Source organism: Arctopsyche grandis, chromosome 7, assembly GCF_051622035.1.
Source record: "Arctopsyche grandis isolate Sample6627 chromosome 7, ASM5162203v2, whole genome shotgun sequence".
Lineage (NCBI taxonomy): Eukaryota > Metazoa > Arthropoda > Insecta > Trichoptera > Hydropsychidae > Arctopsyche > Arctopsyche grandis.
Window position 1 is genome coordinate 4,781,678 of NC_135361.1, and position 72,089 is coordinate 4,853,766.

General features: G+C 31.8%; 1 protein-coding gene and 1 non-coding gene across 2 annotated transcripts; one reads left to right on the top strand and one right to left on the bottom strand.

Annotated features, from left to right (window-relative positions):
- Window positions 1-1,976: 1,976 nt before the first annotated feature.
- On the bottom strand, window positions 1,977-25,342 carry LOC143914545 (neurotrimin-like). The gene is made up of 6 exons (XM_077434807.1): window positions 25,238-25,342; window positions 25,010-25,150; window positions 22,638-22,731; window positions 11,474-11,667; window positions 9,822-9,927; window positions 1,977-2,813 (listed from the first exon to the last, which is right to left on the bottom strand). Exons 1-6 carry the CDS (start codon window positions 25,340-25,342, stop codon window positions 2,641-2,643), a joined length of 813 nt encoding a protein of 270 aa, XP_077290933.1. The 3' UTR covers window positions 1,977-2,640.
- Window positions 25,343-44,779: 19,437 nt separating this feature from the next.
- On the top strand, window positions 44,780-44,863 carry TRNAL-CAG (transfer RNA leucine (anticodon CAG)). Its single transcript has one exon. It is a non-coding gene; the product is annotated as a tRNA-Leu (tRNA).
- The last annotated feature ends 27,226 nt before the right edge of the window (window positions 44,864-72,089 follow it).

The following is a 72,089-nucleotide window of genomic DNA, read 5'->3' on the forward strand; positions in this document are numbered from 1 at the left end:
GTGAAGCATAGGTTAATAATGATAATATGAGCGCGCAATATAATTTTGTTTTATTTTGAGTTAATAAAGAGCTATGGCGATTAAATATTGGGTATATTGAGGATATATCCCGCATCGCCTTGCATTTAGCTCTCTCCAATATGTAGTATGAATTGTGAAGTTTGCTTGAAGAGTTGTGAAATATTGATTAGGAAATTTTTCATCGACCTCTTTATAAAAACGTCCGGAAAAATCATCTGGCTATCGTTTTGTGTGATTTATTTTATTGTCAATCAATTTTAAGTATTTCATTTTGTGTTTTTGTCAAAAAAAGAGGAGGAATATCAGTATTTTCGGTACCAAAGAACAAAATTTTCAACAAGTTGTATGTAGTACGGGTTTTCGTCGTTTGTATGACACATATTGAGCTGAAGTGATTCTGAACTAATGAAGTAGTTGGTTGAAATTTGATCCATTTTTAAATACATAGTCTTGTTTTCAGAACATTTTGACCCTTAAAATGCCAATTACTTCCACTACTTATTGCAATGTAATAAGTATATAAATAATTCCCAGCAGTTAAATTAAGATTATTGTTTTTTATTTTAAGGATTATTTTACATTTAGGTAAAGCTAAAACTTTCAAATATAATCTGGCTAAACATTTTACATTATGCAACGACTGCGGTATCCGTTGCGATGAAAGCTTGCTATGATTTAGCTTATCTTTTAGATTGATCTTTTCATGCTTTGTGGATTTGTATGGCTAAAGTCTTAGTTTGATTACCACTTTTTACTATAGGTACTAAATCAGGGATATTTTCTAAAGAAACTGAATTTAAAACTCTTCACAACGAACGTCATCTTTGATCGTTTTCTCGATATTCGTTAAATCGTTGATCTATCCATAAAAAAATTGTGGTTTCTATAACCATCAAGTTCATTTAAAACATTGCAAAAAATCAATAGTGGAACGTTGGAAATACCTAGGAATTTTTTCCAAAACCTTCCCATTTTCTTACCTTTATAATCTTCTATAGATTTCAAGTGTAATGCAAAATAAACAATCGATTTTACTTACCTTACCTTATATACAAATTCATGTTTGAGTATTTTACCTTTATTAAATAAAAAAAAAACGATAGGGTTCATTTAATGAGGTTTATTTTAAAATTCACCAAAGATAATAATATATTTATCCTACTTCAATCCATACACAAGATGTTAAATATGATTAAAGCATTTTTATAAAATATTATTTACATTTATTATATTATATAGTTATATATATTTATTTTTTGCATACTGTATTCATTCATTTTACATAGAAAATCTTACCTAACGGCTGGATCGCAATGATATTTTATAAGTTACGTTAAATTAATCTGAAATGAAATAAAAATTGAAATTAACTTTGCAATAATACACTTATCTAGAAGCTCATTTTTGTATGAATACGAAAATCCCCGATTGAGTTTGCAAATAAGCTGTTATATTCAATCCATCGATTCTCAACATTTTTGCTATCGGAATTCATTCAAAAAATGCTCGGCTTTCTGTGCATAGAAAATGAAACGTTTCGCAATCCCTTTTAATGCAAAAGAAATATATAAAATTTGAATCAATCGAAATGAAATTATTTAATAGCACCATCTTCTACGGCCACTCCCCGGTATATATATATATATATATATATATATATATATATATATATATATATATATATATATATATATATATATATATATATATACATATATATTCAAACAATTAAAATAAGTATTTTTAAACTCATTTAAAAACACTTTCGTAAAATTTCGTGTATGAGCAAAATTTATTTACAATTTTTAACACACAAATTCAGAACATGCAATATCGGTTAAGGATTATGCGTGCCGATGATGAAAATTGATGTTTTTTAAATCAGCAATTTTCAATAGCAGCACATTTTAAAAATACATAAAATTGATCGGATATTTACAATTCAAGTATTTTTTGGATAATTTATTTATTTTATTGCTAATTAAAAATATGTACACAAAGAAATTTCATTTTAATATACTTTTTTGGTTTTAATGAAATAAAAACCTTACATGATAAATTATAATATAAATACATAGTACAAGGATTGCCTCTTGTGATATAAATAATATTTTTTTCAGTTTATTCACAATTTATATATGTTTGTATGTACATTGATTATTAACTTACATACATATATTGACGTTATTTACACGTGTAAGTTCATTGATGGTTTACACAACAAGCAGAACTATTATATTATACTTCGATATTGCAAATCTTTAATTCGACTTTTACGATTGAAATTTTGAAAGAAACACGTTATGAAATATATGTATGTATGTATGTATGCATGTAGATTATAATTAAATCGACATAAGTGTATAATATATTTCCAGTTAGGATTTTCACTTGCTAATTGGATAATAGGAAAAAACCGTATAAATGAAACACGATACTAATACATAATCGGTTTTGATAGCTTAGTTGTGTTGAATTCTCACTTAAACCCTTTTTTTATATTACACATATGATTATGTAAAGTTGAATGCAGTTCGGCTTAGTAGGATCTGTCTGCCTTGTTTAGTATGTTTTTACGTGGGTACTTTGGAGCACTGCTGCGATTACGCAGATCTGATTTTACGAATTGGGCAGAGCCTGGGCTAAGATGGCTAGGGTTAGAACTGCTGCTACGACAGCCCTTGGAGGGACACAAGCAGCCAGGCCCAATCCTGCTGATAGATGACCCCACCAACGACCAGGTATGGGGGATGCTGAGTTCTTGCCTCTCTGCATGGCTGCTGGATGCTCACCTGGATAAGACAAATTGAAAATTAGTACGATGAAAACGAACTTTTCATACATAGATACACAAAATATGACGAAGATATATGTGATTTTTTTTAAATTTTATTTTTACATAGATATATACCATCAGGGCTTGACAGGAAGACCCCAATGCGCCTTCCTGGAAAATTAATTATAAATAATGCAGCATTTTATTATTACATAAATCACTGTATTTCCAGAAGCTGAAGAACACGTAATAACAATTAATTAATTAATTAATTACATAAACTGAGACATCTATGGATTTAAATTTTGTACATAATTTTCACAAATTATACACACAATAAATACAGAAGATTTGTGACAACAGGAAAGATGATTTTTTGCCAATTTTAAGGAACCGTTTCAACAATAATCAGATAAAATTGGCAAACTCTGATAAGAAACGATCGATTTGGAGACATAAATACCTCCAAATCTAACCAGTAGTATGGCGGATCGAACCCACTGATCACTTGGTGCTAAACATATACATTACCATTAAGCCATGCTGCTGGCTAAATAACTATTGCAAATATAATAATATATTGCAAATAACATGCGTCAAATATCAGCTTGTATTCTCAGAACGTCTGAAAGACTCTTTGCATACTTTTATGATCTTTACAATGATCCTCACGTACTAATCTATTGAAAAATGTTCTATTTTAAAATTTTACCAGAAATAAATCTATTATCACCTATCATTATCAATTAAACCATTGTATTCTAAATACATCATCTTCTATTAAGGATCTTGGTGTAATACTTAATAATAAACTCGATTTCTTTGAACATATTTCCTTCATAACCAACAAAGCATTTAAATCTCTTGGATTCCTACTCCGCTCAACAAAACCCTTTAATGATCCTTATGTACTTAAATTACTTTGAAAGGTCTCACCTTGAATTTTCCTGAATTATCTGGTCACCTTTTTATATATCCCATATTAATTGTATTGAAAGAGTCCAACTAAAATTTATCAAATCCTTACGCTACCGTTTTCCTATATATGCCCATACTACTGTTTTCGATATTTTAAAACTCCTATCCTTTAACAATCTTTGTCAGGCGACGTCTCACTGATGCTGCATTCCTTTTTAAGCTCCTAAATGGTTTCCTTGATTGTCCCGATTTACTGAGTAAGATTGGTTTCAGGATTCCAGTTAGGTATTCTAGACACATTGCACTCTTTTCACTTAATCTTATCAAAAATAATTCCCTAAAATATTCCTATCTACAGCGTTTTTATTACATGTTTGGAGCTGAATGACGTAGATCTATTCGGTATTACCTTTTATCAATTCAGGACTGCCATCAGGACAGTCGCGATTGATTGGTCCATTTCTATTTCCATTATATAATATTCATCCAATAGTATATCACTTTATGTTTAGTTATGCACTGTCCTATTTAGTCATATTTTAGTTTTAATTATTTTCTTTTTCATTTGTTTGTCTCTATATACCATTTTATGTAATTTTTAAAAATTTATAATTGGACTCGGATGCTATTTTGTTACGTGTATTCATTATTTTTATGCATTTCTACATCTGCTGTCTGTTGATTTTTCAATAAATATATACTTTCAATTTGGAACTGTTGACCTAAGATTCAAAACTTGTCTATAGGAATAACAGAAAGAAAGGGTGATTTCAACGGACATTTCGGTTTATTATATCGAACACGAATCTATGAAGAACATCCCGTTGGATTTATTTCTAGGATCTATATAAACGAGCTTTACAAATGATTAGTTTTAAATCAGGATATTCGATCATTAAAACGATGTTATTCGCATGGGGATGCCACGTTGTATTGCGATATACGTTTGTGATAACATCACGTAGCCGTGCGCGTAAGGGGGTGGAAATTCATACAAATGTTTCTTTTGTGAAGGACGCATGGTTCTAGACGGCTAAGAATTCGGGGTGGTATATAGGGGGGTAAATGGGTGGGATGTGGGAGTCCCGCTAATGCAGACTCCGTGTTCTAGAGCTCCAAACTAATACCAAAACTAAGGTCTTCTGTAATTGAATACCTTACGTGCCCTGAGGGCACAACAAGTTCTCGGTTTGGATATACGTTACGAAGAATATATACCCCTTTGGGTTTGTGTGTGTGTGTGTGTGTGTGTACGTTACCCGAATCGGAAAATTTTGATCGATGTCCCGCGCTGATGGTCCCAGATGTGGTTGTTTGTATGTATTTGGGTACGACCCGAGACTTTGGAATGGAATGTTTGATTTTTGAAAGTCGTAGGACTGAATTGTGTAATATTTCATGCTACAAATATGTACATACATATGTATGGTCTATAACGATTGAAATACAATTTATATTTTAATGTTGTAGGTACGACTTACATATACATATGTATGCATGTACTAGTTTTGTGCCAGGTGAAATATCATCGCATGGGTTATGGCATATTATTAAATTTGCTATTAATTAAAAAAATGAATAGAGTTATTAATTAAAAAAAAATTAAAAGAAATGTGTCGGTCCCGTGTTCGATCCACACGTGGTCGTATTTTTTTTCAAATATCTTTTAAATATATTTAATTTAATATATATATTTAATTGTTTAATATGAAAAAAATGGTAAAAACTACCTACCTACATGTAAACAATATATAACACCAATAGATTAATAAATTAATTAATTAATTACATTTTCAATAGATGACGCCAAATGATCAGAGACTTATTTCCCTAAAGGAAACATTGATAGAAAACAGTATATGTAGAAGTATTTTGTTGATTTGTTATTATGTTCGTATTATATTCGTACGTTTTGTTGGCAATGTTTTAACATACATATGTATGTCGAATCAAAACGACTTTTAAGTACGGCAAGCGTTATCGCACACAGAAGCGCTAGTACATATATGTATATATGATGTCTGTATGTATGTACATATAACAACTTCATGATAACGTGTTAGATGAGATTTAACTCTGCATATTTGTAAATTGCTTTAAAGTTGACTAACTATGTATATGATTATTAAAATATTTGAGTAATAGATTCTTATCCAGCTTATATACGAATTTTAATGTGCTTAATTAAAGACTATTTCTAATATTCAACCATTTTAATTCATCTAACATACTTGTAACATTCTTACGTTTCCACAAATTGCACGCATTACTCTATTCTGCACTTTCTGCAGTTTATCAATACACAATCCACTAAATACATAGATTGAGCACTGTAGCGCAATATACATACATATATTATGAGGCCGTACAATACAATTATATATTAATATTTTACTTTTTATGCTTAATAAATTTCTCAACCTACAAAGTACACCAACTTTTTTTGCCATTTTTTTTAATAATATATGTATAATCTGTGTGCACCTTAAAGGTCTGTTCATACCTATCCAGCACGACCCGTATCCTGCAGGTGTCCTGAAAGTGCGGATAGTAATTTTTGGTACATTATATGGACGTATTCATACTCCATTCGCGCATGTGCATTTACGCATTCATGCGCGTCCATATAGAATGTACTAAAGAATACTGTCCGTACTTGCAGGATTCGGGTCGTGCTGGATAGGTATGAACAGACCTTAATACTTCATTTATAATCCAAATAAATGCTTAAATACTTAATATTATCTACTACTTCTACTACTCTCCCATCCATAATCACATCACTCACAACGCTTTTATTACTATCCACATCATCCTAAGTCTTACTTAAGTTCACTTTCAGTTTATTCTCTCATAACTTATCACTTACATACTGTAATTCCCTACATAAAATATCAATTATATTATGTATATAGGTATAATTAATAATTCTAAATCAGTATAGCAGATTCGTCGCATTGGATCAATCTGATAAGACGAGTGTGCATGATTGATTGCATTAAAAATAAAATAATATTAGAAGGAATTATGTAATGCCTCCAATGTTTCTTAACCGTATTAAAAGTGATAAAACCAACGACTATGTATGTACATATGTACATAAGATTTTCAACAACAAACACCACGCAATAAGGCAACGTATCGAATCACGCGGAAAACTAATCTAAAATGAGAGAACACAGATACATAGTAGGCTATTGGATTAGAAATTGTAACAAAGCTCAGTAGTGGGGTAGCGCGGAAAGACAAAAGAGATCAAACAGCGAACGATGCAAACGTAATAATTGGAGTGAACGTATTGTGTACGCACGTGCCCGAACGTATTATAGTACACGTGTCACGGGCACTCGAACCTCTGATATCGCACACACAAGTCCTATTACGGTCGGCATCCGCTCTGCTGAAACTTACCATCGTTTCAGTCGGCAAATGAAATTACAGCTCGGCATATGGGTATATATGTGTATATGTATATCGTTGTATCTATGTAATATGAGCGTGTTGATACTATACACCGGGAGTGGATAGACTGAGGCTTGCGAGCTATTCGTGGGCCATCTTTGAAGTGTAACGTTGCGCTTTGTATCCTCAGTTGTATACTTGTCAAAGGAGTTGATTATGTACATATATAGTACATGGAAATTTCAGTATTTTTTTTGTCGATTGTCATGTAGGAGGAAGGGTTTTTTTGGCTTCAATGTGATTAGCAGTGTGATTTTACATTCTTCTTTTTACTTGCCTCTTATTAGTTCACATGGTTTTCGTGTTAGTGGTCATTTTTTATATGTCTTATCTCTTATCCGATCGTTTTCATACTTTGCCATATTGCTCATTTTGGTCATCAATATACGTTAATGTATCAGAATCTTGGGTACGGTGACGTCTATGACGGTACGGCAAGCTACCAAAATCTATCTTCAACCTTTCCGCCTTGATATGGCGATATCAGATTTTAATTGTTTAAACGCCTATAATTCACTCTATATTTTATAAAATTTGCTCTATAGTTTCTCGTCATCTCTAATATTTTAATATTTATAGTTTTAACTCTCATGTGTATATATAAATTTCAAATTTGGCGTCTAGCTTCATGTAATGTAATACACGATATATATTGATTTATGGCCAAATATGTCAGATCTGACATTTCACGGCTAAAAGTATATCTCTTCACGGAGTTTTATCTGCGAGATAAGTATTCAATAAGAAGTTATGTTGTATCTAATTGTTAATATGATTTACAATAAGCTTACATACATTTAGTATGTTACAATAAGCTTACATACATACATCACATACAATTAGTTCAACAACTACCCATAACCTCAAATTTCATTGTTTATTTCTCCAAAATAAACTTTCTAACCAATGCAAGCTTCATATATGTACACAGATCAAACAGTGATAGTTTTATTTTTAGTTATCAGCTGATTTATTAACAATGCCCCGTCTGCATCCAGACGTTGGCTACCACCTCGTCGATTATTTGACGATATCCGCATCGGTCTTCAGTGGCTTGCAATAGCTCTTCGGCGCTTATATCGGTCCACATGCATGCGCATGTTTCGAAGCCAAGACAACTTTTTCCTGCCAATCCATTTTTTACCTTCTATTTTCCCCGTGGAGAAATTCGTATTTTGGACCTCGTATCGTGTGTCCGAGGTACTCCATCTTTCTCCGCTTGATGACATAAACAAGTTCCCTGCCTCTCCCTATCATGCCGAGGACAGCTTCATTTGATATTTTTTTGGTCCACGGGATCTTCAGCATACGTCAGTCTGTAGACCTACATCTCAAAAGCTTCGATGCGGCTGATCATCCTGGTCTTCAGAGTCCACGTTTCATATCCATGTAGTAACACTGTCCATACGTAGCTCTTTGCGAATCTCAAACGCGTACGAAGATTGAGATGCTTGTTTGTTAGCGCCGCCTTCATTTTTATAAATGCTGTTCTAGCCATCTCGATGCGGATTCTTAGATCTTCATCTGGGTCCATCTCTTCATTCAGCCAGGTACCCAGGTATTTTAATCTTTTCACTCTTTCTAACACCTCTCCATCCAACGTTAGATCACCGGTGTCTGTTTGCATTACATTTGTTTGATTTTACATCACAATTGTTTATAATGATACTTACTTAGGGTTTGTGTTTTTATAGTGATGATTTGTTGTATAATATTTCTTGTATATATGTCACAGTGAAATTATATTTCAAACGCGAAAGCGTGGGACTGCATGCCTAGACCGTAGGACTGCGTATCTGGTACGTGACTATAACAACGTTTGCTATAACGTGACTATAACAACGTTTCGACAAGTTTGCTTACTTATTGTTATAATCACATACCAGATGTGTGGTCTCACGGTCTCGCACAGTCAGTTCTGAGAATTCTAGCGGAAAGTGGCTGGGTGTCGATACCGATCGCTAAGTGCATTCGGGGGTATCCATCGTTAGCCGACAGCACTTAAGCCTGGAGATAATCCTTGAAAACCAATTATAACGGCGGCTCCCTTTGGCATATGCTACACTGTCTCCCTCTTAGGTCAAATCGTCCCGATTGACCGACAAATTCTAACTGGTAAATCTACAGAGTATGTTACATTTACCTCAGATATCAGTCATAGTTTCAAAATAAAAGAAAAATAGTACATAAAAATGTTCATAAGGAAAAAATTTATATTGTATATTAGATCGTTTGTGTTTGTGAAAGGAAATTGTTGAAATTCGGTGGAAAATTCAAAAAATCTTGCACACCCCTGCTTTATAGTCTTTGTCCGTTTCTCTCCACCACGTCATCGCAGATAATCATAACATGGGAGCCTGTCTGGACCGGGGAGCCGGCTAGCCTAATCACCGCAATGAAAATTGGATTAGGATGTTTAAACTGCACCAAACGGTAAATCTTCGCCGTGCTGAAAGCGGTCGTCCAAATTAACTTTGCATGTTCCGGCTGCCTCGGTTTCCACATTTTCCCATCGTGTTCATCTCTCTCTCTATCTTTCTCTCTCTCTCTCACTGTTTCCTTCTGCCGATGCCGTATATATTGCGGTATATATATACATACATATGTACATATTATATAACAATGCTGAGTAAACGAATCTTACCGTTTAGGACGTGTAGCATAACGCTCGCCGAGTCTAGATTGGAGGGACTGCAAGAGTAATTGCCGGAGTCTTCCCTTCTCGAATTGTATATGAGCAGCGTTCCGATCTGTGGATGTAGAATATAAATTAATTTTTATCTAGAAATATGCTGATAGAAAAATAGCGAGATGGAAAAATTCGTTAAAAAAGAGGAGAATCAAAATGATTTTGTATTTTGCAATTCATTTTGAAATATGCTTGTCTTAGATGAAACACCCATATGAAAGGTGTTAAGAAGAAAAATTCAAATAAATTTTGCTGGAAATTTAAGATCACAAATAGAGGACACATCTAAGGTAGATATACATACATATGTACATATGTAACTTGAGACAATACTTAAAGAATAATCAAGTGCCGGAATAAGATATGTTAACAATATGACAATAATCTCATGTCAACGAGTTGAAAACAAAACAAAAATATCGACCGATTCGTACAGTGAGATGTCATTCACAAATGTCACAAGGGGTATATCCTCAATATACCCAATATTTAATCGCCATAGTTCTTTATCAACTCAAAATAAATTAAAATTATATCGCGCGCTCATATTACCACTATGCTTTACCTGTTTGGAATAACGCCTCGAATACTTACCTTTCCAAACTCCAAATAATACAAAATAAATCCCTAAAAATACTTTATAAAACATCCATACATACTAACTTGAAAAAACTGCATGCCATAAATAATATTCCGTAAGTTTTAGACATTACTAACAAATTGACCAGTAGATTCTATGACAGAATCACTAATAACCATACTAAAACACTTGTGAAGAGTCTCGGTGATTACAACAAAATGTCTATACCCTTCAGGTATAAACACAGATTATCTAAATACAGTCTGATTAAGATCGTCGACTTTAGAGAGTCTTTAATCAATATTATGTATTATGAACATTTTTAGGAATTGTAAATAGGTTTTTGAGCTTTTTTTCCTATTATGCTGTACATTAACATTAGAATAATATAATACTATAATTACTAACAAAATTAAATTAAAATTGTAAAATAGAAAATGATCAGTACATCAGTAGTTTTTAAAATAGATATAATTAAGTAATAATAAAAACATTTAAAAATCAAAACAAATGTCACAATGACAGTTGAGCCTGGGGTATTTTTCCATAACAAGCATTTTGAATCACTATTATAATATAACTATTTTAAGATTCAATATTTAACCTATGAATGAATTAAAAATTTATATATGAGAGATAATGAGAACATATAATGCAAATTTTATGAAAAAAGTTATAGGCGTTTAACTAATTAAAATCTGACAAGATGAGTGCGTAGTTGAAAGTCAAGCATATTAAGCTTACTAGCTATTAAACGTCACCGTCTTCAAAAATTTCGCAAATTTAGTATTGTTTATTACGATTATTTTTCACTATCGAAATATAAAAATCGATTGAAATTTCCATCGTTGACCAAACTGCGAAAAATGGCAATGATCAAAACGATAGGAAGACTATGGGAAATTTAGCTTAATCTTGTAAAAAGAGCAGCTGCCGATGAAGCCACAGTTGCACATCATTATAACCAAGTACCATGTTCAAGTAATTGAATATGAGTTTGTGAAATTAAGAAGTAAAAATTACTTACTGTAGTGTCGGGTCCCACTCGTTCCATTCTTATATCTATCAGGCTTTTATCATAGTTGAGGACTCTCTCACTGTCCCTGTACCAGAATATGTAAGCTGGTTCTTCGAGAGATCTCGTGATGACACATCTGAGACTGACCGTGCTGCCAGCTTTCACGTATAGGTCGCTCTCGCCAACTATTTCAATTTTGGGTACTGCGAATATTAAAAAAAAAAATTTCATTGAATTTCAAAAGTAGAAAAAAAGTTTGCTTATATAAAACAGTTTCATCAATCAACACAGTGGTTAAAATTCGGCGCAAAGTTTGGAAGCACATTTTGTATTTTGAATATTTCACCAGAAACTTGGAAGTGTTTTCAATTCTTTGACTAAGTTTTAATTCACTATGTAGGAAGTTTTAATGAAATGAAAATATTGTATTGAATTACGGATCATGAATAATTTTGCAAGGCGTTGAATAAGCAAAGGGAATGGAAATTTTTCCGGAATATTATTATATTCTACGTACATTTTGAATACATTTCTATGGAAGCGAATCTTTCAATGTGCCCGATGTACAATACAATACTTTTGTAAGAATGTGAGTGTTTTTCGGAATACTATGGCGGAACTTAATTTGTTGGGAAATCGAGCGTCAGCGTGGAAAATTCATTTTCCTCAGTCTCGTACACGGTCGGATACAAATATACACGTGTACCTACATATAGTCACAATGCACGCTCGAAATGAGTTTTCCCGACTGGTAATTTTTCCCGAAGATGTTGAGTTACATCTCGAGTATGATGGAATCCTCGATGTCTGTAACATCACACACGAGCTGATGGATTTCAGTGTGATTCAATTGCATCAAAAGATCCTTCAAGGATACACTCACTTCACTCCAAACGTCAAAACAATTGTATACATCGTTTTGTACGATATCATATGTACATATGTATCTAAAATACAAATATACGGATACCTCGCTTAGATAAAAATAAGAACTATCTTTGTAATGCCAAATTAATCAACATATTTCAATTTTAAAATCTACTACATATTTCATGATGATCTAACATTTTTAATGAGGTTTAAAGCCCCAGATCATATGTTATATGTAGCTTTGAGTTTAGAACCAACAATTTTGCTATATTATATATGTACGTATATACATATATACATACATACATATTTGTAAGCTCTAAGAAAAATTTGATTCCCCACAGAATATTGAGATAGTTTTGATATGAAAATGCTAAAATTAAATCTTTTAAATCTGGTTTAAAGGTCGATCTTGCCAGTTTTATAATTTGGTCAGACCATCTCTTGGGAGATCGTCCTCTTGCTCGTCTTCTCTCAAGCGTTCCGGTAATATCAGCCTCTCTAGGCTCTCCACATTATTCCTGGCCATATGCCAAAGTATGAAACAATTCCTTCTCTCTGAGACTTCCAATTATTTGAGGATAGAGAAAGATAATGCATCTTGGGGTCGATGATATGCGCAGCATCCGTCTCCAACACAAAATTTCGAATGCTTATTGGATTCACATTTCTCTCTTTTTCAGGGTCCATGTCTCGACTCCATACAATCCAATTGGGAACATCAGAGATAAAACGGTTCTTCCATATGTTTTCGCCATTCCTACCACTGGCATTCTCCTTCCCTTGAGATCAAGGCACCTGGGTAGATGAAGTCGTCGACTTCCTCATAGTCTTTTAGAGCATTGGATTTTATGAGAGTCTCAAATAGGATGGGATTTTTGTTTATCTTTAGACCCAGTTGTCTAATCTCTATCTCTATTCTACGAAGTACCTCAACCATTTCATCCTCATTGCTGGCCATTAACGTTCTGTCGTCTGAGAATCTTATGCTAGAAATCTTTCTGCGCCTATTGTTATTCCACCTTCCCATCCGTCGAGTTCTCTTCTCATTATGTATTCCCAATATATGTATATTAAAAAGATCAGGAGATAGAATGCATCCCTTTCGGAAGCCTCTTTGGACTTGAAATTTTTCCTAAAGAAATTCATATATTCTTACTGCTGCCGTATTATGTAAATATATATATAATTTATGAATGAGTGTTATTTGTTATTTTGGGACACACATCTCTTCTAAGACCTTCCATAGAAAGTTACAATTGACACAGTCGAAAGCTTTTGTTTAATCTATGAAAGAAAGTATTACGGTAACCTTACATTCTCGACTTTTCTCGATTATTTGTCGTATATTTTAAATTTGTTCTCTGATTTTTTTTAAATTTGCTCTCGGAATTTTTCAGTCAAGGTTGTGTTTCAGTCTGGCCTTTAGAATATATAGCAATACTTTACTCGGATGAGAAATGATTGAGACTGTTCTGAAATTATTTTCACATTTTTTCGTAGATCCCTTCTTATTAATTGTGTTAATAAATGGGTCTGCTCCAGAGTATGGTCCATTGTTTGTTAGCAGGTTTAAAAACATGAGATCGATTGTTATACAGTATTTTTTATGTAGTTATTGGTCCGGTCAAGTAATCATGTCTAGCCTGTAAGTCAGTTCGATCACAAGTAAATTACTTGTGTTTGTACTGCTTAATTCTGAACTACATACATAATTACTTTCTAGCAATCGATCTCATGTTTTTAAACATGCTAGTAAACCATCGACTATAATCTAGATCGGACCGCTTTGTCATCCATTATCTTACTATATAACTAGCTACACATGTACATTTTACAAATTGCGAATACTGTAACTTTGAAAAAAAAAATAAAAAAAAATTGCAAAACGATATATCTGTAAAAGTTACAACGGTGAAAAACTTGCCCGTATTTACGCCGCATATCGTATGGGCGGTTTGCACACGTGTAAGTGTGCGGCGAATCTCAAACATTTTTTGCGCTGGGGAGTGTTGGCTAATTTATGGCCTTGCTTGTGCAAGAAAAGGTGAATTTTTAGAAATGGCTACGACTACTTTCTTTACTATTCAGTGTGTATAAGGCGTTCTTAATGTGGCCGCACGACGCCGCCGTGTATAATACGACTTGGGCGGAAACGGCGCTAGAAAAGGGCCCGCCCTATTGCCTTGAAGAGGGCCTGGAGGTGTTTTTTTTTTTTACTTCAGCCCTCTTTCCCTCTCATGGGCGGCAAACTCGAAGGGCGAATTTTACAACCGTCGTAAATGAAAGTGTAGCGTCGGCGGCGAAGCACCATCGGGAGTAAATCGCGACTCTTATTTCCTATTTTACTAAACGCCGCCTGCTTTTTATAGTTTTTTCCCTGCCACCCTCCCACGAGCCGCCCTCCCACCCTCTCATCCCGTGAGAGAAATCCCCCAGGGTCGGATGGAAAGTTCGGTTGCGGCGAAACCGATATTTTATTCCGACCGCGGCTCGCAGCTGGATATAAAAACGATATTTTTTGCACGGGGCGGTCGGTCGGGTTGCGAAAATTAATAATTTCGACGCGTCTCGGTCGCCGCTTACGACAAATTTCAACGGTTTCCTCTCCGACTGTTTCGTACCCTTTTGCGATATTGAAAATGCACGGCTCTATTCCGATGTGTGATTCACGGATTGCGTGTAGATTGTATTGTGCTATTGTAGCAGTAATTTATAGGAAAGATTGTTAACACTTGCCAAAATGGGATGGATAGCGAATAACCAGGATTTAGATTTTATTTTATTTCTTCAAATGTACTGAATGCATGGTCTTCATATTTCATGTATGCCTCACCAAAACCTCTATGATTCGAATAATACCATTAAGAAATAAAAACATTGAACTACATATATCAAAATAAATAATTATTTTCACGGAAAGCCCCTTATACACGTGCCATTAATTTTTCTTGTAATTTCTTGCACTTATTTTATATTATTCAGCGTTTAATACACGGTAGAATAATTTATATATGTAGGTAATTACTGTAATAAACCTCGCATTATTTGCAGTATTTATACTTGAAATATATACATTTTTTGCTGGATGTTTGGAGTCCAGCACAGTGGATTTTTTAGCACAGTAAGGCAAGTGTATAATTATTCATGTTAAGGATATTTGCAAGAAAATTCAAACGAAATGAAATCATTGTGGCTATTAAATCGTGGCCTGCATTTAATTCTTGAATAACTTTAAACAATTTAAGTCAGTTATCATAACAAATTGTAAGGATATTTTGCTTTAGAAGATATATTAATTTTCATTTATGTTGATACATATAGAAAGACATATGTATATATGTACATATATCGATTGGAACTATACATGTATGATTAAAAGATAAGTACATACATATATTTTCACACATGTTTCGTATTTTTACACAAGACATTTTTGTAACACAATGATAAGATGTTTCGAAATTGATGATTGATTATAGAATGAAATACAATAAAATTTTGATGCGCATTGACTTCAAAAATAATAGATTAAATGATAAAAATTTGTAAAGAAAAAAATGAACATTTAATTGACTACATTTAATTAAGTTATTAACTAATTTTATTAATAACTGAGTGTTTTGTTGCCATTATAATTTAATGTTAATTTTTATGGGCCACCTATTATTAAATACGGAATTAAATTATATTATAGTCACAATAAAGTTTAATTAACTTAAAATGTCAAGCATAGTTTTTATATCCTTTGTGTCCGTAAAGATATTTTTTAATATACAGTACCGGTAATTCAAATCGCATCACCCCTAAATATCTTGAATTCTCGCAATTTCTCGGTACAAGGTGCCCTACTTTCTAAAACACTATTTTTTTTTTATCAGTATTTCGAATATTTTGAGGTACATTATTAAGTTCTCGTGCGGATTTCGAGTGTGTAACTACGATTTTCATCAACATGGTGAATTTTGCGAGACTTGACGTGGCGAAAAAAAGTGACAAATAATTTCACTATCTTCAAGAGGATTGTCCACACGAAAAATTACGTTGCAGTTGAGATGTCGATAGACAAGTTTAGCACGTTTCCTCAAAAATAATTGAGAAACGGGATCGGTAAATCGCAAGCCAAGTAGTCGTAGCTTAAAAAAAATGATAAGTGTAACTTTTTGCAAAAGTATGTTCCTTAAATCACTCACGAAAATTATACTATCCATAAAATATTTGTCATATTATTAGCATAAAGCTTAAAATCCGCGTATTATTTTAATGAGATAAATTATATCCGAGGATTAGAAAAAGAAAATCTAAAGCTGGAATACAATGTGTTAAATGTGTAAAAGTTATTATTGTGATAAAATCTTGATTAACTTCTACTACGTTGTCATTTTATAATTTAACTATATTTTCAACACATGTATCAATTTATATGATTTTCATTATAATAATATGAACACTTTTTACAATGAATTAATTTGGCTTCATTCAATTGTCTTAAAACTCTTGAAATAAATTTCTCAGAGCTTCGATGAATCGTTCAAAGCTTCAGTTTATATGTAGTAACTGAAGTTTTAGTACAATAATTAAATTAGAGGGTAAGATACATACTTTCCTCCAGCCAACGCCAGAGAGGTGTTCAATGCAACGTGTACACAGAAGATACATCTTTAAACCGAAGTTTAATAAGCTCTAAGAGGTGTAGTATGCACTTAGCGGATAGTTTTAGTGGCGATGAACAAGTTGCGAAACCCAAACGTGCTCGGAAAATTGCATATAATCAAGCGAGCCGTGTTTGCTCGTCCAATTCTAATTTGATTATCATTTGATTTATATTAAAGTACATGCACATTCGTGTATATGAAACATATATGTACCAGTGGCGTGCCGTCCATGGATGCTGTGGATCCCTTAAAATTTACGTCAAAAATATTTTAGAATTTCTTAGTTTTATTTCTCTTTCATTTATTTTTGATTACCTGATTTTGATATATATACGATCTTTTGTCTGATGCAAAATCGACATAAACGAGCATCCCCGTTTAAAGGCCGTAGCCTTCTGCACAACCGGTGCTTGTTTCCCATCAATCTTGTATCGCCTTGGATGCTGAAGTTCTCTACAAATATTTTGCGCATGCGCACAAGTGAGCTGTCACTCTTGCGTATGCGCATGAGTGAAACGACTCTACAGTCGTCTCGCTCGCGTGACACTTGCTCTGGAAGCAAAATCTCCTTTTGCGTATGTATGGATTTGATTCGCTTTTTACAAACCTCCTTTACGTTTCACACGGTCTTCGTTTAAGACGTCATTTTTTTATATCTCTCATATACATATTATCCCATCGTTTTCATACTTTGCCATATTGCTCATTTTGGTCATCAATATACGTTAATGAATCGTCTGCCATTACGTTGGAGATAAATTATCGTATACAATGCGTTTCAAGTTTCTGATTTTTCGGGTTACTTGTTATGTATGGACTTTCGCTTGATTCGTTGATTGATATTTCGTACGTTGCGTCCTAAGTTACACATTTACTTTTATTATTTTATTGTAATTTAATACGTCCTAAATTATTATTTATTATGGCCCTTAATATAAATAGCCAAGGTAACAATGCAGGTGGATTTATCGCCGTTGTTAATAATAATCGCAATTGTTTAATGAAAAATGTACTAAAAAAGTTTTTTTTACCAGGGTTTTTATTTTAAAATTTTTAGTTTACTAGTTATATAACCGGAGTAGAACTTTTAAATCAGCTGATAACTAATAACTAAAAATAAAACTATCACTGTTTGATCTGTGTACATATATTAAGCCTGTATTGGTTAGAAAGTTTGTTTTGATTTGAGGTTATGGGTTAAACGTCATTCTGTCAGATTCACTGAACAGTGTTGCCACCCTGCATAAAGGCCGGTGTGGCAAAACCCAAGACCGTTGGCTCAGCAAGCCTCCACAAAACTATAAATATTTATATATTAGAGATAGCGAGAACCTATAAAGAAATTTTTTAAAAAATATAGAGTGAAAATAGAAAAAGTTATAGGCGTTTAAATAATTAAAATTTGACAGCGAGATGGCAGGGCGAAAAGTATTGAAACTACCGATGTGAATGATGAATGTGACAGATAAACGTCACCGTGTAATACGATGCAGTATTTTCAAACGTGTCTAATACGATATTTTTTCACCATCGTAATTGCGGATGATACCTTAACTTATATTGATGACCAAAATGAGCAATATGGCAAAGTATGAAAACGATCGGATAAGAGATAAGGGATATAAAAAATGAGCGCTTACACGAAAACCATGTGAAACGTATAAGAGGTTAGTAAAAAGGACAATTGCTTCTCTACCATATAATGAAAAATAAATCCAAAACCCATACCAATATGAAATATTCATTCAAAAACGAAAACATATCAAAGACACTTTAATAAATATAAATATGACAATGTTTGGAAGAATGAAATAAAATTAAAAATAATAAACTGATCGTGTTTTGGACAGCATCCTCTGGTCACCGCACGCCACTGATATGTAGATATATTTAAGTCACCGCACGCCACTGATATGTAGATATATGTATATATTTAATATACAATGTAGTTTGACATGCACTCTTGTTGAGATTTGGTCTTCGTATATTATAGTTTCTATACAGGGCGGTTGCAATTGACTTGGACGAGGCTCTCTTTTCGATACGACGTATAGAGGGTCGGTCATAAATACGACACTATATTGTATTTATTTCCCCAATATCATTTATTTATTCACTACTGGTGCGTGAAACGACATCCAACTATTTGTGTTCGCGTTCATAGGCCTCGTCCTTTTTGCGTCTCTTTCACATACACGCAATTTCCGAATGTGTTATCTCTCTCTCTCTCTGTTTGGATAAGGACGTTTAGTACATATATTCAGAATGCCACTTTGCTGTACTTTACGATGGACATAATTTAACGTGAATTTTTGTATACATACATATGTATATGCGTATATAAGATTATGTACATATATTAGTGCTTTCAGTTTTGTTGGCTATTTTTTTTTGTTGTTGTATGGAAAATGACAAACTTATACAATGTACTATATATGTATATAGTGCGATAATAAAAAAAAATCTGACGTATTGCTTTCATACTTTGTTAATGAAATATACTATCGTTTATATACATATATATAAACTTCTGAAATAGTGCAATGAAAGAATGATCTATTTACTTCTGGTACTTCATATAATATTAAAGTTGCACCGGAAAATATGCTCAGCTTAGCTCGAGTGCAAATATGAATATAATTCATGTAAATAGTGTAAATTTCCAAGCTCTTTAAAATGGTTGACATTTTTTTTATACTTACAATAAGCACATATGTATGTATATACGCAAAAGTTGAAATTTTAGAACGCTTTTATATATAAAAATAATTTTAGCATTAAAATTTTAATGTTTCATTTTAGCTATTATGTATGTGTGTTGTCTACAGTTGGAATTTTTTACGATGACTGTTTAGTATTAAAAAACTCTTTGATGCCCTTTATAAATTTTTAGTTTTGTGAATACAGTATTTATTTATTATTTTTATAATAATAATAACATAATATGACCAATGTAACCTGATAGGTTGCCCCATAGTGTCACACCAGTCTTACAAAAAGCAAAGAAAAGGACAACAAAAATTACCAATCATTCATCTCATTTAAATAGACTTGTATTATATTAAATAGTATTGTATATATAATGGTTTTTTTCTCAAATGAACATCGTTATGAATTCTTTTTCATTGGTTTACACATGATTTCATTATTCTGCTGTTCTACATCCATTAAATGATTCGTATTTTAGAAAATTAAAGAAAATAAAAATTTTGAAGGAAATTTGGTATCTTTATATGAATTTTAAATACACAGTTTCTTTAAAAATGCAGTAAAAACTAAATTTTGTAAGAAAAATAAAATAAAATGTGCTGTCGCACATTCAACCATTTAAATATAGGGCAAATATTAGAGTAGGGTTTGAGAACTTTTTTAACAATAAACCAATCTAAATAATTACCCTTTTGCAAAGTAATGGTTAAAGTAATAGGTTTTGTAAATTATACATAGCTTTTAAACTTTTCTTTAAATCAAATTATTAATTGAAATACAGCTTCTTTACAGCCACGCAAGAAAAAATCAGCCAATTTTAATATCTGGGCTGTAATATTAAACTGGTAGACACATATTTTGTAACAACAATTTTCTCTGATTCTTATGTAAGTTATGATTTGATTCTCGATGATTTGATCACGGCTCGCACTTACACTAAGCAAAATCTACCCGAAGTCCCGACATACCTACCCTGTATACGTTCTGTGATTCTGATACTTTAGTTCCGAATTTTGCCTTATTAAACTCGCCAGAAAGGACCAACTCAATTTTAATAATTACCATTTTAATAATCGAAAGGTTACTCGTCATCTGATGTGCAATCTATCATTCGTGGAGTCGACAATTGCGTTTAAAGCAGCCATCCAGTTAATCTGTGGTTCAGTCTGTCTTGCGCTTGTCGATCGTTTGCACCAAACCCAATTATAATAATTGTATGTGATGTATGTATGTAAGCTTATTGTAAAAAACTAAATGTATGTAAGCTTATTGTAAATCATATTAACAATAAGATACAACATAACTTCTTATTGAATACTTATCTCGCAGATAAAACCGACTGAGGAGATATACAGTGAAATTTCAGATTTGACATATTTGGCCAAAAATCAATATATATCGTGTATTACATTACATGAAGCTAGACGCCAAATTTGAAATTTATATATGCATATGAGAGTTAAAACTATAAATATTTAAATATTAGAGATAACGAGAACCTATAGAGCAAATTTTATAAAATATAGAGTGAATTATAGGCGTTTAAACAATTAAAATCTGATATCGCCATATTAAGGCGAAAAGGTTGAAGATAGCTTGTCGTACCGTCATAGATGTCACCGTACTCGAGATTCTGGATATTTAATACGCATTGTATACGATATTTTATGTCCAACGTAATGGCAGACGATACATTAACGTATATTGATGACCAAAATGAGCAATATGGCAAAGTATGAAAACGATCGGATAAGAGATAAGAGATATAAAAAATGACCACTAACACGAAAACCATGTGAACTTAATAAGAGGTAAGTAAAAAGGAATTATCGGAATATTTGGTAGAATTGGGATTAATGTGATGAATTATGGAGGGATGATTGGACATTGGAATAGGATCTTATTTAATTAATAAGGACTATCAATTGTATGATTCAAACTAAACTAAACTAAAATTTAATCATAAATTTCATAGAAATCTGAAATTACAGTAGGAATTGAATTTTTTATTTATGCCTTTTATATAACTAACCAATACGCGATAGAAAGAATTCCAAATAATACTAGCAAATTCCAGATGATGATATTATTAAAACAATTTGAATGACATTTTATTAAAACCACAACACATGTCTTTATGGAACAAAATGAGTTAATATTTTTTAAATGAACTCCATTGGTTGCATCCTAAAACCATTATTTCTTTAAAAACAATTACGCATGATATATTTCTAAAGTATCGGTTTTTATATAGACAAACAAAATCAATTCACTAATTAAAAAGTTACAGACTTTTCAAACCTTACCATACTTTTTATATACAGAATCGTTGGAAATTAAAAATGAAAATATGTAACGGAAATGTGAATCAGCGTGGAAAAATACCTACACGTACTGACACGCAATTTCATATATAATACATACGTATGTACATACATATGTATACGTATGACACAGTGAAGTGCGAAAATCGGAAATAAAATTCAAACTATCTCCATTTGACGTCATGTCTGAAACGATTTATGATTAAAAAAAAAGGGAATGTCGATCAATTAAATTATTTAAATTACGGAATGTCGCACGGTTTTCCGATGGGGGGGGGGAGGGGGGTTAACGTCGAATGGAAAATATTTTATGTGGCGTAATGGTATGGCACGTGAAACGGTTTAATTTCACTCTGCACGTAACATGAAATATGGCACCAACTTTTTACATTATGCTACCGTTTCATCCATTTAATACACGGTTAATGGAAAAACAATATTTCATCGTGTGCAAGCGTATACTTTGTTCATCTTTCCAACGTTTATTATTATACACGTGAAAATGTATGGAAATTTTCTCCGCATGCATATCATTTTGCACACATTATATCATTATATGATAAAGTAAATATTTAACGTGTCGAAAGATTTATGTGTAACATTTTATTTACGTACCGACGACGTTCAGCGTTATGAAGTGACTCATCTTTGGTTCCGTGCTCACTTGACATTCGTATTGACCTGCGTCTCTGGCCTGCACGTATTTGACCTGTGGAATATTCAATGAAATTAATTAAATTGTATATATAGTTTTGTGGCTATTTATAAAGCGTAATTTATTTTATTTTTTAATACCAGGAAGGCCTTACAGGTAACGCCAATGCGCCTTCCTGGCCAGAAACATTGTACATTTTATACAATTATTGGTGCTACTTTAGTATGCGGTCTACCTTCACATATCTACTTTAGTATGCGATCTACCCTCACCTTTTTACTTTAATATGCGGTCTCGTTGTTTCAGTTCTCACGTGTGTCACTGACACTGAATAGTACCGACCCTAACAACCTAATCTTAAATTAATAGGGCCAACCTCAACTTAACCTAACCTATCCTGACCCTTAAATAAATAGGTGTTGGCTGCTAAGATGAGTTTTATTTCATCAATATTTTCACAAAATAAAGAATATCTTAGCAGCCAACACTTATTTATTTAAGGGTCAGGATAGGTTAGGTTAAGTTAAGGTTGGCCTTATTCATTTAAGTTAAATGTATCTGGTGACGATATTTTGAGAGAAATGCTTCGACAACATTATGGGGCGCAAGAAAAAATAAAAATTGTAATAAACATTTCGTTGTTACGATACAAATAAAAACGAGTTCAAATTTTCGCATGATCACAAAACTTCATCTATTGTTACTACGTACATAGATAAAGTAAAAAATGGTCGAATGTGATTCAATGGTAGATCGCATGCTAAGGCAGACCGCATACTAAAGTAGCATCCAATTATTATTATACAAAGTAAATACATATAAATTAAAATCCACAGAGACATCTATGGTCGAATTTGTAAATTTGCAACATTTTTTTTGAGGAGTTCAGCTAAATTCAGTAAATACATATCAATAACATCCACAGAGACATTTATGGTCAAATTTGTAAATTTTCAATAAATGTCTCGATTGAATAATTTGTATCAGATAACAAATTAATTTTAAAGTTTGCATAATATGAACATTACATACAGAAAAATTTCAGTTCGTTCATTTTTTTTCAAATATTTTGAAGGAAAGCACTGAATTACACCATTTTCAAAGTTCCTACCTAAAATATGTGATTTTATGATTCAAAAATGGTTCATGAATTGTTTGTACACAAACTTATGGTGAATAATTTGCAAACAAAATTCGTAGAGTTACTATCGTATATATTACATTCTTGTGAAGACAATTTGCTTACTAAAAAGTATATAAAGTATAAAGTATTTGTATTATATTATATATTAGCTAGAAATTTATAATATTTAATTCCTCAAAACATCGCCACACAAAATTTTGTGCTATTTTTTTACAAACTTCCTTTACGTTTCACTAACGATTATTTAGAACTATTCCTAACTAACTTAGAGAAAAAATACGAGCAAAATTTTGAAACTTCATACATATAATCATTAAAATAATGCCAAAAAGGTATTTTTAATTTATACCAAGAATGCCTAACAGTTAGCCCCAATGTGTTTTCCTGGCCAGAAACATTGTACATTTGATACAAGTATTATTAGTATTATAAAAAGTAAATACATATTAATTAACATCCAACAGACATCTACGGTCAAATTTGTAAATTTGCAGCATTTTAGACAATTCAGCGAAATTCTAGATTGCTAAAAACTCGAGATTTGTGAAAAATGGGTAAGGTTGCCAATTTGTTGGAACCATTTTAATGAAAATCAGATAAACTGGCTAACTCTGACAGGAAACGACTGATATGGAGTCACAAATTCAAAGTCTGGCCAGCAGAAACCAGTGGGATTTGAACAGATGACCACTTTGTTCAAAGCATTATATGCTAACCACTAGTTAATTCTGCTGGTTTAAATGTGATTTTCAATTCTTGAAAATTAAATAAATGTTTTTATTCAACAAGCAGTACGACTTGATTACGCTTAATGAATGTTAAAATTGTTTTATTTAATGCGAAATTGAGAGCGTAATTGGGCAATTTTGAATCACGACTCTTGTGTAAGCTATAAATTTAATGCGGCTTTGAATAAAGTACGTTTGAAAAAGAATTTTATGCATTCTATAAACGAGAAAAACATCCCATTGATACGATGCGACGTATAAATAAAAAATAAAATTGTATCTAATATATAAAACAGACTCGATTTCTGTATGTATCAACGGGCATTGCATTACCAGGCGTTGCTATGGCAATCTTATGGAAACCTCATTATATAAGTCACATTCTATACAGACGTAATAGAAAATATTATGTCGAATTATTTATAAGTAGAAAGATATTAATATATTAATGTTTTCGTACCTGTAATGTCCAAGTATCACTGGCTTCGACAAGAAAAGCTTGAAATCGTTCGTCGGCTATGAAAGTATACCGATCAACTGTCAGGATGTGAGCGTCTCGTTTTCGTATCCATGATACCGATTTGTTTCCGAGCTGCTTGACCTACAACAAAATGGTAAAGTTTGCTGAAAAAAAATCTACAAAGCGATCCAGCGATGCGATTTGATCCGAGTCAAATGGATTTATCACCTTGCATGGCAGGTAAGCGTGGGTGCCCAGTTGTGTTGTGATATTTGTGGCCGTCGAAGGATCAAAATAGGGTCCTGTGTAAAGACCAGAAAATCGTTTGACCATGTGTCTATTTTCGTGCCCTCCAGGTGACCCTCCGGCTGCCCCCAAAAGACCTGAAAAGAATGGAAAAAAGTGACCTCAAGATAGATTGGAAAACTTTCTGAAAAACGGTGATAAATTTCGGCAAAAGAACACAATCTGAATTTCGTTCAACAAATAAATGGAATTACGACTGTTCAATGACCCAATATGACCTTATTTAACGCATACGTACGCGCTTCAAATATATTTTGAATGGTTATTTGTATTTCATATAAGTTTATTGAGCTTCTAAAGTGGGACTCAAAAAGGGCAATTACATATGAAATAGTTTAAGTTTATTTTTGAAGTAATTTAGAACGTACTAGAATGCTATTTTAGGAATATGCTTCAATGGGATGAAATTAGCATGATATTTTAAGTTAGTTTTGATTTCATCATATTATTATGAAAAAAATGATGGAGACTTTCAGTGCTTAGGAATTAATTTTAAAATAAGCTATTAAACTATCAATATTGCCTATATTTTATGTATTTCGTTGCAAAAAATTTGAGAGCAAATAAAAAGTACTCATATATGTTTTTCAATAGATTATGTAACTATATTATATTATGTTTGTTTAAGTAATTTTCAAAATTGTATTCTTTCTTTTTTTATACTATATTTAATATTTAAAGTCAATATTTCCACAGCTTGATAAATAACTCATACCTGTTATATTTTATTTTCGGAAATACCTACATATGTATATGTTCTATTTATTTTTTAAAATATTTTTTTGCCATCGAGTATTTTTTATTTACTCGATTATTTAAAAAAAATGAGAGTAAATAAAAAATACTCGTTTATGTTTTTTCAATAGATTTTTATTTAAATATATTATATTATGTTTGTTTCACTTATATTCAAAGTTGTATTCGTTCTTTTTTTATTCTATATTTAATATTTAAAGTCAATATTTCTACAGCTTGATATCATATCTGTCATATTTTATTTTCGGAAATACCTATATGTTTTATTAATTTTTTAATATTTTTTTGCGATTCCTCGATTACTTTAACATAGGCCTGGGCAAACTGCGGCCCGCCAAGTATTTTGGTGCGGCCCGCGAGCAAAATTCAAAAAAGTTTACTATTTTCTGATCTAAAATTTTTTTTGTTGATTTGTTAAATGTTTTATCGTTTCTGACATAAGATACAATTCGAATTTGGGCCAAACTAGACTACAAACTTTAATGAGCAATTATCATCAATATTAGAATCGATCACAAGGTACTCGATAGCTCTCGACGAAAGTAATGATCGAAAACAGTAATTATTTTCATACGCGGATGTAACTCTAAATTTGAAATTATTGAAGAGCTTTTGTCATTGGAATCACTTAAATATCAAATTTTATCCAGGATAAAATTTGCGAAAATTATCCTGATTACAATTTAATTATAATTCATTGTATTATATGTACATCAACAAGTATTGTACATAGATGTGTTAAAAGTTGAACATGTGATATCCTGTATTATCAAACTTGTAAATTTAATACGATCGAGTGGCTTGAAACACAGACAATTCATTGCTTTTCTTCGAGTTATTGAATGTGAGTTCACAGATATTATTTTCATAATCATATTCGATGGCAGAGCCTAGGAAAAATACTTCGGCGAGTATGAGATACAAAAGAAGAAATCGTTCTATCGACTAAATACTATCGACTTTCCCGAATTAACTGATAATGACTGGCTGTGTGATTTTGCATTTACTTTGGACATCGTGAAACATTTAAATACTTTCAACGCAGTGTTCCAAGGGGAAAATTTATATGTCCATGATATGGTGAAAAGTAAAACTACGACTGTTTCTTCACCATTTATTTATTAAACGGGTAGACAATTAAGTAACAGTCAAACCTTACATAAAATTAAGACAGATTTGAAAATAGCCGGGCTACTTTGATCCCAAGCAAAAATATCATGAAAATGTTCCAATTTGTAACTTTTTATTGAGCATGATTTCGAACAAACTTGGACAATTTCGTTTTTAAAAATAAAAATTGATATGCTGGATTCGTTTTTATGTACGTTTGTCTTATCCTTCCATATCGCAAAGTACATATTTAAAAACAGGATCGTTTGTTTAAAATCTCAATTTGTACTCGATGTATTTTTTGTCGTTGGGAGATTTTCTTTCAAGGCGGTGTCTTCGAATGGAGCAAATTCTCGTCTGGAAAATCTGGAGAACGAAAGGCCAGAGAACCTTCCCAGAATAACCACATCGACGAACATTATTTTTTATCGACATTATTTACTGTTGTTGTAAAGGTTAGAAGCGGTGCGTATTTATACGCGGTCCGTATCGGATGTGCGCGCTGAATTATTCATACGGCCTTTCGGCGTAATAAAAATTATTGGATTTCGATATCAACTTGTACCTCTATCGACACCGAGAGGGAAAAAGAGTGCCCTCTGGATCGACTTGAACTGCATTTGAAAGCTGAAGCGAAACGGAAAAGGTTGCCGTTTGCCGAACTTGGACCAAATGATAAACAAGCGGGCAAACGATCGGACAAAATAAAAACATCATTAATATTGATGACGAGCTGTCGGACGGAAAAGTTTGCGGGTAAACAAAATCGTAAGAGTTATTATTTTGAATATATACAGAGTAGTAAATGTAAAGTGTCCATTATGAGTGGCGTTCGATTTGACCCTGGAATCTTTCAAGGATCGTACTTCAATATAATACTGTTCGAAAACAGATCAAAATTCAATCTATTGTGTTATCAAAACTGAACGAGACTATTACATTTTTGAGGATTTAAAATTCCCTATATATTTGAAGGCTTTCAATTTATGCTCTCTATCATTTTTACATACCTCTTCTTACTTCGCCTTACGATTATTTAGTTATATAAAACCATACTTGGAACATTCTACACCACTTTGTAAAAGTTGTTATATAAGTACATATGTATAAGAATAATATGTATGCTAAACTTAAAAATTGAGATTAAATCGATATAGCAGATAATTGCAATACAAAATTTATTTATTTATAAGAAACATACATTAAAGCAATTTTGAAATAAAAATAGTAGCTAAAAAATCAACAAAATGGAAAAGGAAGATGAAAATACATTCAGAAATTTAAATTTACACAGTAACGATCTATGTAAATGAGATAAAATCGTAAGAAAATGAATAAATGTGGGCAGAAATGATATCAAATGAAGAACAGGAAATTAATATATGTATGTATATAAAAAAACGGATGTATGTATGTTTTATGGGTATGTGACGAACGCGTTGACCAGTATGGGAGATTTCAAAAAAACAAATTTTATAATGCCAGGAGTATATGTTGTGCCTAGATATATTTAATAAAATAAATACACGCGAACGAGGCGCACAACCAACCAGCGTGAAGTGGTCCACGTGGACCAAAACGTTTGACCAATTAGAGCAATGACGATACATTCTAACCAATGGGTGCATTTTAAGCATCCGCTTTAGTTAAATGGCGTGACGGCCAACGTTGTCGAGGGACGTGAGGAAGCGGGGTAGCGGGGAGGTGGGAGGAAAGCGTCCTTGGAACGGGTGATATCAGCGTCAGATGCACAGCGCAGGAGCGTTCACACAAAAAACAAACACACATTCATTCACCATTTCAAACGGGTGAAAGGGTTAGATCGGCGAGTCTGTAGTGCGCGCACAAAACATTTTACTATTAATACGTGTAAGTGTGCCTTTAAATTACCTTACATTATATTTATATATAACATATAACTTTATTTTATTTCTTGTATCAAATCCTTTCAGAAACCACGCGTTGAAATCAACAGGCACAACAATAGTTATCAATCGTTTTTGTTTCTCTGTAACCACAATCAAGTATAAGAAAATAATTTAATAAATCCATAGAAGTTTGAATCAATTTGATTGAACATTTGTAGCATATTTATCTTAATAAAATGTGTTTATTTTGAATTACACAAAGTATTCATGAAATCAATGGTAATTTGATTATATTTACTTAGATACATTACATGGGTGTGTATTTTAATCCGTTGAAAATTAATTTTGTATGAAATATGTTCGAATCATCAATTTCACAGGGTGTGACATGTTGATTGTTTATTTTATTTATAATACAGTGCAATTCGACCCGTGACGCTGTTTAGCATACGAGAGGAAAAGAGAGTCTATAAGTGAAGCAATATCGTCCGGAAGTTTATGCATGTATATATGCGAATTTTCATTGTGTGCGAACGTGTACGGGTCGACTTACGAGATTGACTCGCGCAAAGCCCTCAAACGGGGGTCCGTACGTACGGCGCGCGGCGTAAACATTGATTTTCCCCGCTTTTCCGCCCTCTACCCAGCTCAATTTTAAATAATCGTATCCGTTTTATAAAACGAATGTGCAAGCGGGCGGGCAAAGGATCGAATAAAAACAAACAGCCCCAATAAAAGCGGTCCACGGGCCGCATCCCACGACCGGAGAGCGACGCCTCACTCGCTTCGTTCCGGAATATTTTGAATAATTCAAGAGGACATTGTCGCTTACGATTTATTTGAATTTGTCGCATCTAAAAGTTGTTACGTATCCTTGAGTGTGACTTAGTTCTCTAATTTTAGACGTATTGCAGAATTTTTCTGATTAATTTTCAATCCGTTCAAAATTTGTTGGAGCAATATAGACATATTTGCACTTGTGACCAGTAGAAGTAGTAAAACAATATTTATATTTAGGTCAAATAAATGATATGTCCGGTAGTAAAGATGAAGAGATAAAAATCAGCTGATAACTAAAAATAAGTGTATGTGATGTATATATTTAAGCTTATTGTAAAAAACTAAATGTATGTAAGCTTATTGTAAATCATATTAACAATTAGATACAACATAACTTCTTATTGAATACTTATCTCGCAGATAAAACCCACTGAGGAGATATACAGTGAAATGTCAGATTTGACATATTTGGCCAAAAATCAATATACATCGTGTATTACATTACATGAAGCTAAACGCCAAATTTGAAATTTATATATACATATGAGAGTTAAAACTATAAATATTTAAATATTAGAGATAACGAGAACCTATAGAGCAAATATTATAAAATATAGAGTGAGTTATAGGCGTTTAAACAATTAAAATCTTATATGGCCATATCAAGGCGAACAGGTTGGAAGACACGAAACGAACGCTTATTAAACGTCAGGAAGGTTTACGGGCCCCGTTTTTAAAACGCGTTGTATACGATATTTTATCTCCAACGTAATGACAGACGATACATTAGCGTGTATTAATGACCAAAATGAGCAATATGGCAAAGTATGAAAACGATCGGATAAGAGATAAAAATGACCACTAACACGAAAGCCATGTGAAACGTAAAGGAGGTATGTAATAAAAAGAAGTATGAAATTAGGATGGAGTAGGACAAAGTAGATAGAGTAAAGAGATTGAAATGGTAATGGGCGGGCCACGTGGCTAAAAGAATGGATGAAAGATGGACAAAAGAAGTGCTTAAATGGTACCCGAGAGAATACAATAGGGTAAAAGAAAGATGGGTGGAAGAAATAAGGAAAATGTGTGGGGTGAGATGGATGAGTGTGGCGCAAAACAGAGATGAGTAGAAGCGTGTTGGAGAGGCCTTCATCCAGCAGTGGATAGTGAATGGCTGTAGATGATGATGATGATAAACTGTAGTAAAATATGATCTAAGACATATTTTCTATTGTCTATTTGTTTTTATTTTATAGCGTGAACAATTTATCTATGTTTTATAGTTGAACAATTGAGCTTGATTTGTATCATATTCCGGTCTGTATTTTCTGAGAAAAAGTAATATAGGATAAGTCAACAGAATTCATTCACACGAATTAATTATTCCGAGATTTAAAATGTATCATAATATAATATTTTTTGGAGTATTTTTGTTAATAGCAAGATAAAGATGGCTAGTTTAAGTAAAAAACAAAACTTATAAGAATACATGCAGGATATTAACAGTATGATATGGTTAAATCAAAACAATAACAATGCATATAGGGAATGATATATTTTATATATGTAATCATTATATTAGATAAAATTTGTTATTTCAAACTCGTATCTATTATTTTACTTAATATAACTAACTTCAAACTTATTTTCGTTCAAAGTGAAAGCTATATGTATATGTATAATATAGAATTACTCACTTCGTACGGCTCTGTGTATACTATTAAGTAATTTTAATTGAATTTTCTCTTGTCCTTGAGTTCTTGTGGTCCTGTCACCTTTTATTCTCACACCGATTGTTTTTCTTAGTAGTTTTTGTCTGACTAGCAAGCTAGATAGAATACCGGGACAACTGACCCGTGCACCAGGACTTGGGGACACAGATCTACATATAAACCGGGACGTATGGCAACCCTATACTACAAGCTAACACTGTGGGCAAATGTTGAAAGGGATTTTTATACTAAAAAGTCGTTTTCCCAAATGATATTTACCCAAAAAATATATAGAAAATTTGATAAAACAGTCGTTAATATTAAAAACTAAAAAAAACATTACATGTCGACGATATATAAAAATATGGAACATTACAAGTTAACGATATATAGAAGCAAGAGTATAATGCGGTATAGAATTCGCACTAAGCAAATTTCTCTTTTATGATTGAGAAAGTGCAAAAACCATTTCTTCGTTTCCTATATAAGAAAGAGATTGGGTACCCATATCTCTACCCTACTCCTTTTCTTTTTGGCATGCTTGGGTATAATTCCTTTGAACTTCTGAAAAACTTCTCATTAGTTCGTTTTGCTCTCCAGCTTCTATGTGGTAATAAGTCATGTCCGTCGTTGCTGGAACAGTTGGGACTTTATGTCCCTAATCATTATGCATGTACGTGTTAGACATCACTATTTGATAGTTGTACCTCCTGCTCGCACGGTTCTTTATCAAATGGCTCCTTTTCCAAAAGCTATCTGACTTCTCAATTAAACCGTTGATGCTGAGTCTGAATATGATATTTCCCATCTCAGTGAGCGTAGCCTATCGGAGATTATTTTAACTTATTTGTTTGGTATTGGCGCTCATCATTATTTTAATAATTGAACGTGATGTATGAGTGGAATTTTTATATTCTCTCTTCCATTTGGGCCTCGCAGGGATGTTTCGTATTTGCGGCTGGTTCTTATATATCGGTGCTTATATACTTTGTATTTTATTTTTTGATATTTGATCTAAGAATCCGCATCGAGATGGCTAGAACAGCATTTATCAAAATGAAGGCGGCGCTTACAAACAAGCATCTCAATCTTCGTACGCTTTTGAAATTTGCGAAGAGCGTCGTCTGAAAATACATATAACTACATATAACTTTTCAATGTCTTCAGTTTTCAGTCAACTGTGAAGTAACACATCCATGTAGTAACAGTGTTACTATATGGATGTGAAACGTGGACTCTGAAGACCAGGTTGATCAGCCGCATCGAAGCTTTTGAGATTTGGGTCTACAGGCGTATGCTGAAGATCCCGTGAACCAAAAAATATCAAATGAAGCTGTTCTCAGCATGATCAAGCGGAGAAAGATAAAGTACCTCGGACACATGATACGGGGTCCAAAATACGAATTTCTCCGTTTGATAATCACGGGGAAAATAGAAGGTAAAAAATGGATTGCCAGGAAAAAGTTGTCTTGGCTTCAAAACATGCGCATGTCGACCGATATGAGCGCCGAAGACTTTTTCCGAACCGCTGAAGACCGATGCGGATATCTTCAAATAATCGACGAGGTGGTCGCCAACGTCCGAATTTGGACAGGACATTGAGAGGAAGAAGATTATTCTTTATGATTATTTATAAATGTATTTTTTGTCTATGTACTGCTATGTACCTCGCTTATCAATGACAGGAGTGCCGGACTTTGCCCAACCCAGTGTTATGTATGTACATATGTACATATGTACCTCGCTTATCAATGTAGTTGATTAACCAGTAGGGCTAAGACACACCTAATTTAACAAGTAACACCATTGATGTGTGGCACACCTAATTTAATAAGACATACCATTGATTTGTGGCACACCTAATTTACTGACTAACCGAAATTGTACGACACGTGTCTTCAACACTTCATTGTTTTAAAGAAGAGTATATAATCTCATTACTGTTAGAATTAGTTAGTCATCACCATCGACTCCGAATAGACAGTCATCATCATCGACTCCGCAGATGACAGTCGTTAGTCATTTCGAAAGCCCGGATAACCAGGATGCCGCTCATTGTTCAAATATTGTAAATGCATTTTTAAAGGTTTGCCGAACCTTTTTTAAAAAGCATTTACAACAATTGAACAATGGGCAGTGCGTTTTGAGTACGTACTCTAGTCATTACCATCGACTCCGTATAGTCAGTCATATAATATCGACCCCGCAGGTGATGGTCAACACATCAACAGCAGAACATAGTAAAATAGTGAAGCAAAGTTAAAGTGAAATAGTTCTACGCACCTCATTTAAATTCATAATCATTCTATAATTAAATCATTCGTTTTTCGAATATATCTAAACATAAGATAAATGTAACGTAATAATAATAATAAATAAATCTTAGTTAGTTAACTAAGTAGTTTTAAAATATTATCAATCTTTCATTGAAATGCTGCAGTGGTAATTTTGGTGGCAGCGGTGGGATGAGTAAACTAAAAAATAAATAAATCTTTCATTGGAACGTGACAGTACATTGTACATATGTATATGTCCATATATGTATATTTTTTTATCATTTCTCTGTATTTTATCGACCATTGCGGCTCTAGGGACACCTGTAATCCCACAACGGTCCAAACTTAATTTTAAATAAATAAATAAATATGAAACGATAGGTGCACGTTAATTGTTTGTAATATTTTTGAGACATTAACTATTTCAATATGGTTATAAAAAATAAAAAAAAGATTCAAAAACCACGGTGGCCGCTCGTGAATAACATTACAATATATGTAATATATCGCACGTTTCTCAAATTAACTTTCTCGCTCGCTTTTAGCGCTCCCGAGAGAGCTGCGGCAGAAAGAAACGGCTTGGTCGGTTGCTGTTGCACTTTTACGACAGGGACGTAAAATAAAGAGTATAATAATAAAAAATAAAGTAAAAAATAAAAAAAATGCCAGTGTGCAAATAGAAGAAACGCGGCTTCCGCAAGCTCGAGCGAGAACTTCTAAATAACAATGAAGTACTCGTACGTATTATATACATACATTTTGCATATACGAATATTATATCAACCGTGGCCTCGACAATTGCTCAACTTTTCTCGTGCTTTATTGCTCGCCTAACTTAAAATATGATTATTTTCTTTTCGGTTTGGTAACTGCCCCGCGCACGACACCGTAATACTCTCTGCCCTCTCAATTTATTACATTCAAGTGACAAAAATACCAAAAGATCTCTTTTTAGACAACGAAAAGTCCTTAATAAGAGATATTCAGCATGCAAGCTGATGAAATTTTGTTGTTTATTATTTTTAATTTATTTCGTTCTGAGAATAATATAATGGATGACGCACAAGTTACCAATTTTGCTATGTTTTTTTTTGTCTTTTATTATTGCTATTTCGATTCAATCTTATTACCGCTCCTATTGAATTGAAAGGTTGGAAAAATAAATAGACGTTCATTGTATTTTTTTATACGAACGAGTGTTTCTTTTATTTTTTTATTAATTTTTATTTTAAACGCACAATAACAGGCAGAAAGCATTCGGATTTAAACAAAAAAGTTTGAGCCCCATTTAAAGTATATCTACTTAACTTGAAACGATTTGTAATTTTGTATTTATATGTATGTATGTATAATTGAGTACATATTAGAATGGTTCTTAGTTTTTTGACAAATTTATCTGATTTTTAAATTTATTTGAGTTAAATTGATTATATTTCCTGTACAATATCGATGGTATTTTAATTAATTGATATACAGAATTCACAAAAATATACATATCATTACTATGAAAATTGAGTGATCATATGTACATACATATATGAGCTGTTATATTTGAAAAGTCTAATTTTCAGTTCCAAAAACATTATTTTTGTTTGACTTAATTCTTAAATTGTTATAATTCCATATCTCCAGAAACTTGAAAAAGCAGAATAAACGTATTACAGGCCATCCGTATATTTTAAGTTTTGCGAAATATTTCTCAAAATGAAGAAAAGTGTACTATGCCACATCCTATAACGGTTCAATATATATGTATGTAGGTTTTTTATACAATATTCGATGAGGCTTGTTTGATTTTTGATTTTTAAATGCTTTCTATTATTACGAAATTATGTTCACAATATATCTTATATCTATTTTAATAGCTATTGATCTACTGATCATTTTCTATTTTACAATTTAATTTAATTTGGTTAGTAATCATAGTATTATATTATTCTAATGTTAATCTATAGCATAATAGGAAAAATAGCTCAAAAACCTATTTACAATGAGGCGTGTTTGAAGTTTTCTTTAGATGTACCTTAAATTTTAAATTATTGATATTCCAATACAGAGAAGGTCCTTTGAAGGACTACTGCTACTACTTTAAACAAATTTAAATTGTCAGTTGATATTTTATTCGATAAGATCGCTGACATTTGTCAGCGATCGTTTTTCCTTTTAAAATATATCGGCATATATACCAGTTAGAGTCAATATCACTTACACGTATGCTTTTATGGAATAAAACATTATACGACCAATTATATACATACATACATATGAAAATAAATCCATTTGACTTGAAAAAAATAGTTTCAATATTACCAGGCGTGCTTGTATACATTTTATTTTTATTTTAAATGGGAATAATATTTTTCTTTCGCAATCACAACATTTGATAGTTTTTTTGTCGATTTTTCCCACTTTTCTTTTGTGCTGTTTTTCCGCAAACGCCACGTCGACGATGTGTTCTCCTTCTCTTTCTATCCTTAGCTTTTCGCTTGCATAAAGAAAGAGACGGAGACATTCGCTTATGAAAAATATCATTAAAACTTTTCATTTGGAGACGTCGACTGACTGGACACGGCCGGTTTTTTCCTCTTGTTTATTTTCAATATACGCGGTTTTCCCCTTCATCCCTCCCAGATCCGCCCCCGAGCTATCGTCCGGTTTATTTTCAACGACAACAATACGAGTAAATAAAAATCGGCATTTGCTCTTATTTTTCGAGAGCGAAAAAAATATTTCGTATCGCAAATCTCGTATTTTCTCTACACTCCTAGCGCTGAGTGAAACGAAATCTCTATGCAAACTTTGAACGAAGCTCAAACTACATATGTATATGCTGAATATAAATTTTAATCGTAAATTTTCTGTGCCTTCTACCTAATCATTAGGTAGAAGGCACGAATTAAACTCTGAATTTAATTTTTTATTTAGTTAACGCATTATTAATTCTTAGAATATTTTCTTTAATCAATACAAATGTCTCTAAAAGCTTTTATACTCTGATATACAAATCCCTCTTGGTTGATTTATTCCAGTAAATTGTTAATTCCTTCTTACTCCCAAATCACTTAAAATGTATAAGCACTTATCGAAATTTCCTTTAATGAAATTTAGGAAGGCTTAAAATTTTCCATTTATTCAATATTTTTAGTTGTCTAATATAGTTTATTTAAAAATAAACCTTCAGATTGACCTTTACTTTGGACCAAAGTTTAGTTATATATTATTTAGTATACATATTTCATTGTTGAAACGGTTCCTCCATCAAATTGGCAAAAACCTTCCTACCCACTATGTCACCAATACCCGAATTTTATTTATTTAAAATATGTAAAAAATTATATACAAGTCTAAATCCATAGATGTCCCTATGGATTAATTCACTTATTAATTAAAAGTTAATTTCGTGTTCTTCAGCATATTGAAATTCAGCGATTTATGTAATAAAAAGTGCTGCAATTTTTTTAATTGGCTAGGAGGCGCATTGGGGTTTACCTTTTAGGCTTTCCTGGTATGTATCTATGTAAATAAAAAATAAAATATATAAGTAGCAGTGGCGTGCCGTCCATGGATGCTGTGGATGCTGCGCATCCCTTTTTCATACCGTTTGTTTTATGAATTTCTTAGTTTTATTTCTCTTTCATTTATTTTTTGATTACGTAATTATGATATATACGATCTTTTGTCTAATCCAAAATTGACATAAACGAGCATCCCCGTTGAAAAGCCGTAGCAGTCTGCGCGACCGGTGCTTGTTTACCATCAAGCTTGTATTACCATGGATGCTGAAGTTCTCTACGAATCTTTTGCGCATGCGCATAAGTGAGCTGTCACTCTTGCGTATGCGCATGAGTGAGACGACTCTACAGTCGTCTCGCTCGCGCGACACTTGCTCTGGAATCAAAATCTTCTTTTGCGTATGTATGGACTTGATTCGTTGATTGATATTTCGTACGCTACATCCTAAGTTATTTACTTTTATTATTTTAGTGTAATTTATTAAAAATGTACTAAAAAGGACATTTGCTTCTCTAACATATGTATGTACATATAATGAAAAAGAGATCATTGTTAAGAACCAAAAACCCACACCAATATTGAATATTCATTCAAATACGAAAACATATCAAAGACATTTTAATAAATATAAATATGACAATGTTTGGAAGACTAAAATAAAATTTAAAATAATAAACTGATCGTGTTTTGGACAGGATCCTCTGGTTCAAAAGTCACCGCACGCCACTGGTAAGTAGGTATATAGTACTCAGTATTTTCATTTTTGTTAGGCTTAAGCTAGTAACTGTTTAATATAAGTACCTGTTTTATAAATGAAACAAGTTTTGAAGATAGTGAAAATTTGGCTAAAATAAGGCAGTATTTAATTTTCAGCATATTTGTATTTTATTTAAAAATACTGAATTCATACTTGGATATTCCGAAAATGGTAAAATCTAGAATAATACAGTATTCGGTTTAATTGTCAAGTTATCTATGGTGCCGAATGAAACGACTAACGATCATTAAACGCCCGTAAGTCTACAGATCATATCGAATGGGCGTTACGTGACGTAACGTCCCGTGGAAAACCCTTCAATTTTATAAATCATCGTCGGCCATTTTTCCCCAGCCGAAAAAATACACACATATATACAGTATATGTATGTTCAGATAGCCATCGTTTGATGGGGGGCAGGCGATAAGCATTAGTATAATCACGACCCATTAGTGACCTCTGTAGGGTGACCCCTCGTCGTTCTCTCTCTCTCTCATTCCCTTCTCTTCACCCCTTAATCTTTTTTCCGACGTGGCCCAAATTATAGATCTCATACTACCCCACTTCCCCTGTTTTCTCTCCAAACGCAGGTCTTTTCTCAAGACTGGGTACTTGTCTCGGTGAGACGATAATTCGGAAATTTCTCACCCTTTGTTGTTCACACCGTTGCCGGTCATTACTCATTTGCCCGAGCTCAATTTGCCCGGCTTGGCAATAAGGGAATGGGAAATGGGCAAGAGAATGGTTTATGTATTTACATTTATGTGTGTACCTTTCTGTATTATGTGTACCAAACAATGATATTTTTTTCTATTAAAATATTCAAGATTTGATTCGTTATTCTTATGCTTGAGCTTTCTTTCATAGTCTTGTCTAACTAAAGCATTTTATACATACATAATTTACATTTATAAAACTAAGGTAATGGTAATTTGAATTTAATATGTGTGTGTATAAAGGGAAACACTTTCTTTGATATTCGTGATATATTCCAATTATATTGGACTCTTCTCTACACGACACATATTTTATATAGTAGGGGTAAAGAATTGTAAATAGTTTTTTGAGCTCTTTTTCCTATTATGCTGTAAATTATCATTAGAATAATATAATACTATGAGTACTAACAAAATTAAATTAAAATTATAAAATAGAAAATGATCAGCAGATCAGTAGCTATTAAAATAGATATAAGATGTATTGTGAACATAATTTAGTAATAATAAAAAGCATTTAAAAATTAAAAAATATAGTCTTCATTTTTCAAAATGTTTTTTAAAATTTTCAATAAGTATACATATGTATGTATGTAAGTCTCTTTGCTATTATCATGACTAACATGAAATTAGAGGTTGGAATGGGATGATTTTTTTTAATTTTCGATCTTTAAATAAATTACCAAACTTTTATAAACAAAGTTGTGCTCAATGGAGAATTAAAAAGAAAAGAAAAAACCATTTATACAAATATATGAATTCGAATATACATACATATGTACATTCATATAATGCGTGCATGTAAAGTTCAATTGATTTTTATAATAAAGTTGTACAAATTCTAATAACTTGTATTGAAATTCAATAAGCCTGAAAAATGCAGAATACTATTATTATTCATGATATAATCGCAATAAGGTTCGATAACTATTAATTATACATTTAAAATATCTTAAGGTACACTAGGTCACTATACTTAATTATCGAAATTCTCAATATTTACATGAGTATTAGTACAATATAAAATTATATATGGCAGCAAACTACAAAGGTAAACTTATATGACGCAGTTCTGAGAAGGCTCTATGTGTATTTCTGTGTTAAAAGATTCTATTTCGGCTGGTTTCAAGTTATTTTAACATCCGTATTGAAATAACCTCATATAATATGTCATTAATATTATATTTGATTCATTCAGGTTCTACTCAATTCATCAATCGTGAATGATTCATACATATGTATGTGTAGTAGTCGGTTTTATATACATATTTGATGTATTTGAAATAATTTTGTGTTCAATACATAATCTTTATATTCAATAAATTTTGTCAGAAAAACATGGCGGGTAATTAGCGGAAAATCCATCTAAAAAGAAAACCGTACGAGTGTTTGTAATACGCATTGTCGACGAATGCGTACTGATAAATTTTAGCCCAAAAGTACAAAAAGCAACTTGATATGAGGCTTGTAATTATTGTTCACCATCGAACTATAAAAATCGATTGAAATATCCATCGTTGACCAAACCGCACAAATTGGCAAAGCTTAAAAACGATTTGAAGACTGTAGCAATTTTAGCTCAGTTAGAATAGAATAGGCTTGTAAAAATGGCATCAATTTTATTTATTTATTGATTTAAAGTTTGGACCATTGTAGCATTACAGGAATGCCTAATGCGCCAAAATAGTCAAAAATATAACAGAAAAGAAACGAAATCATAACTAAAGAAATCAGACATGAAAAAAACAATATATATATACATATATACATAAACAACACATTTAACCCAACCATAAAAATAATAAGCTACATATATAATAGCGGATAGTAATAATAATAACAAATAATAAAAAACAACAAAGAAGGGAATGTCTAATAAAAGAATAAAGAGAAAGAAAAATAAATATAAATATATGTATATATATATACAGACAATAATACATTTATACATAATCATAAAAAACAATAGCAGATAACATAAAAATATCAAATATAAAACATAACATAAGGAATGTCTTGTACCTACAGCCAGTTCCAAAAAATAAGAACCAACTGCAAATACAAAACATCTCTGTGAGGCCCAAATGGAAGAGAGTAAATCAAGAAGTTCCATACATAAATCACAATCAATCATAAAAAGAAATGATGAGCGCAGACTATCAGACAAATACTTTAGAATAATATCCAACAATTTACGCTCACTAAGGTGGAAAATATTACATTCAGACTCAGCAGTAACGATTTCATTAAGAAGTCGAATAGCTCTTGGAATAGGAGCCATTTGAAAAAGAATAGTAAGAGCAGGAGGGACAACCATCAAATGATGATGTCTACCACGCACATAAATACTAGGGACTTAAACTTAAGTCCCAACTGTTCCAGCAACAACGGGCATGACGTATTACCACGAAGTAGCTGGAGAACAAAACGAGTTAATGAGAAGTTTCTCCGAAGTTCAAGGGAATTATACCCAAGCATGCCCAAAAGGAAGGGAGTAGGGTAGAGATATGGGTAATACCCATATTCTTTCCTATATAGGAAACGAAGGAATGCTTTGTGCACTTTCTCAATCATCAGAGAGTAATTCGCTTCATATGGATTCCACATAATCAAATTATATTCCAGCTTACTTCTCAAAAGCGAGTTGAAAAGCAAGCGAGAAGATAAAGGGTTGGAGAATAGCCTAGCATATATCAAGTCAAATCCAAGTTGACGAAAGGAAATGTGAGCGAATGTCTTGATGTGGTTGTGTAAAGTGAGTTAAATCTTTGATTGATTGATTGGAATCGTAAATCGTTTAAAATTCCCAACTGAAAATATTCATAGACATATTATAACGTTAAAAACGGACGAGTTTTAATATATAATGTCTTAAATTTTATTTAGTCAGCGTGGGAAAATTTGCGTGTCGGCGTAGCATTACGAAAAATTTCTAATATACGCACACGCATAAATAAACATACGTACGTATTATATTATAGGTATACATACATACATACATATATATGTATGTAAATTGCACACGCACGTACACATTCGCATATCAAAGGTCAGAATCATAATGCCCTTCGCATAAATCACACAGCGTTTTGGCCCTGCCTGTTGTAAATTTGCACTGCATTACCGGAAAAGCGTCGGCTACACCGGAACCCCTTTATTGTTAATACTAATTCGATATTTCGTATTACACAGTGAATTTTTACGATTTTTCCAGTGCTAAGCTGTTTTTTTACAAATTCAAATTACACGCAAATGCACTTAGTTTTATCAGAGGGTTGTTACTTTTGACGCAATGTACATATGCGTTTAGTTGCATACTACATAATGTGGTTTTATGATCGTGTCGTAAATGACGTTGGATTTTCACTAACAATTTTGGTACTGTTAAAACTGCCAAGTTTAATGCCTATTATTTTTCATTCAAATTAACCATTGATGTGGAATAATATTATATAACTAGGATTATGAAACAATAATGCCTTTCTATACCTAATATGAGTTAAGATACGTTTTCAATTGAACTAATTGCCCATTTGTTATTGTAATCGTCTTTTTGGACGTTTATGTAATTAGCCAGAGCGAATGTTTTTGTTTTTAATATTTGGAAATGAGTGTAAAACTTCTATGGAAAAATAATGTATTTAATTTATATTTTGTGTATACTACAGTATTTTATTGTTAATGTAGTAGTGCATAATTGTATTAAAAAATAATACTTTCAATTTTTGTATAGATAGAATACATTTAGTTGAACTTTTAATTAAAAGAATTGTCCAATTATTATTGTAATCGTCGTTTCAGCTTTTAATTAATCAGACATAATGCTTATATTTTCGCAATTAAATTTGGAAATTTAGGGGAAAACTTAAACGATGAATGTATTTTAAATGCTTTAGTTGTGTATTAAATAATTTTTAATAATTATACTGGCAGACTAATTAATATCTCATCATATTTTTGGGGTTTTTAAGTGCATATTTATATATTTTCAAACGTGTTTTCTTAATTAATATACATATATACAAAGGTAAGAACGAAATTCACAAATTTTGGATTTTCATCAATAGACCTAGTGGAAAACTTTTTCCGTATTAAATCGTTAAATGAAGATTTCATTGATTTTTAACAATTTTCGTTGCCTCCAACCAATTGATTTATCTCGACGAAAATTTCGAAAAAGCAGTTTTTTTCATATAATAATATTTCGAGAATACTTTTTTTCTATTTTCAAAGGAATATTCACCTATGGAAGTTATTTGGATCGATTGTGGTAAATTTTGACTGATTGGCAAGAATTCAAAATTCAAAATTTCGCACGAAAGTCCCCATACAAAGTTTTATTTTCAGAAAATCGTATTTTTTTCATGTTCCTATAATTATTTTGAAAAGTCCTCCAAAAAGAAATGCTATGAAATGCAGGGAGACCAAATGACCTGTTTAACGTTCCCTTGATTCAACGAAAGTTTTCCACTAAGTCAATTGATGAAAATCATGAATTCACGTTTTTGTTTCGGTCTAATATACATTTATATAAAATGTGCCAACAAAAGGGCATATTTTTTATAAAGCATTATATTGAACTAGTATTAGAATTAAACTTAAAATATATAAAATGGACTGTCAATCATGAGCATAATACTGTTCAAAATGTCACATGTGCATACTTAATACAGTATAAATGTAAATGGTTTTATTCAAAATAAACCAAACCATTACGCTGCAAGTGGTCGTTAAATTTTGAACTGTTTCAACGCATAACATAACACAATAACGCGAACGAAGTGTACGAAAATCGTAATTCAAATATTTTAATATGCACGTATAGGCAAAAAACGTTACACTTAAAGTTTTTTTGCTATCGCGAAAAAACAATAAAAGTCAAGCGTCAAAAGCGTCATAAATCCAACGTAATTATGAATTTACCAGCGTTAAGTAATTGAAAAAATTCACGACACTTTCATACGTTCAATTGAAACACGCAAAAGTGCGTTGTGGGCGGTTAAGGACTTGCGTTCAAACAACCGTCTTTATATTTAATATAAATCAGTGCTTTTCAACCGTACGATCCCTTGGGGCTACAAGCGAAATAACAACTTTTAGCAAACTCTTGACGCCCACATTCAAAATTATATTCAATGATTAAATTGATACAGAAATATTTCCAATACTGATATCGAAGTACATTGTATATACATATGTATGTATGTATGTATATATAAGATATTTTTATCTATACAAAACATTTGAAATAGTAAAATAGTCATATATAAATACCACCACATATAAATAAATACCAAATAGAAGGTTCACTTTTGCTCCACAAAAGCAATTGATACTGCAATTGATACTGCGGTGATTACAACAAAATGTCTATACCCTTCAGGTATAAACACAGGTTACCTAAACACAATCTGCTTTAGGTCATCGACTTTAGTGGGTTTTTAATTAATATTATGTATTAGATGTATCATGAACATTTATAAGGATTGTAAATAGGTTTTTGAGCTCTTTTTCCTATTATGCTTTAGATTAACATTACAATAATATTATACTGTGATTACTAACCAAATTAAATTAAATTGTCAAATAGAAAATGATCAGTAGCTATTAAAATAGATATAAGATGTATTGTGAACATAATTTCGTAATAATAAAAAGCATTTAAAAATCAAAAAAATATAAATAAATACCAAATATTTTGCTCCACAAAAGCAATTGATACTGCAATTAAATAATAACTTCAAAATATTTTTAATTTTGCAAAAAAATTTTAAAATATATTTAATAATGCAAAAAATTTTTAAAATATATTAATTTTTTTTTAAATATTAGTATTATTTACTATTAAGTCGCTGGTGGCCGCAGTAAAATCCTCTAGTGGCCGCATGCGGCCACTATGGCCGCACTTGAGAACCACTGACGTATACACTGTACTTCAGATTGCTTGCGTTATCTAGTTAGGTGGTAGCAGCAAAAGTCAGGATGGCCGAGCGGTCTAAGGCGCTGCGTTCAGGTCGCAGTCCACTTCTGTGGGCGTGGGTTCGAATCCCACTTCTGACAACCGTTTTTATTTTTTAGCATTTTTATTTATTTTATTTTAATTATTATATTATAAATATATGTTTTTTTGATTATTGCCACTTGCAGTATTTCAGTTTTCTTGAAATTTCGCAAACGTAAATATTTCCAAAGACAGTATAATAGTCAGTCAAAATAAATGTAACAAAATAGCATCCGAGTCCAATTATAGATTTTTACAAATTACATAAAATGGTACATAGAAACAAACAAATGAAAACGAAAATAATTAAAAATTATAATATCGGAAAAGGATTATATAATAGAAATAGAAATGGATCAATCAATCAAGACTCTCATGATGGCAGTCCTGAATTGATGTAAAGAAATACCGAATACATCAACCTTATTCAGCTCCCCGCTAAGCATACGATAAACACGCTGTAGATAGGAATATTTTAGGGAATCGGTTTTGAAAGTATTAAGCGAAAATAGTGCAGAATGTTTAGAATACCTTACTGGGATCCTGAAACCTACCCTACTCATCAAATCGGAACAATCATGGAAACCACTTAGAAGCTTAAAAAAGAAGGTAGCATCAGTGAGCCGTCACCTGACAGAAAGATTGTTAAAGGATAGGATTGTTAAAATATCGGTTATAGTAGTATGGGCGTAGGTAGGAAAACGGTAGCGTAAGGATTTAATAAATTTTAGTTGGAGTTTTTCAATACAATTGAATCAGTGATCAGATAGTTGAGGCAAATTCAAGGTGAGGCCTTACAAGGGAAAAATAAAGTAATTTAAGTACATAAGGATCATTAAAGGGATTTTTTGAGCGGAGTAGGAATCCAAGATATGTGGGTTTGCTGCAAATGATTGCAAACCACCAGCCTGCATGCTCTTTCGATTGCATTTTAACTGTTTGAATTTCAGCATGTACGAAATACGAGATATTGATGGGGTTGCGAAGATTACATTTCGATGTACATTGATGATTGGCAATTCGTAAAATTGAGTTGGATCTTTTTGGCAAGTTTAAAATGGCAAAAGCCGAGACAAAAGTATGAAATGAGCATGCGGGCGCTTGGTTTGCAATCGTTTGCAGCGCAGGGGGTTACTATTCCTAAAAACGTTAGCCTAGATTGAATCGTGAATAATTAAAAAGTGAATAATCATATATACATACATATGTATATAATATCGCTATTCTGTGTGTCTGAGTGTCTGTTTATCTGTGTATCTGCGAAAACGCTCGACGTACTATAGATAAAATACTTCCAACAAAATGTACAAATATAATAACAAAAGAAACAACTTATATATATTCTGTTTGTTACCAATGTAACATCTAATAACATCCAATATAACAATGTAATATCTAGGTAAAGATGTCTCTAAGCATTTATCGCCATATATTGAAAATTTATTTAATTAATTAATTTCTCTATTGGTAGGTATATTTTAGTTTATATATTTTTTTTGTATTAAGCAATTAAATTTAAATATAAAATTAATTATATTTAAAAGGTATTTGAGAAACATAAGACCATATGTGGATCGAACACAGGTCCGACACATGCCTTTAAATTTATTTTTATTTAATAACTTAATATGCCAACATCCGTGATATTTCATCGGGTGAATGAAATATCATCGCATGGATGTTGGCATATTAAGTTATTAAATAATTATGTTATTAAATAATGCATTTATATAACACTAAGTGTCATATAAATTTATTAAAGTAAATTCGTAATAATGAATAAATTTCATGTTTAATTTTTAGCCGATCATATTTATTTATTATAAAAGAGTGGACCATTTTAAAGTTTTGATCATAATTGAAACAACCATCTGATTACATTTATTACGATTTGGTTGGTCTGTGTTGCTAGTTAATTTATCAATTTGAAATAGCTACATTTAACACTGAAAATAAACAAATTCCTGACAATACGTCATTTGCATCGATGTCTAATGTAATGTTTTGCAATTTTAAGCTTGTATATGTACTTAATTCGAGATAAAATAGTTTAATAGGCGAAATTTTGTCGATTTACGAATAAACCGATATAAAAGTATACCGGTATTTCGATCCCTAGCTATGACGGAAAATGGTATGTGTTTTCTCGGTTACCTTATCAATTAATCAGCATTCATTATGATGTGTGAATATGTTTAGTCGACTGATTTGGAATTAGAAATTCAAGTAAAATGGATGGTTAGCTACATAGTTACAGGTAAGAAAAGGTTGAGAATCTACGCACTGAACAGGCAATAACGAGGGCTAATAATTAACCTGTATTTGTTTTATCTTCCCCGGGGAGCATTCACTCTCTCTCTGCAGTCTGTATAATACATCAGCAACTTCCCTTATCTCTCTCTCAGGTGCCGTGTAGAATTTTCTCCGAGTCGAAATGTTCGTTATATCGATCTTGTCGAACGGACGATTACAACTGTTGAGAGTTCTCTACCATGTACTACGAGAGAGAGAACATTCACAACAATATTTATAGCCCTTGCTGGAAAACTTTTCCAATCAAAGTAAATGGAAGCAATTAATTAACCGCGGATTACATCGCTACTACATACACACACACACACGCAGAAATATCCAAGAAATGGAAATAATTATTAAAAATTGTGCGGGGATCGCGTGGTTTTTGTCGCATTCACTATTGAAATTAAGTGCAAAATGCTCGTTTCAATTTTGCTGCTCGGGAGAGCGAGCGCCGGCATCTATATCAATTAATCTTACATTTTTTGGATGCCCCAAAGCCTTGAACCCAAGCAGAAGCATATTTTAGGGACCTGTCATACTAGGATGATAAATTGTCTCAGTTTAAATTACGGAACGTAGAGGAGCAAGCCAATATAACTGCGTCAGTAATATATGTCTAAACATATAATACATATGTACATTCGTTCATTCAAAATAAATTTATTTTCCAATAAAATTTTAATATATGCAAAATGTGAAAGCAATTTACATATATAAAATATCATTAGCCAGCAGTATGGCTTAATTGTAGCGTGTATGTTTAGCAACAAGTGATCATTGGGTTCGATCCGCCATACTGCTTGTTAGATTTGGGGGTATTTTTGACTCCAAATCGATCGTTTCTATCAGAGTTTGCCAACTGATCATTGTTGAAAAAGTTCCTCAAAATTGGCAAAAAATCATCTTCCCTGTTTTTACAAATCTTCTGTATTTATTGTGTGTATAATTTGTGAAAATTATCTACAAATCTAAAATCCATAGATGTCTCAATGAATTAATTATGTAATTAATCAATTAATTAATTATTATTTCGTGTTCTTCAGCTTCTTGAAATACAGTGATTTATTTTATAATAAAATGCTGATGAGGAAGGCTTATTGGGGTCTTCCTGTCATGCCTTTCTGGTATATATATATGTAAAAATAAAATAAAATAAAATTTCTACCATTAATTACATGACATGTATCCCAATGCTTAAAGTGTTAGCATTCGTTCGACCGATAAGACAGTTTCGTGAAAAACCTCGATTTTTCCGGATATTTTTTCCGTTATTCCGGATAAAGTTGAAAATTTTTGAAGTGAAAAGTATTTTAAAAATCAGATTTTTTTTAAAGTTTAAAGATAATTTAAATTTTTAGTTTTGTAGTAAAATCTCAAGTTCAATTATTTTAACTTATTATAATTTGACTGGTGATTCTATAAGAATGTGAATTTGAATAGTTTTTAAATAAACAACAGGCTAAAAAATGTATATGAAATATCATATAAAACATGTAGTATACATATGTTGATATTAGTTCATAGGAAATTATAAAAATCGTCATTTTCTACATACATATATGAATTTATATCAATACGCAACCTATAAATCCAAATTTACATTTTTTTAACGATAAACGATGAAGGCCTCTCAAACACGTTTGCCAATTTATCTAATTTCATTGCAACGGTTCCAGCAAATTGGCAACTTATTTTTTTTCTTGCAAACGTCGAGTTTCAAGAAATAGAACAAAAAGGCTGCAAAACGGTGACAAAATTGCGCAACACATATATGTATAAAAAAATATAAACAAGAAAATAAGTATAAAAACATGTAATATAAATATTCAAAACAGGTCTAATGTATAAAAAAAATCCGATAGAACACAGAAATGATAAGATAAGAATCGTTTATCAATTTTGAGAGTGTAATTTTGAATTTATTCACACTTTATTAAAACTTGAACAAGAATAGACGTATTAAATGTACAATGTATGTCCTAAATTAAAAATAATTTCGAAGGATCAGTACAAGTTCAAAAGCACACTTTCTTATCGAATTTTTCTTATATGTACAGTAGACCTGTTTTCAATATATGTATGGCTTGTTTTTGTATTTATTTTCTTGCTTATATTTGTTTATATATGCGTTTTGCTTATATTTGTTTATATAATATGTGACAGTGAAATTATTGTATTTTCATTGACGTTTCAGTGAAATCATTGAAACCAGTTACATTTTCAGGGTTGGTTTTATTCATTTAAGATAAGATTGTTAGGTTTGGTATTATTTAAGGTTTAGGATAAGTAAAGGTTGGCCCTATTTATTTAAGATTGGGTTGTTAGGGTTAAATTTGTAGAGTTAAACGTTGTTTGATACATGTTCACTTCTTGAATTGGTGAAAATATATTTCATATGCTTTCACTGTAACATATACATACAAATATATATTTAAAAAGCATCAAATAGTTTGCACTCCTTTGAAAATGTCCTTCATATTAGAAGAGTTGCTATGTTATAACTTCGTTCTGTACAAAATTCCATAGACTTCTGCGAATTGCCGTGGAATTCCAGAGCATTACTTGAGCAATAACAAAAGTCGTATATGTAGAATTCCCATATAAACTCAATGTGATGTATTGCAATATTCAAAAGTTCAACAATCAAATTTCAATGGGGTCGGTATGTTGTGAATAATAGCTAGTGGGGTTTTAAGCGCATATTAAAGCGACGACTGTGATGACGTGTGTGCATCGAGCGACGGAATGCAGAATGCACCGAAGGATGATGCGCTCGCGATCTTTACTGCACTACGTCACGGCACCGTTCGGCCTGAATGGGCCACATCACGAAAGGGTTAAAACTGCATCGGACGGTCATAAATCACATTCGCGAACGGGGCTCTCGTGCCGAAGCCTATTTGTCGGATCGTTGGATGGCTAGCTGTGTACGAGTGTGTACCTTCTTTATGACGTTGCATAATTTTACCCCCGAACGCCTCTTTTCGATATGACGGGCTGACATGTGGGTTCAGTTAAAAAAAATATCAACTCTGCTCTTTTATTTGTGACGTCATGAATATCGGCGAGGGATTCAGTTTATTTCATTAATTTTTTTTTATATTCTTACATAAAACAAATCGAATCAAATTTAAAAATTCTGAAAGAATTTTTAATATTAACTAGCCGAAATATATAATATTCCGTTTGTTACAGACATTACTAACAAACTAACCAGTAGATTCTATGACAGAATCACTAATAACCATACTAACACACTTGTGAAGAGTCTCGGTGATTACAACAAAATGTCTATACCCTTCAGGTATAACACACAGATTACCTAAACACAATCTGCTTTAGGTCATCGACTTTAGAGAGTCTTTAATTAATATTATGTATTAGATGTATTATGAACATTTATAAGGATTGTAAATAGGTTTTCGAGCTCTTTTTCCTATTACGCTGTAGATTAACATTAGAATAATATAATACTATTATTACTAACCAAGTTAAATTAAATTGTCAAATAGAAAATGATCAGTAGCTATTAAAATAGATATAAGATGTATTTTGAACATAATTTCGTAATAATAAAAAACATTTAAAAATCAAAAAAAAATCAAACTAGCCGAACCTCGGAATGGGAATTGCATGCCTTATTCTGGCATGCGTTGCAATGCTAAACAAACACATTTCCTTGACTACACAATGGCGTTTCAAACTTTGACGTCGGTAAAATCGTAATTACGAATATTATTATTAAGAGGTTTTTATTGTAATCTTCCCGTGAATTCATACAACAAATCCTGAAAGTTCCATCGTAATCGGTTGAGTAGTTTAGGATCCTATTCGAGATAGATAGACAGGCAAACATTCAATTTTATATATATAGATAGATTATTTGGTTTCATTTCACCATGGATCTGATAAACTTTTAAGTTCTTCCGATCGCTTTTTATTTTATTTTGTTTTATTTTATTCATTTATCTAATGTACACTCGTCATTACAGATCGCTCCAATGCGACGGGTGTACTATTACAGATCAAGAAACATACCGAATTAAATACATAAATTATACATGACATCTACAGTCAAACAGCAAAGTGCATTTCAAACATCGTATAAAATACGATGAACAAATATTTATACAACAATACGAATTTTTTATACAATAATCATCCACAGAGTCATCTATGGAGGGAAACTTGGCAAACTTTGAGATATAACATAATAGGTCAAGATTTTGTGAGAGAAATAGCGAGGGAAAGTCAATTTCGCAGGAATTTTTTCAATGAATATCAGAAAAATTGGCAAACTCTGTTGGGAAACGACCGACCTGGTCACAAACCAAGGTCTAGCCAATAAATAGCAAGCAGTGTGACTTGAACTCGTAACGACACTGACCATAGCATAGATATGCTAGCCAATAGTCTGCTTTGAAAACGCACACTCGAAATAGATCGTTGACGCACCAGGCTTGGCGGAAGCAATTGTATGTTTTACTATCCTAGCACATGTTCCATTAGTGTAAAATAAGAATCACTTCTGTAAAGTATTAACTTAATTGTAATTTAATTTTTACAAAGTTTTTACTTATTTTCAATCTTATTATTTACTAATCTTCCTACATTCTTCCGATCGCTTTGAAACTTTGCCATTTTGCGAGGTTTAGCCGCCGATAGAGATTTCAATTACTTCTGTTAGTTCGATGGTGATATATGATCTTAATTAATAAGTTTAAGAATCCAGAAATTTTGCAGACAGTGACAGCTAGCCCTTTGCCACTAACCTGTAGCCTTATATTTTTGACTTTCTACACCGCCCCCTACTCGTTTTGTCAGATTTGAATTGCTTAAACGACGATACATTTATCTGTTTCACAATATATCTTATAAAATTTGCATTATAGGCTCTCATTATCTCTCATCTATATTTTTACTTCACTGATAAGTTATATAATAAATGATAAAAATATGTTTTATAGAATTCAACCAAGTCATTCTCACCGTTAGATTGACGTCTTTCTTTTGAATCTCTTCTATCTTTGTATTTAACCGTCTGATTTCAACTTTTCGGATTGATTTTGTACTGAGAATGTCTATTCCGAACTACGATATTTTACGAACCTTTTATCAAACTAGATTTTATAAGCTATTTTCATCCCACATCGTTTTTGTCATCCCAGTCGAAGGTTGGAGCTTTCAAACCTTCGTTATTGACATAATGAAATAAAAAGTGTATCCACACATTATTTTTGTATGTACAAAAATTTTTTATCTAAACCATGCCCAGATATTAATTTTAGTATTTTGTCATTGATTTCGTTTGACAGTCATCGGCGAATACATATATAACTTCCGATTTGTAAATTGTTGTTACAGTTTCTGATTGCTATGATCAGTTTCAATTTTCTCCAACATATTTACATGCTATGTTGACCCAGAAATCAGTTTTAGTATTAAAGTAATTTTTGTATTAAGTTAAATAATCGTAGTAAAAAAAAAATAGTTTTTGTTTTAATAGCACTAATAACTGTTTATGTATTTTATATCGTATTATAAATTAATTACATTCCTTTGATCATAAGGGACTATTTTCTTCTTTTATAACAAGGAAATATTACGACAAAAAATTATAATATTTGATTTTTATTGTCGTGAATATGAATGAGTAAATGTGAAATATTATTGTGATTTTTTTCTACCGAGAAAGATTTATTAAATTCTTCCGCACAGAAAAAATTAGCTCAGCATGAAATTTTCAGGGTTTTCCGTTCTGACATAAATTGTCAGATGCTCGAAATGTCTAAATGGATAATGGGGCAAGCGAAAAGATAAATACCGAGTTTTCATGCAAATCAGAAGACCCGATTTAAATGAAATTTACAATTCGCAAAAATTATCTTCGTTTTAATTTATGAACGAGATATTAAAGTCAAAAATTTCTTTCGTCACTCTCGTTACGAAATATGATTTTATTTTATTATTTTTCACGAAAAAAGGCTCATTGAAATAGAGATAAATTCGGCTCGTGTTCAAGTGTATATTTTTACTTTCCAATTGAGCAAATTGAAAAAGATCGGTGTGTGTGAAGTGCGAGACTTTACTACAAGAAATAAAAGACAATCAACTAAAAGTAAAAATGGCCGTAAAATGGGCATAAAATGCACTCGAGAGAAATAAAAACTAAATGACGCCATAAAGATCAAACCGTAATCAAGTGGCGAACTATTTTATTGCATTTTCAAGCAGATAAATGTTGCAATAAATTAGAATAATTAGACAATAACACTGTAAAATATCAAAAGTAACGGTCGACGAATGCGCAGTAAAAGCATCCTACAATTACCGTTTTATACGATATTTTGAACAAAGAAGAAAATAAAACTTAAACAGAAGATCACCAGTGAAACTTGATACTTTCTTTTGGTAGCTAAAAACTGTATTCATTATTTAGGCTTTCATTCAAAACCAAACGAAAGTTTTCAACAGACAAGCGAATCCTTTTTCAATGCTGACATTTCCCACACCCAAATAAAATATTTTGCGACAAAGTTTTCCTTTATGTTAATCATTTAATACAAAGATTCTTAATCAGTGGTTCGCAGACCTATTGTGAGTTTTTGAAAATATTTAGGAGGGTTTTTGATTGTAAAAGTTAAATTATTAAGTCTAGCACAAAAATAATTATTATTTATCAGGTATGAAAAAGCTGTATAATAATGAGTACTCTAAATATGTAAGTCGGTTTTGGTCAGTGCTTTAATTTTATACAATGCGAATTCATACAAACATCCACAGTCACATCTAGGGGGACATTTTTGCAGAATTTTATTATAGAAATTGGCGAGCCTTAAGACGCTGAATAAATTTAGATTTGCAAGAGAGATTGTAAAGGAGATGGTGTAGAAGAACCATTTGAATGAAAATCAGAAAAATTCCCAATCTCTGATAGGAAACAATCGACCTGGAATGACAAACCAAGGTCTGGCCAACAGCTACTAGTGGGAATCGAACCGTGACCACTCCGCTCGATAGCATAATTGTTGCCTTGTTAAATTACAAACCATAGTATAATGTTATTCTTTAAAAATCTTCATATTGGCATATCTTTATAAAATAAATTAGTATACATAGCTATTAGTGAATTAAAAACGTATGTATATGACAAAGTATAAAATCTTGTCTGATTATTTAATCACTGATTAAGTTTTTTGCGTGTGAATTGCAATTGGGCGGTAGAAAGTCATGTTTGGTTAGCTAAATGTCATAACTTAGATCTGACATAAGATTCTGGTGTAATAATTTATGTCGGGGACATAAGCTTACTTCAATGTTAGCTAAGCCCCGTATGTCGGTAAGATTTATTTATAGTTTATAGTTTTGGACTATTGTGGCATTACAGGAAAAACCTAATGTGCCACAATGGCCTACATTTGATAAAGAAGAAAAACGAAAATAAAATAAGTAAAATACATAAAATAAAAAGAAAAAAGCAAAAGCAGAAAAGCATGATAAAATAAAATAAAAAAAGAAAAATAATACATAAGAAAAAATGAACAAAGGTGTAAAAATCAAAAATAAAATCCTCAAATCCTATTCTTAGTTTCACATTGAACAAAAAAAAAGGAGAAAGAAAAAGAAAAAGTAAAATAAAAATTAAAAATAAAATCACAGCGAGGCTCAAATGGAAGAGAGTAGATTAAGATCCCACTAAGACATCACATTCAAATTAAGAAAATAATGCTAAAATAATATCCGATAATCTACGCTCACCTAGGTGGAAAATATCCCATTCAGGGACGGCAGCAACGATTTCATTGAGAAGTCGAATAGCTCTTGGAATAGGAGCCATTCGAAAAAGAACTGTGCGAGCAGGAGGTACAACCATCAAATGATGATGTCTACCACGCAAATAGTTATTAAGGACATAAAGTCCCAACTGTTCCAGCAACAACGGGTATGACGTATTACCACGCAGTAGCTGGAGAACAAAACGAATCGATGAGAAGTTTCTCCGAAGTTCAAGGGAATTATACCCAAGCATGCCCAAAAGGAAAGGCGTAGTGTAGAGATATGGGTAGTACCCATACTAATTCTTGTACAGAAAACTAAGAAATGCTTTTTGCACTTTTTCGATCATAAGAGAGCAATTTGCTTCATGTGGATTCTACACAATCGCATTATACTCTAGCTTACTTCTAATAAGATATCAAAGCGACCTGAAGAGTGGAAGTGGTTCAAATTTTTGATTGGTAGGAGTGTCACTGAACTAACTTACTGAAGCTTATAAAATGCTTGGAAAAACGGTTGAACTAATTTGACGGAATTGACAATTTCGAACAAGACGAAATAGTTGAACTACGATATTTTACGAACCTATTTTCTTACTAGATTTTATAAGCTATTTTCACCCCAAATCATTTTTGTCTTCCAAATCGAAGGTAAGAGCTTTCAAAACTTCGTTATTGAAATAATGAAATAAAAAGTGCATCCACACATTTTGTCATAAAACTTGCGAGGTATGTATCTTATCGAATTTGCATTATAGGCTGTCATTATCTCTCATATATATTTTTACTTCAATAATAGGTTATATAATTGATTCTGTATTTGAATACTTATTTAAAGGGGTTCACTGAAAAAAAATCGTAAAAAGGTTAAATAAATACCCCTGATCCAATATTTTTAGAATAATTTATGTTATAAATATAATATGAGGATGGCAAAGGCTTAGTATTGATAAAGGTTCGTGGCATAATGGAAGTATTGATTGACGGTAAATTGGATGTAAAGTAAAGGGCACGAAATCCATTGTCAAATTCTTCGAATTTCATTTTGCTCGTCGCCTTGAAAAGCAACTCGAATTTTCATTTTCTTCTATTATTATTCGACTGCAAAAACAACAATCGGATTTCTCTCACAATGAAACAATATTATTTCTTCGGAAGTCTGCTTAGAAGTTCTGTGTAGACGAGCGGGAAAAAAACTGTATTTATTCAGTATTTGGATTCAAGTTTATATATAGGTACATATATATTTCAAGGCTTGATTTTAATTAAATTTTTACTCATACCAAAGTAATGTTTCAATCGAAAAGGGTCAAGTGAACGATCTGGTAGAATCGACCCCGTTCCGTTTCAGTAAGTGCAGGGTTACGAGTGCGACACTCGTTCAGACCAAGTTCTAATGGTAGTTGACTTAATAGTAGTTTTGAGCATCTCGAGTGTTCTCCGAAGGACTTGGCTCACTTTTCGTAATTCTCCAGGCGCATTAACGAAATTATGCCTATTGCGCATTCAGAAACCTACTGGTGTGATTGTGCGCGCACGATTTTGAAATTAAAGTTGAGCATAATTTTTAACGAGTTCAACGGGCTGAATTTTCATTTAAGTTTACACCACTTTCGTCGAGAATCTGTGTTGTTTACGGAATAGTATTTACTTTTCAATTGTTATGAGTAGGCGTTCCGGTATAAGTTTGAACGTGAAACTGAATTTGTCGCATGCTATTCGTTTTTAGGATATCGTTCATAAACCGATACGTATGTACATATTATGCATTGAATGGAATTACGCCTTAAACAATGGCGACTTAAAAAATAAAAAAAGTTGTACTTGGTCACTAGGCAATATGATTATAATCGCCGTAGCGGGATTTTTTCCTCTGAAATATACCAATAATGTGTACATATGAATAAAAATAACGTAGAAAACATTCCCTTTCTAAAAAATGTTTCGACAAATTTCGATGCAAGACTAAAGATAAATATAGGTATCAAAATCTTTGAAGAAATAAAAAAAAGTTTTTTAAAAACATACCTCTTCTATAATTTGTATATAAAATTATTATTTTGAATAAAAATACCATTATTTTATTTCACTACCGCCATCTACGTTTAAAACTAATAAACAAACGGTGGATAGACGTCAACGCCGGGCAGATTTAAAACGCATCTTACACGATATTTTTGCACCATCGTAATGGCGGAGGATTTACTTATATTGATGACCAAAATGAGCAATATGGCAAAGTATGAAAACGATCGGATAAGAGGCAAACTTTTTCCTGAATTGTAATCGTAAGTGAAACGTAAAGGAGGTATGTAAAAATATATAATCAATTGAAATAACGCAACATTCTTTTATGAAATACTTCAAGTACAGTTATTTGTTTTAAGAATTGAACGTTTCACATCGATATCAAGAGAATAATTGAACCTAAAAAATACACCACTAGTAAAAGAGTTTTATCAACAAAACTATTAAGTTGAATGATTTAACCTTTGGAGGACGGAGCGTCGAGATCGAACGAGTGTGCCGAACCGGGGTCGAGTAAGACCCCAGTATTTTTTAATCAAAATTCAGTTTTTCTCAATACAAATGGGTTCAATATATATCTTATGAATCATTTTATACATCAACATAAAAAGATTTTAGTCCTTTAGCATGTTTTTGACTATTTTTGTATTAAAAAATAACGGCAAGCATCAACACGCAAACGTACATAGGTAAGGCCAACAGGCGACTGCATGACTCAATAGCTACGCGCCCAAAGCGACAAAAACAATAGCTTACGAAAATATAACTGTGTCTTTCTCTCGCATTGATTCATTGATCAACAATAATATGCAAGCGAACAGTCAAAAACCTGACTTATATGTAGCTACCGCCTTTAAATTATACGTTGGAACTCAGAAATGTATAAATGTATTTTTTTACGATGTACCCCTTTTCTGGAATACAAGAAATATAGGGTGTATATCTTTTAAAACCACATAGTTATTACGAAAAACGCAAAAATTGGGACACTTACCCCAATACCCCACTTTGGTGAAGGAGGATTAATCAAACCAACTAAATAGGTACATATTTATTTATTTACATATTTTTGCCACAGTGAAATAACAGAATACTCTAATGCGTCACTGAGACCAAACATATAAGCATAATACAAGAACTATATAGTATGTATAAGAATTATCGATACACCTGTGTTATAGATAATATTTTTTTTTTTTTTTTTAAAACATATTCAAATAGTGGTGACATAGTGGGTAATATGGGTTTTGCCAATTTGATGGAGGAACCGCTTCAACAATGAAATCAGATAACTTGGCAAACTCCGAAAGGAAACGATCGACTTGGAGTCACAAACATCCAAGTCTGACCAGCAGCATTTAAGATTATACTCGGAATAAATTCATTTCAATCGAGGTCAGCTCACGGGATCAAACCCGGTGACCTTTCGGTGCTTAATATCAACGCAATCACCGAGCCACGCTGCTGGCTTTTGGCTTTATATTTTAAATTTCTTTTGAATGAATTTTCATGTTTTCCAAGTAGTCATTTTCAATTCATACAACTTATTTATTCATTTTGTCTATAAAATCCGGCATAGATAGTTAAAATAATGAAATGTTTCTTATACCAATTACTCATATATGTAAGTGCTATCGAAATGATTGTAGGTTTAAGTCAATTATTGGGCGTGTTTATGTTGTCATTTAAAAGCTGAATAAAAATAATATTGGTGTATGGGAAAAAAATTTAATTCGTCTTTTTTTTTTTCTTTGTTGATAGAAAATAGGTTTTCAAGGGCAAGATTTACACGACGGAAGACAAATAGGTGGGTTTGTACAATATAAAACTCATTTATTAGTCTGAAAGGCTTTCCACGCGACATTGGGGTTAAATAAATTGCTTTGGAAAGCTTTTGCAATGTTTTAATTTAGACGAAGGGTGTTGCTTACGGATTGCAGGAGTTTAATCAATTTTGTTATTGTTAAAAGAATTATAAAACCATTTTTGAGAAGTTTTAATGCAAAACATAAACACAAACGTATTGATTAAAAGAAAACGATCGATCAAATATATGTACAAATTGTTCGTTCAATATAGCTATCAATTTAACTTCAGTAGATTATATCGATGGCTTGGTGCACAGATATTGTATGTCCATTTTTGAATATATCAAATTTTTCAGTTTGTAGATGCTGGTTTAATTTAAATTTTCCTTTCAAGGTAATTTATGTATACCGCATAAACTACTTTAAAAATAAAAACCTGAAATATTCCAGCAGCTACAAACTTAAAATTCGCTACAAATTCAAAAATTGGACATACAATATCTGTGCACCAAGCCATCGACATTTATGTATAACATAGATAATATTTCATATCAAATACAAAGTAAAAGAATATTAAAAAAACATCGGAAAGACATCTCAAGAACTACAAAAATGTAGTTTGAGGCTTGTTTTATCAATTCCTAACAGTGCTGTGTGATTATTAAGCATTGTTATTACATATATCAGTTTACTATAACCCTTGCTTATACTGATATGGATATAGCTTAATTTAAATTGTGCCTCATCCTTAAATTTTGATTAGGAAAAACTAATATTATCAGGATCATCATAGGTGTTTAAAAAAAGCCACTTTTTATGAAAAGGTTCATCATTTTAATGACAAAGAAGAGAACATCAAAGAAGCAGCGGAGACGGTCATCTTCAATTGCTGTATAAAACATTGATACTGTGGAGACTTAAGTAAAAAATAGCAATTGAAAGCAGTGTAAACGATAGCTCAAACTTTAGACATTTCAACAGTATCTGCATATAGCATTCTAAAAGATAAGCTAAGATCTAAGTAAGTATTCATAGCAATGTTCATAGTGCAGTTTTTAGAGTTGACTTGATTTAAAACACATACATGTATGCTCTGTCATTTTATTTACATTTTACGTCATCTTCAGTTGCTGAAGAAAATATTGATACTGTGGAGACTTAAGTGAAAAACAGCAATTGAAAGCAGCGCAAACGATAGCTCAGACCTTAGACATTTCAACAGTATCTGCATATAGCATTGTAAAAGATAAGCTTAAATCTAAGCAAGTGTTCATAGTGCAGTTTTTTACAGTTGGTTTGATTTAAAACACATACATGTATGCTCTGTCATTTTATTTACATTTTACGTCATCTTCAGTTGCTGAAGAAAATATTGATACTGTGGAGACTTAAGTGAAAAACGAAAGCAGTGCTAACGATAGCTCAGACTTTAGACATTTCAACAGTATCTGCATAGAGCATTCCAAAAGATAAGCTAAGATCAAAGCAAGTATTCATAGCAATGTTCATAGTGCAGTTTTTAGAGTTGGCTTGATTTAAAACACATACATGTATGCTCTGTCATTTTATTTACATTTTACGTCATCTTCAGTTGCTGAAGAAAATATTAATACTGTGGAGACTTAAGTGAAAAATAGCAATTTAAAGCAGTGCAAACAATAGCTCAGACTTTAGACATTTCAACATTATCTACATATAGTATTGTAAAAGATAAGGTAAGATCTAAGCAAGTATTCATAGCAATGTTCATAGTGCAGTTTGAAGAGTTCATTTTAATTACATTTTTTTTAATCTTATCAGTCATCATGTCTTCAATCTATCAGTTGAGAGCCTCCTACCCCAGTTCAGGTATATAAAATTGTCCAATTTGGATACGTCGACGATAGCATAATAATAATAACGTACGCACATTACCGGTAATAATTAGTGATTCAGTGCGTACCCTCCTAGCCATAACCGATACGATGATGATAAATGTGCCGAGGAAATGGGTTTCCGATGTTTGAAGTATAATTTTATTTATGTTTGAGATTCGTGCGAATTCCCCGATCGGTGCCGCATAAATAATTCGGGGTTACGAAATCGCATGTACATTACGGGCGAATCCTTGCGTAGAGGAAATATTTAAGGCATTAACATGCGAGCTGCGGGCTTATTTCCCTCGAAACAAACCCACCTGCTACACCCCACATCCACCCACCCACCCACCCATCCGAAGCTTCAACCCTTTCGCACCGAATCGCAAACTACGCACATCCGCTCGAGAGCAATTTTATTTTTATAACGCGCCCATTTTCTTATTAAAAGTCGTTCCTGTTGTGAATAGTTGCAATGTTTTTACTTTTTATTTTTTAGTAACCGGCATTGCCGAGGATTTTCAAGCCAGGGAATGCTGTGAAAAAGTTCTGACATATTTAAAAACCCGTCTATGGTTTATAATAGGGTGCCGTACCAAATTTGATAGTACATATGTATGAATGTATATAGAAAATAAAAAAATAAATTGAAAACTTGGAATTGCTCAGGTGGATTCGCATGGAAGCTAGTTATATTATATTTGTTACATTATCTTCTATTTTAGGCGTTGAAAATTTTGAACTCGATTTTTGAGCAACTTAAAATTGAGCCGATTTTTTTGAAAACTTCCTACATATACGGACTTTAGATATTTTATTTTTAATTTATATTAGAAAGGCTTAAAAAGGTAGTCCCAATGCGCCTTCTTGGCCAGATACATTGTAAATTTGATACAAGTATTGTTAGTATTATACAAAGAAAATATTATACATACATATCAAATATTATACATACATATCAAATATTATACATATACAAATTTGTGAATTTGCAGCATTTTATACAATTCACCGAAGTTCTAGATTGCTGAAAATACGAGATTTGTGAAAAAGTGGGTAAGTTTACCGATTTGTTGGAACCGTTTCAATGAAAATCAGATAAATTGGTAACTCTGATAGGAAACGATCGATCTGGAGTCATAAATCCAAGGTATGGCCAGCAGAAACCAGTGGGATTTTAACCCGTGACCACTTTGTTCAAAGCATTATATGCTAAACAATAGTATATTCTGCTGGTTACCAGATTACATTATATGTAATATCGAAATTTGAGTTGAGCTCCTATCCAAAAATATCTGAATCGTCAGCAAGAATCAATCTAAAATATGCTGAATATATTATCTATATTATTATTTAATTATCATCGTGATCGTGAATGTGTCGTTTTCCTTATATGTATGTACATATATAGTTAGTGGAAAAATTCGAAACTTTATGAAATCATGTAATATAAAACGAATTTTATTTATTTATGAAGTAGGTTATATAATGAAGGCACGAACGTATGTACTTATGTATATTATATACATATGTATGTACATATAAAAAGCAAGTATGTATGATCGTATTAAATTTATGGTACATGAATTTCTTACGGTAAATAGAATGATCTATTGTGAAAAGGCTCGTCGGACAAAACAATGATTAAATGTTCCTTGTACTGATACAATCGACAGAAGGAAATAAAAGACGATTGTCAACAGGCTGAAGTCCTGACCCGAAAGGATAAGAGGAAAAAAAGAAGAATGAGTACAATGGTTGTTCATAAATATAATATACTATAGAAAGCGGTGGATTATTACATTAATTGTACTCATATTTTTTAATACATCTCAAATATACTTATACCACTGTATTGTTAAACTAATATTTACAATAAAATGTGATAGAATCGCTTGATAAATAAAATATGCATGAATGTAGATTGATTTTTGGAAGAACTGACGTTAAAATGTTGAAGAAGAAAAACAATTATGTTAGTTAGAAGGGTGATTTAAAAGTATCAAAGATGATTTGCAACAAACAAAAAAAGACAGGTTGAGTGTCAGGATATGATTTGAAGCAAGTTTGTAGAATAATTTCAATAGGATGGTTAGAATGAGTGGCTTTCATCGATCGAAGGATAGAGAAATGCTGATGATTGTGGTTCTTATCACGAATCGAAGGCTTTTTAATACAATTAGATTCGTTGAAATAAAAAGGTTTCAAAGTCATGGAAGGGTTGCGTACGAGAAGGAAAGCGGCTTTGATACACAGAGGGTGGTTATCGTATTATTGCTACAGCTCTGCGTGACAAAATTCTAAATTACTCCATATAAGAACGTTTCTCAAACGGTTTATCCTCTTATTACCTGACACTTGTATGTATATTGCTTGTATATTTTTATTTTTTATATTTTTCGCCGTCGAATGTGCTCAATTTATTATATGGGTGTACTTGTGCAGTCATGGGCGTCGTTAAAAAACTTTCTTTTTACCGATTGTAAGTTTGCCATTCAACGGCGCACCATTTATTTCTTTTAAAGGCGATTATAGTCGTATGTATATAAGTTCGCATAGAAAAATAAAAGCAGAAATCGTGGCAATTGCGTGTTCACTTTAAATTATAAGAAAAGAATGAATTTATGCTCAAAGGTAAGGGGATATATACGAGTGGATATTCGAGTTAAATTATAGTTTATTACTGGTACGTACATATTCCTTTTCGAATATTGCATGTACTTGTGTGCAATTTTGCGAATTAAAATGAAAGGCTTACGAAATCGGATCGATCATTTGGGTAATGCTGAATGCTTTTAAATATTGAATTGAAATAAAAAATTAGGAAATTCAAGCTTTGTAAAATATTTAATGATGAAATCTATTTCCAGTTACATACATACATAAATAATGAGAATTTATTGGAGCACTTGAATTATAATATACTACAATTCAATTAACACCACTTTTCTTTTTTATTTCGTTGCTAGAAATTATCTTAGGGATAGTTCTATTGTATTATATAAATGCTAACATAAATGGAAAACAATTTCCTAATGAATATCAAATATAGCCACAGCTCTTACCTGATCAATAAAATAATGTGTAGGTATATTTGCTTTGGAATGTGTTAGTATCAAGAAAAATGTTTGACATTTGAAATGCTTGGAATATACTTCAAATCAATAAAATAAACTTTAAATCATAAATATAGATTTTCTTGGTAAAATTCATTCAACGATATAAAATACTATGATATAGATTGATTTAATTTTTCGAAGTGAATGAAGATTGCATGTGTTGATTAAAAAGGAACCATTTGCATGATGTATTATGTATATTGGTTCCAAATCCAAATATTCGAATACCCTTTATACGTGGTACTTATTTTTTTCATTTTTCAATCTAATGCACATCTACATATGTAGCTATATTTTATATACCAAATCACGATTCTCTTAAAGTTTTAATAATGTATTGACCTTTCAAAAACTACATCTAAATAATTTAAAGCCACTGTTTGATATTCAAATATTATATATTCGAATATTTGGAACCCCAATTTATGTATTATATATTTGTTTGTACATGTCACTTATCTGTAAACATTAATCAATGACAATACATTGCTTTTAATAAGGCTTCAAGTACTATAATTAATGTTGTAATGTATATCAACTCATTTTGAACTTTCAATTGAAAATTAATCGAGCCCTTGGATGTTATCGGTCACTCTGGATATTTGAATTTGAAAAATGACCGTCGTTAATATATAAAATAACCAGGAATGTGGTAAAAGAAGGTGCACACATATACTACTTTTCCCCACGGGTCGGGTCATTTCTTCAGTAATAACGTCTTTTTTACGTGTCGGTCGGGGTGAAACTTTCACTCGTAATTTGCTTTCTTATCTTCAAGACCGATGTTGACAAGAAAGCACAAAGGAGGAAGTTTGTTTACCCGAAAAATAAATGAAAACATTATGTCATTGTTTAATGTATTTTTAATGTGCTTTCAAAAGTTTCCCACGGAATCTCGAGATCAATATGGCGGCACTCGACACACGCCCAATGCTCCGCTCCGTACGCAAATAAACATTATTTGGCGATGTTTGTTTGTAATATTATACTAGTTTATATAAATGGAATGTTGATTTACCAGCCCCGAGTAGAAGCAAGATGATCAGGGGCGGCAGCGAAGGCGGCCGCCCCTGGACCGCCGTATTCATACTAAGTCCTCCACAACACTAAATAGCCACTGAAACAAAACAAAATACAATTAAATTACAAACTAGATAAAAGACTGTTCAGTATTGGAATAGTTTTGATACAATAAACAAGTTGTCAAACTTCAAAGCGAATGGTATCGGGGATATATCGGGGATTCTTAACCTCTTTTCTATGGACCTTTTGCCACGGATCTAATCTTTTTATTTATTTTTTTTGATTGAACTGAATATTTTCCAGATATGTATGTATGTACATGTAAAAAGTTTAAGTAATTTGAGTATGAAGGTTTGTATTAAATAAATATTATAAATAAGAACATTAAACTGTAGTGTAGTATGTATTTGAGAAAACAACACGCATATCATATTGAACATCTAAAAGATTTCAAGTTTTTTTCAATTTATAGGTATGTATTTATATTAGATATGTTGTTGATAATGGAATTAAAGCTTTTTTAGTTTAATAAGATTAAGGAAATAAGATTATCTTAATCATATTTATTTTTTTAAGTGTAGTTTAGATGTCCTAAAATCAATGAGTTAATCATTGCTTGGGTTAGATAAGGTAACGTTATTCAATTCGGTATACATTTAAAGACTAGATATGAAATTTCAGTTAGATAAAACAAAAGGTTTCTGAGAACAAACTTAAAAAACCTCGATTTTCTAGAGTAAAAGTACTACTTCCGATTGAGGTAAAAATATTAAGATATAAAATATATAATTTCAGTGATACACACACACACATATGTTTTTTAGATCATGAAAACGTGATCAGTGATCGATTCTCAGTTCGAATCAGTCAAAATCTCGAGTTCAAATTTGCATGATCACAAAATTTCATCTATTGTTACTATATATGTACATACATACATATATAAAGTAAAAATAAAATCAAGGCATTGGAATATATGCATGTCTCTGTAATTTATCTAAGGAATCTGTAATGTTTCTTAGATATCTCGTTTCAAAATGATTGACCAAAAACAGTGCATCCTGGAAAAGCACTTCTCTTGACATTATAAAGTGACCTTTCAAAATATTTTTTTGATACATAAGGATTCATAAGCCACTGCATAAGAAACCCTGAATAACAGGTCAGTTGGTTTATTGATAACGAATTCCCTGAATATTTTAGTAGTGGTCTAACTGGTAAAGAATTCTTATGCTTACAGTTTGGTTGTCTGCGGAATATATGTATACCATGCTAAAAATGTGTGCTGAAGTGGAATAAAGTAAATTTACGATAGCAATATGTACGGTTCAGACATACATTATTCATAGTGCAATAATTAAATTTCTTTCACCTACGTATATTGTTGCTAAAAGTGAAAAATATGATTCTATTGTATGTCGGTCGTGTGTGGTGGGGATGAATCACACGTGTTGTTGTTACTTGCCAAACACGTATGCAAATTAAATCTTTATTTTATTCATTAGATTACGAAGAGAAAACGGAGGAAGTCTCGAAACTTTTCGATGCGAAATGGCAGCCTAGGTGTTAATAATAAAATATTCAGAGAGCGAGTGTGTGCGCAGCGCTTAACGGGTCGAAGTCACGCCAACCTCAAGACGAATTCTTTCACGTATCATTTCTGCGATTTCTTATCGATCGCAGGTTTTTTCTTGTGGAAAATTTCCGAAGAAAAACTACTATGAAATTCATTTGTGACATTTCGAGGAACTTTCACTCTCTATTTTTGAATAATTTTATTAAAACTTCGTGTCTACTCTCGATGCAAATGCCAGTACAATTTCATTAATATTGCATTTTTATGTACAGTCGTACTATATGTCGATTCGTATGCAAATAATATTCAAGTAATTTATTTAAATGGTAAATTTGGAATATATTTAGTTTTTATTCGAATTGAAATATCAAATGATTTTTCTTTGTAAATAAATTCAATTATTAAACTGATGTAATTTATCAAGTTGATAATTGCAGCCACAGAATGAGTCGCATATTTTCACAGGCGTACTCGTTTTGTTATGTAAATTCATTAGCGTTTCAAAAATGAAAATTTACCACGGGGTGAATATTTTGAATATTTTTGAGCATGTTGTGTGGAAATTTCTTAAAGCCACCAAAATAATAAAATTTTCAGGTCTACATAAATTAACACCTGCAATTTTCCTCGAAGAATTTCATTCATTTTCGTGAAATTTCATTAATTTTGAATTAAAATTCAAAGCGGATTCTATTATAATTTCTGTTCAGTTTAGCCGAGTACTTTAACGACTCGTTAGGTATCTTTTACGATAACAGTCTCTTTGTCGCAGTTTAAATTATTCTGGTGAGAACTTATTATTTGTAGTAAACAGTGTTTTTTGACGGTTGAAATTTCAATATTGCTGATTTAATAAAATCGTCACTACATATCGCCGCCACTGGACTGTTCTGGGCTAAATCGAAATTGTGCGCGAATGAATAATGATATTAATAATTCAAAAACGGATATCAAAATAATTGAAAATGTTGGAGTAGGCAGTTGTTATTGCGGAGACAAATGAAGTTCATTAATAATCCGTCCCTTTGTTTTGGAAAAAGACTTTTTCATTTGCGTTATACTATGTAGAGGTACGAAGGGTAGTTTTAGACGAAACTCCAAATATAAATCAACCCTACAAGGACTACCAATTAATATTACGATAAACAGTAATAATGTACGTATGCTTTGCCACGCTCACTTATCGTTTATATTAATCAAAATAGAGGACAGCACAAAAAATAAGTGATTATTTCGAAACCATTTTTCGACTTGAATAAATGGATATTATGACTCTTGATAATTTATTTAAAATTACGTATATATATATATAAATATGTATATTATATTTATAAATTTGTTTCATTTTATTACTTACATACATACATATGTATGTATATGCTACAGTTGAAGTGTATCTTCCAATTTTAATATATTTTGACTAGTTTGAACCCACGTAAGTTGATTCATTTGGCGAATTAGTTGAACTATCAGTTGGTACTAAGTTAGATGGAGACGTTAGGTTTTCGTGAAAACGTAACTCGACCAGTAAATTGAGTAGGAAAGTCACATTTTTGTTTTGAACATATTCTTAGAGCTATATTAATACGGTACTAATTAATTTTATTCCTAATATCTAGCAAATATTAACGTATTATTGAATTCTAAGGCATTCAAAAAACATTGGAGCTGTCAAAACTCAACTGTTATATTATAACTAACGCACATTGTTAAAAGTGTATTTGCGCTTGTTAAGATATAATTTAATAGGTGAATTGTATTCGAATATAAATGACCTAAAACGCCAGTTGGAATATATAAAAACTGAAAATACACTTCGCCTGTAACATATACGTGACAAAATTTTGGCCAGTTACATACATAATTTATCTGTTTGATCAAAATATATATACATATGTACTTTTATAAGATTCATCAAAATGTCCATCATATAAAATAGTGCCCAATAAAAAAATATAAAACATATTTTTTTATACATGTGTATGAATGGATATGGGTATTAGCGTTTCAAGTAAAATTTTCCGTTTTTCAACATATGTATATTTTGATCAGATATGACATGGCAATGTACTCTATTTGATTTAGATTTTTTGTTATAATAAAAATGTATAAGGTACATAGAACATACCGCTAACTATTATTAAAATTGCGAATGAAGAATGTGTCTTCTTTGTGTTTTCAACAATGAAAAAGTTCTGTCAAAGTATATTCGTGTCAGTAAGCTGCCTTATCTGATCGTGGAGCAAGTTAGCCGCAAAAATATACTGGAAAAAAAGCATCTCAAATGACAAAGGTGGCAAAAACGAAGGGTAGAAAACGTTAGACAAAAGGATTTTTTCAGTTCTACATGACACTGAAACTCGATCCTCTTACAGGGCGAATGACTTTTCAGATGTGGGTAAGAATTATTGACTTTTTGGGTGCTCCTCCCTAGTACGGAATATATTTCATATACAATCAAATTTTTCGATTGTCACAAAGCAGGTGTATGTAATTCAATCTGACTGGGTTCAGTCAGCGATATGTAATTGTATTTTATTTATAATATGCATGTTAAAGAAATGAACAATGCCAGGAATGAAAATTCGCAATTTAATTACCCGAACATTGCCCGACGGTGAAATGTAAAAAGTGGGTGAAATTATTAAGATAGAAATTTCGGGAAAATATGCAATGCGAAATTCCAAGGGGAGGCGAAAATTAAAATCATATTTTCGGCGGGCTATATTAAAGTAAATTCTGCAAAATTTACATTTCACTCGGCGGCAAAACTGTTGTGTAATTTCTGAAAAGGTTGCCTCTCTCTCCCCCGGTCCCAAGAGCTCTTGGGGAATTAACCCTTTCGCTGTGGCGATCTCGTACCGAACGGCGGTCACTATGCGGTCGGGATTCGCCATTGATGACGATTTAGCGTCAATAAAATATTTTGCGTGATGAATTCAATTATTCTGATGGCCGAATAACGACTCGATCTTTTTTTGAAGGTTTTTATGCAAAGGAGTACGATTTATGCGCAGGCTCACTATACTTATTCGGACTTACATGTCGTATCTCGGGAGTATAAAGTTTTAGAGGCGCTTATCTATAAGCCCGCATAAAACCGCCAAGTGTATTGAATTTGAAATAAGTTTGTGGACAATCTTCACCCCCTTCTCACTCGCATACACACAAGTTAAATTGCGTTTAAACTTGAAAACTTTTCCTACATACTATTGCCGGAATAAAGTTGGTATGAAAAACAAAACGGAAAATATCCAACACACGCAGACTTTTGATATAAATTATATACAAACCAGTTTTATGCCCGATGAAATTTCAACGGGTGCTTTCGGATTGATACATGATTTAAAATACAGTAACAATATGAATAGTAATAATAAATCGGAATTGGAACTGAAACAGAAATTGGATATCGGTTATGCCAATTAAATTATGCAATAAAAAATAATAATAAAATTATATAACACGAAATCGAAATCAAAATCGGAATCGGATAATATGAAAAGTACGTATTTTTACATCGCGTGACGTAAGCAAAAATTCAATGTAATGTAAATGTTAAATTTACAAAACCCAATACCCACAATTATGTATAAACAAACCCAGGTCATTGACCTCGCAACCTTGAATATTATAAATTATTTATAATATTCAAGGTTGCGAAGTTATTTATAATCAATAATTTATAGTGCATCGGTCAGCGTATACTGCTCTGGTCGTGAGGGGGTTGGTTCAACCCCGCATTCTGGAATAAATTTTATTTTTCAAATATCGTTAAAATATAAATTTATATCAATAATTTCAATTAAAAATATATCTTTAATTGTAAAATATGAAAACAAAAAAATGGTCCAAAACCTCGCTAAATAAAATTATAATATGTAGTTACGTATTTTTATGTAGCGAGAATGAAAATTTTCAATAAATGTTTAAAAAAAACTGAACGATGGCGTAATTGGTTAGCTCACCGAACTCAGATATACCTATAAGAGGATATTTGTGTTCGAGAGTTCACCGGTTCGACATCGCTGCGAGTCTCGACGAATGAATTTATACAAAGTTTAGGCTTTTTATCGATTCATTATGTTCGGCTAGCGTTACACACAGATTACCGTCTTTATATATATAATCGTCTTTGTCAAACCAATATGTGCTATGTGCATCAATCAGCCAGAATATTGCGAAATAAAAACTGCTATGTGACACATGGCGTTTTTTATTTGACCAAAATCAACTGTATTGTTTAGTAAAACATCTGCTATGTACTTAGTCAAAACACCATAATAAGTGTTTAAGTCTCAATACTATGATTTTATTACTATTTATATAAACAATATAATAATAACAAAGGGTGGATATCAAGAACTCTTTGTTCTCAAACAATATTGCAATATATGGAGATAATAATTCCTCACTGCTCAAATTTCAATGCTTTGATATTTTATCCTACCTACATAAATTATTATAACATAATGCTAATTATATAAATTATTATAACATATGTAATTTTATCCTACCTACATAATATTATACAACATTAAAGCAAATTCAACGAATCTCATTTTTTATAATTACCCGTTAGTGTGATTAATAATAACCAATTCTGTCTCATCCCCTTCTTAGTCTGATTAATCATTGAAATTATCTGATTGATAATTTGAATTGAATAAGTGATTGAAATTATCAATTGACAGTTTCCCATATCATATACATATACTTGCGATACGTATTACCTAAAATATATAAGTATTATCGATTCCAAAACGTTATAAAACCAAGAATAATAGTATTAATATCGATAAATAGAGCAAGTACATATGATGTTGAATATAAAATAATAATAAATATACATTTATGTATATTTTTGAATTTTTATGAAGTATTGAAAAGGACTGGAATAAATGAAAATCTTGCTTCAAATATTTTAATTAATTTTGACTCACTTTTACTGGACAAGATTTTTTAAAATTTAATTATTTTATTTTATTTCATATTTTATTTTTAAAAATATATATATATATATATATATATATATATATATATATATATATATATATATATATATATATATACATACATACATATATATATATATATATATATATATATATATATATATATATATATATATATATATATATATATTTATATATATCAGATAGGCCTTACAGGTATACCCCAATGCGCCTTTCTAGATAATTAATTTCAAATATTGCAGCATTTTTATTACAAAAATCGTTGTATGTCGTGAGGCTGGAGAACACGAAATTAAAAATTATTTAATTAATTAATTAATCCATAGAGACATCTATGGATTTAGACTTGTACGTATTGTACATAAATCAAATTCTGATATTTGTGATATAGCGGGTGGGATGATTTTTGCCAATTTGAAGGAGGAACCGTTTCGTCAATGAAATCAGATAAATGGGATAACTCTGATAAGAAACGATCGACTTGGAGTCACAAGTATCCAAGTCTGACCAACAGTATTAAAAATTAGCACGGGATTGAACCCGATAACCTCTCGGTGCTACACATAAACGCAATCACCGATACATACTGCTGGTTTAATTATATATGCAGATACTTTCAATTATAATACAATATTCTAGCATAAAGGCCAATTTCGTAATATGTATTCAGTCCAGATTATGTAAAAAAATGTATGGAAATTTACATATATGAAGTTATGCAAATGACTAACAAATGAAACTATTGCTATTTAATTGATTGTTTTTTTTTTTAAATTTGCACATATACCATATATGTACATACATATACATACATATATGCATATGT

Coding starts and splice junctions, on each gene's coding strand:
- LOC143914545 (XM_077434807.1), bottom strand. CDS start 25,342: ATGGTCAAACGATTTTCTGGTCTTTACACAGGACCCTATTTTGATCCT. Junction 9,928..11,473: donor GAGTGGGACCCGACACTACA/GTAAGTAATTTT, acceptor CTACATCCACAG/ATCGGAACGCTGCTCATATA. Junction 2,814..9,821: donor TATGCTACACGTCCTAAACG/GTAAGATTCGTT, acceptor TGTCTTATCCAG/GTGAGCATCCAGCAGCCATG.